Raw genomic sequence first — 66,927 nt, 5'->3', positions numbered from 1 at the left:
AAGGGAAATGGCATTAAACAGTGATTTCCCCTCTGCACTCTCCACCAGCCACGTGTAATGCGTTGCTTCAGTGGATGACGTTGAAGCTGGGGACTTGGAAACCCTGAAGGAGCACTTTGCTCCTACCCCTGGCTGGGCACAGCTACAGACAGCACATGGAAAAGGGGATGCTCCATCCCCATGCAGAATAGCTGTGTGGTTACTGCACCCACAGCATCATCCCAAGGGATGACTGTGTCTGTCCCTACAGCAATGCCAGCTCGATTTGGGAGCTGGGTTTGGCTCCGGGACTGCTGTTGGGGCCAGGTAGCAGGAGGAGCCTCCCCAGAGGACGTGCACCACGAAGGACTATTTTGAGGACCCGACCTGTCTCCACCACCCTTCTCACCACAGCTGCATTTAGCTGAACAAGGCATCAGAAACACCACTAACAGCCTGGGGACTGGAATGGAAAGGTCAGGGGAGGAAACAGCATCAGTGTCACGTTGAGCAGATGTCCCCGTGCTCAGACACCTCCTCACACACGGACAGGTCCTGGCATCACCAGCAGCACCAGTGCTCACTGCATCAAGTCCTGCCCCCTCTGAGCACCATCGGCCTGGCTCCGGCTTCCCAGGTGGGAAGATCACTCTGAATACAGGTCAGGACTGCAGGTCTCTGATGGCCTGGTGAGTGCTGTCAGCCCCATGCCCTCCACAACAGCACACTCCAGCAGCACAAGTGCAACGTGTGTTCACTCACGCTGTCTTGGTCATGAGGGACACAGATACAGGATCATGGAATGATGGAATGGTTTGTGTTGAAATGGAGCTTAAAGCTCATCCAGTTCCAACCCCTGCCACAGGCAGGGGCACCTTCCCCTAGAGCAGCTTGCTCCAAGCCCTTGTGTCCAATCTGCCCTTGAACACTGCCAGGAATGGGGCAGCCACAGCTTCTCTGGGCACCCTGGGCCAGTGCCTCAGCACCCTCACAGGGAAGAGCTTCTGCCCTCATCATCCTCAATGCAAACAGAATAATCCCTCCAGGAGCTGGTTAGAACAAGGGGAATCTCGATCCTCTGGGTATTCCCAAATCCAAGGGCTACTGCAATATTTAGCAACCTGTGGGTACATCCTGATGATGAAGGCCAGGTTGGATGGGGCTTGGAGCAAGCTGCTCTAGTGGAAGGTGTCCCTGCCTGTGGCAGGAGGTTGGGAATGGATGAGCTTTAAGGCCCCTTCCAACACAAACTGTTCCATGATTCCATGATGCTCCCAGCTGCCCGTCCCAAGCTGCCTCACTTTCACACTGTCCAGCCAAGCGCCAGTGCCTCCCTCAGCTCCTCCCCACCCCAACAGCTCCTCTCCTCCTGCTTCCCAGCATTCCCATTGCAGCACCCCAGCCCCTGGCCAGCCCCACCAACCTGTCCCATTGGCACTTCCCTTCCTGCAGGCCCAGCCCCAGTGACCCTCGCGCTGCTCCTGGCAGGATTCCCAGGCACACACGTGTCCCTCCACTCCCCTCTTCCTTCCTGCTGCTCCTGCACTGCGGAGCGACCACGGCGCGGGCTGACCCCGGGCAGCGGGGACGGCCCCGGCAGCACCAGGATATATTTGGAAGCTGAGGAGATGTTATCAGGAGACAGGAAATTCTGAATAAGCCAGAAGTTAAACACTCGGTGACACGACACAGGAGCTGAGCAGGGCGCTGGGGCAGCGGGAACGCTGAGAACCCTCACCGGGAGCAGCCGGGTCCCAGTTCGGAGGGGTCATGGACAAGGGAGAGGCTTCCCATCACTGCCCTCACATTGCTGTCTCTGAACTGGTGCCTTGCCCAGAGAAGCTGTGGCTGCCCCATCCCTGGCAGTGTTCAGGGCCAGGTTGGACACAGGGGCTTGGAGCAAGCTGCTCTAGTTGAAGGGGTCCCTGTCCGTGGCAGGGGGTTGGAGCTGAAGGAGCTTTGAGGTCCCTTCAACCCAAACCATTACATGTTCTGACAACTCACCCACCACCTCATAGGGAAACAGGCCAATGAGGAACCCAACCATGCAGCAGCTCCTCCTGCCTCTGTGGGTGCTGGACCTTCTCCATGGCTCCTGCTGTGGTGTCACAGTGAGGGGAGAGGCAGAAGGGAGTTTTCCTGAGGTTTTCAGGGAAAAGGTCTTGTTTGGAGCAAGCCCTTCTCCACCACTCACCCCCAAAGCCTCCGCTCACGAGTTGCTGAGAGCACGGGACCGTGTTTCACCTTGGTACAACCAGTCCAGGCAGTCCCAGGGGATCAGAGCTTCTGCAGGCTCAGACACGGCTCCCACACCCCCAGACCTCAAACATTCCGCGGGATACAGCACAGGAAACACACAGCTCACAGCTCCCAAAGCCAGGATGGACGGGGCTTGGAGCAAGCTGCTCTAGTGGAAGGTGTCCCTGCCTGTGACAGGGGGTTGGAGCTGGAGAGACTTTAAGGACCCTTTAACCCAACCCATTCTATAATGCCATGATTCTGTTCTAAGTGCTCAGCCCATGAGGAAGAGCTGCTTCAGCATTCCCCCTCTCCCAGCACGGAGAAGGGGTGTCTCCCTCTGCCAGGACAGAGCAGGGGGCATTGCAAGCCCTGAGCTGTTTCACCAGCTCCCCCAGTACAGGGAGATGGAAGCCCTGAGGTATCGTTGGACGCTTCCAGGAGCTGCTCAAGGTCTCGGAGCCAGGATCCGTTTAGGAGTTGTGCTGTTGTAAATCACAAACCACTGCGTGCTCCGGAGCACCGACCACAGCTGTGGCGGTGGCTCCCTACAGAGCAGCACCAACCACAGGGCACCAAGCCATGAAACACACGAGGCCCTGAAGCTGCTGCCAAGAGCTCTCACTGCCGGGCTCTGCAGTGAGTGATGCAAGGAACCCAAACCATGCCGAGAGCCTCTTCCCTGCGCTGCACACCATTCCCAGGCCAGCGAGCAGGTCAGTGCTGGAACGAGCAGGGATCCACGTCACCCTCACAGCTCACCTCCAGCCCCGCTTGGGCAACGGCCCCGCAACAGGTAGGAGCTGTTGCATCAACCAGAGCTATGGCACAACCGACCTGGCAGCAGGTCCTGGAGCAACGCAGTGCTGATCAGGGCAAGGAGCTGGCTCCTGGCAGAGACACAGCAGGGCACAGGGAACAGGGCACGGTGCTGGGGGGAGAACAAGAGCTCTCCAGAGACACCCCATGCATGGGAAGAGCAGGAAGAGACGGGGAGGAAGGGCAGGGAGGCGCTGGCACAGGGTGCCCAGAGAAGCTGTGGCTGCCCCATCCTTGGCAGTGCTCAGGGCCAGGCTGGACACAGGGGCTTGAAGCAAGCTGCTCTAGTGGAAGGTGTCCCTGCTCATGACAGGAGCTTTAAGGTCCTGTCAGCGCAAAGCTCCTGGATCCTCCCTAGGTGTGAGACCCTCACATCCAGGCTGCTGTGTTCAGCCCACTGCTCTCAAAGCTTCCTACAAGACGACCTATCAAACTGTCCTCATGAGAAAGGCAGGACTACCACGTCCACTGCTGCTACCTGGAGTCAGCACACAGAGGAGCAGGACAAAGCTTTGGATGATTTATAACAACAAAGAGGGAGAATAAGGCAGAAATGGGGATTCAGACAGAGCCCAACCCCATCCATGAGACACACGTCCTTCCCCGTCCCACCAACTCCAGCGCACCGGCGGGCACAGCGGCCCCCGACAACAGAGGAGTGTCTGCGGGGGGACAATGACAGCTCTGTTCCTCCTTATGTCCCTCTGAAATCAGCACAAAGAATGGCCTTTCTATGGAGCAGAACAAAAGGGCTGTGTGTGGGGCTGGGCTGCCCCCCTGCCCCCCACCCCCCACCCCCCCGGGCACTGTGCAGCCCATCCCTGAGCCCACCCCAACCCAGCGTGAGCAGCAGCTCAGAGAGGGGATCCTGCCCTTTGCTGCGCTCTGGGAAGACCCCCCTGCAGTCCTCATCCAGCTCTAGGGCAACAATACAAGAGGGACGTGGAGCTGTTGGAGAGAGGCCAGAGGAGGCCACGGAGATGCTGCGAGGGCTGGAGCAGCTCTGCTCTGGAGCCAGACTGAGAGAGCTGGGCTGGGGCAGCCTGGAGAAGAGAAGGCTCCTGAAGGGGAGACCTGAGAGCAGCTCCAGTGCCTGAAGGGGCTGCAGGAAAGCTGGAGAGGGGCTTGGGACAAGGGCCTGTAGAGACAGGACAAGGCAGCAGATCTGAACCTGGCACAGGACATGCAGCCGGATGCTGCAGGACCGGAGCAGGACAGAGACACCCTGGGATCTTACAAAGGTCTTTTTCACAGAATCATGGAATGGTTTGGATTGGAAAGGACCAGTCCCAACCCCCTGCCACAGGCAGAGACACCTTCCACTAGAGCAGAGATTTAAGGCAAAAGTCTCTCCTATGAGGCACAGTCGCACCCAAACACGACTCCTGTCCTGCGTTCATGTAAGAACAGAACATAGGGAAGATGACCTCAGTGTGTGTTTAGCGATGGCTGGGAGATGTCTGAGGACGTGGCTGCTCTCTGTAAACACAGGACGATAGTGATCAGAGGGACACACACTTGGGATGGACCCAAGGCAGAAGCGGGTGGCGAAGGAAATCGTCTACATGTGACTCCCATCAAAACCTGACCGGCTCATGGCTGGGAAAGCTCCTTCCAGCAATGGAACATCTCCCAAAGGCAGGCTAAAGCCTCCACTTTGGGATCCCTCACTCCCATCCTTGAGCAGATCCTGCAGAAACACAGCTGCCAGCGAGTCCAGCTCGTGTTTTCCCAGCACAGCACCTCACTGGCTCCTGGGGATGCCTCTGGATGAGCCTCTTAGGGCTGAGGTGTTTACAGAAGAGCTAAAATTAAAGCTCCTGGAGAAGTGGATGGTGGTGTTCCTCACCTGCTATTTTCACACTATCCCTTCCCCGGGCCCTGCTCCCATCCCTGAGCTGTCATTACCTTCTTTAAAACTGCTCCTATTCGCTCTCAAATTAAGGTTGAGAAGTGCTGGTGAGATCCCATGGTGAGATCCCATCCCTCTGGCCGGTGGGTATGTGGCACCGGGCAGTAAGTAGGTGACCAGAGCTCCTCAGCAGCACCTCACTGCAGGCAGCAGCAGGACCTGTGAGCTGCAAACCCAACAGGGCTGGACACACTGCAGGGCAAGGGCTTAGGGCTGGAAAACACCAGGAGTCCCCATGGACCTACAGGGATGTGGAGCCGGTTCCTCTCTCACTCCCCTGGGCCCCCAAGAAGAGGTCCACTTGGACCTCCCAACAAGGCAGAAGCTGCTGTGCTTCAGCACGATGCTTCCAGGATGACCCTCAGCTGCCTTGCTGCATGGCCAGGGCAAATGGTGGAATGGGTCAGGAGGGATCAGAGTCATGGAATGTTTTTTGTGGAAGGGACCTTAAAACTCATCCAGTTCCAACCCCTGCCACGGGCAGGGACACCTTCCACTAGAGCAGCTTGCTCCAAGCCCCTGTGTCCAACCTGGCCTTGAACACTGCCAGGGATGGGGCAGCCACAGCTTCTCTGGGCACCCTGTGCCAGCGCCTCAGCACCCTCACAGGGAAGAGCTTCCGCCTAAGAGCTCATCTCAGTCTCCCCTCTGGCAGGTTAAAACCATTCCGCTTGTCCTGTCCCTGCAGGAACCCCTCCTGGACCAGCTACTCACGCTCTGGGGGTGCAGCCCAGGATGAGGCTGGTTTCTGGGGATCCAGATGGTCCCGCTCAGCAGAACCTCCCATTCGGCCTGGAAGAATCCATCCAGGGCAGGAGCTGCTGGGAGAGGTTTACCCCTGTCTATGGAGCCATCCCCAGAGCCAGAGCCAAAGCCCGGGCTGGGCTCGGGCCAGGCTCTGCTGTCCTGGCACGGCTGCAGGAGCCGTGTTTATCTTTAGAAACACAAGAGGAAGTCATTAAATGAAAAACTCCTCCTGCTTCCGAGAGCTGCTCCCGGGAAGCACCGCCTGGCCCGGGGGGCAGGCAGGGGCAGGGATGAGGGTTCACAGCTCCTGCCCTTGCTCTGCCATGGCCCTGCTGGGAACCTGCTCCCTGCCAGCGCCCAATGGCCCTTCCCAAACCCCTCCCATCATAAATACCTGGGGCCTGACACAGCATCAGAGCAACAGCCACCCAAAGCATCACATGCACCATGCCATGGAGAGCTTCAGATGCTCCAGCCTGCACTGGGGCTGCATGCCTTTGGATCAGCCTCCAAACACCAGCCCCAGATCCCGACAGCACAGGAACTGCATCAGACTGAGCTGCAGCATTGTGAGTTGTGATGTAGCAGCAGCAGGCACTCTGATAGAGAAGTGAGATGTGACCAGGAGGTTCATCCCAACACGGAGTCACCAGGAGGGATGCAGAGCTATGGAAGCTGCTGGGAGCAGCATCCTCCACCCAACTGGAAACACTGACTTGAGTTTGGGGTTTGCTGTCTCGAGCAAGGAGCTGGTCCCAAAGAGCATGCCTTTGCTCCATGTCAAGGTCTTTGCTCCACCTGAAGCATGGTGGTGCACAGCATGAGGCATGGGGTGACCAGAGACAGATTCACACTCCTGGACACACGACAAGGGTCCTCCTTGCTCCAACCCCACTGAAAAGAGCTCCTCCTGGTCAGATTTGCAACTGAATCCCCAAATCTCCAGCTGAAATCCATCATTTTTGTCTAAGTTTCTGGAGACTCCAGTTTGCCACAAAGCAGAACAAAACTCTATCGAGGCTGCAGAGGGAATCTCCCCACAACGGGAACTCCCCAACCTCAAGTGTCTGCAAATATTGCTTGGGAAGGTCCCAGAGCAGCAGCAAAGCATCAAACCTCACCCAGGCACCTGCAGAGGACTCATGGTCCTCCACTGCCCCACACTAGCACTCTCCATCCACTGTGCCCTTACTGAGGTGCCAACAGTGGTCCCCAAGTCCTGCAAAGGATGAGACCACCCCACACAGGACACCTACAAATTCAGATTAACACAGTCCTGGTTCTCAGTGTCCCACAGCTGTCACTGGAAGACTGCACAAATGACATTATAACAGAGCACGGGCTCAGGGAGACCTGATGGCTCCCTACAAGTGCCTGAGAGGAGGATGGAGCCAGGAGGGGCTGGGCTCTGCTCCCAAGGAACAAGGGATGGGACAAGAGGAAACAGCCTCAAGCTGCACCAGGGCAGGTTTAGATGGAGCTGAGGAACAATTCCTTCCCCAGAGGGTGCTCAGGCATTGGAACAGGCTGCCCAGGGCAGGGCTGCAGTCACCATCCCTGCAAGTGTTCACACACCGTGGAGACAAGGCCTCAGTGCCATGGGGCAGTGGTGGCCTTGGCACTGCTGGGGTAAGGTTGGACTGGATGAGCTTAAAGGGCTTTCCCAGCCTGGTTGGTTCTATGATTCTATGATTCCACGATTCCGTCTCCTCCCAGCTGGAGAGAGCCGGTGCCTCTACCAGACCAGGCTCAAGCCAGGAGTTAATAACCCCGAGCACACCAGAGCTGGGCCAGCCTGGGGCTGTGAGGTACCGGACACCGGGAGCAGCTGAGGGACAGGGCAGGACAGTTCCATGCTGTAACGGCTACGTCCAGAGCAGAACTGCTGATGTTTGACAGACACAAACCTCATGATTCGCATTAAGGAGATTAAAAAGGACGTGGAGCTGTTGGTGCGAAGCCAGAGGAGGCCATGGAGATGCTGCGAGGGCTGGAGCAGCTCTGCTCTGGAGCCAGGCTGAGAGAGCTGGGCTGGGTCAGCCTGGAGAAGAGAAGGCTCCTGAAGGGGAGACCTGAGAGCAGCTCCAGTGCCTGAAGGGGCTGCAGGAAACCTGGAGAGGGGCCTGGGACAAGGGATGTAGGGACAGGCCAAGGGGAATGGCTTTAACCTGCCAGAGGGGAGACTGAGATGAGCTCTTAGGCAGATGTATATAAACATGCTCAGTCCTTCACCTCCACAGCAACACTCAGTCTGTGAAGCCCCATGAAGTGCTACCATATTCCATAACTTCCCAAAGGATTCCCTGAGGAGCTGCACTGACACCGGGACACAGACGGGTCTCATCCTGCACCAGCAGCACCCCAAGATGCTCCCAGCTCCCGGCTCATCCAGGCCAGGCTCAGTGCTCGGGACGTGCCCATCCACAACCTCACAGCCTAGACGTGTTTCCACAGCACAAACCACCCTGGGGAGCTGGATGGGAGGGGATGGCAGTGAGAACCGCAGCTGGTGCAGCCTCGGGGCAGGAATGCTGCCCATACCCCCTGGGGAGGGACCCGGCTCCCATTGGGAGCACTGGAGAGCCACGTGTCTGGATGCGGGGATGGAACTGGTTTATCCTGCTCCCATTTCATCCCACATCCCTCTCTCCGTGCCGCGGCAGGGCCAGGAGGAGGCTCCCACCATCAGCGCTGTCACAGCGCCGGGGTCCCTGCGGCACGGAGCGCACGGCACAGCTCACACACGCACGGCGGGCGCGTGGCGAGGGCTATAAGCGGCGCTGGGAGGAACCGGCTCTATTTTTACCCGCTGCCACATTCCAGCAGCTGCCCTGGGAGCCGGCACCGGCCCCGCTGCCCCCGGGCCTGTAATTACAGAGCAAGGGCACTAAAAACAGCACGAGGAGCCCCACGGCCCTGCCGCAGCCCCGCCACGCACGGGACATCAGGGAGCATGGAGAGAGGCGCAGACACCTCGGGTGGTGTGAGCACCCCAGCATGAGGGGGTGCTGCCAGGAGGATGGAGCCAGGAGGGGCTGGGCTCTGCTCCCAAGGAACAAGGGATGGGACAAGAGGAACCGGCCTCAAGCTGCACCAGGGCAGGTTTAGATGGAGCTGAGGAACAATTCCTGCCCCAGAGGGTGCTCAGGCATTGGAACAGGCTGCCCAGGGCAGGGCTGCAGGCACCGTCCCTGCAAGGGTTCACACAGCGTGGAGAGGAGGCCTCAGTGCCATGGGGCAGTGGTGGCCTTGGCAGTGCTGGGAATGGCTGGACTGGATGAGCTCAAAGCTCTCTTCCAGCCCAGTTGGTTCCACAATTCTAAGTGTGGAAACAGGAGGAAATATTTTCTCAAGTACATTACTAACCCTGCAGGGAAGCTCTGCTGTTACCACACTCACTCTGTTGGCCCAAAGTGTGCCCAAGTGCTGCTGATCAGCCATCGGTCATGGCACAAGCTGCCATAAGCAGGCAGAGCTCCACAGGGCGCTGGAAGGGTTCTTCCAGAGACCACCATGCTCAGCCCAACCATCAGCATTCCATCCACCCTGGAGCCACAGTGCAAAGCAGCCTTACAGGAATGATCACTCCATCAGCTTTAACGTCCAAACAGAAGGACCCAAGTAAGAAGACAACTCAGCCAAGATGATCCCTCCAGCAGCCATCACCCACTCAAGCCAGCCACAGCCTCTCAGCAGAATCCTCACTGGGCCTGGAGGGGAGCAGCACCTTACCCTGGGTTACTGGTGCGTGTTTAGGGCACTGGGGGGGTCATGGGCTGTGCTGGCTGTGGTTGGGAAGTCAGTGGATGCGGTGCCAGGCTCCAGCTGCAGCACCAGTGGAGGTCCCTCACAGGACTTAAACAGGGGAAGTCCAGGTTAGAGATAAGGCAGAAGCTCTTCCCTGTGAGGGTGCTGAGGCGCTGGCACAGGGTGCCCAGAGAAGCTGTGGCTGCCCCATCCCTGGCAGTGTTCAAGGCCAGGTTGGACACAGGGGCTCGGAGCAAGCTGCTCTAGTGGAAGGTGTCCCTGCCCATGGCAGGGGCTGGAACTGTATGAGCTTTAAGGCCCCTTTAACCCAAACCAGTCTGGATTGTGTGATTCTAAGAAGGTTGTTAACTCTCCTGGAGGGGGAGCAGATGGAGGGTTAAGGAGAAGCGAAGCAGCTCAGTTCCTGCAAGAACCTCTCCATATGAGCCATACAGCCAGCCCAGAGCAGGAAGCGGCTGATGCTGAACAGAACTGAGAACACCCCCGTTACAGACTGCTCTGGGATGGAGAACCAACACCCACCCTCGGGCTTCAGCTTCTGCACCCCCAGTTCCTCACTGGACTGGGCTTTCTGCTGTGGCTGCAGCGCTCACAGAGCTCATGTCCCACAGACCCACAGCAGCCCGAGCCCTAGAGCTGACACAGGGGCACCGGAAAAGGAGCCAGCTCCTGCCTGGTGGTTAGGATCAACCAGGTTGGAAAATACCTTCAAGCTCTTCAAGTCCAGCTATTCCTCAGCACTTAAAAAGCAACCTGCTCTAGTGGAAGGTGTCCCCGGCCGTGGCAGGGGGCTAGAGCTGGACGAGCTTTAAGGTCCCTTCCAACCCAACCCATTCCATGACTCTATGATTCACACACACGTGTATCCATGTTCCAGGATGGAACATGGATAGGAGCTGGCTGAAGGCACCGGCTGGGATGTGAGTGTACTCCAGCTCTGGAGGATGCCCAGGGGTGTCATGAGCAGACAGCACGCAGAGATGCTCCTCCTGGAGCACCCACTGCTCCTCCAGACCCTCTCCTTGCCCTGGTCACTGCAATGCAGTGCAGTGGTTGTGGCTATGTAAGGAAAAAAAGGAGATGTGCTGCCCATCAAACCCAGCTTCCTGTGGGGCACCTCCAGCCCTCAACAACGCACTTTGTCTTCAGAATGACAAGAGCCAACAGCACCAGGAGCAGAACTTCAGCCAGCAGAGCACCGAGATGGGCAAGGAGCAGCGTGTGAGCTCAGCAGGGATCAACAGCGGGTGCAGGAGAAGGTAAGGCAGCAGGTACAGGCTCCTGCTCTTGTGGCCTCCCCAGGTACCCTCCCACTTCCTGACACTTCATCACCTCACCCAGGATTGGCAAGGTCCATAAATCTCTAACCCAAAGGAACCAGGAGCTGGTTTGCAGGGACATTGCAGTGAGGTGGTGGCACTGCTGCTCAAAAGCTGTTGTCTGATAGCACAAGGGAAGAAGCTGCTCTGATTGACACAAGTTCCTGGGGAGATTTCAGCTGGACTCAAGAGGAAAATCATTCCCAATGAGAACCACCAGCCATTGCAATAATGTCCCCAGGGAAGTGCTGACTCTCCAACATTGGACACTGTTAAGACTGGGCTGGACAGAGCACTGGGACATCTCCTCTAGGTCATGCTGTGCCTGCAAAGATTGGAGCAGATGATCTTTGAGGTCCCTCCCAACTTGGGATTCATGATTCTGTGATGGACATTCAAATTCTGCAAATAAAGGATCCCCTCTGGCAGGTTAAAACCGTTCCCTTGGTCCTGCCTCTACAGGAGCTTGTCCAAAGCCCCTTTCGAGCTTTCCTGCCTGTCCCTTTCTTGTGAACACGACGACTCCGTGGTGGCACCAGGCCAGGGAGGATAACCATGGGCTGTCATCAGGCTCAGGCTGCAATGAGACAGCTCTGCCAGGGCTGCTCTCCAGAGGCTCAGCGGCTGCAGGTCTGGTGCTGGGTGCAGTCATGGGATGAGTGTTCCATGGAAGCTCAGGGCTTTGGTCTCTGAATCATCAGCTGTGGGATGCAGCAAGACACATGCAGAAAGCCAGGGCTGTTCAGTCTCTGAGCAGCCAAGAGGATGAATCTCTGCACGCCACACGAGGAGGAACGATGCTGCCTGGCTCCAACCAGGATCACCAGTTACAACAGTCACCAGAACACGAGCTGTTTCCTTCCATGGCTTATGGGTACATTAAGTGTTTGTGAGTCCACATCCAGGGGAAGGTGAGAAGGTCCCTTCAACACAACCCAATCTGGGGTTCCACGATTCCAGTGAGGCGGCAGCACCTCAACAGGCCTTTCCAACATCACCACAGATTTTCTCATCCACATTAAGACCTAACACTTCACTAGAGGTAATATTTGAGCTCTTTGCCTCACTGGTAACCCTCAGGAGTCACTCCTGCAGGTAACTACTGCACGGACCAGCACAGGCCTCATTCTTCTCAGTAGGAAGCTGACCTGGAGCAGGCTCTCCCCGGAACACTACACTCACCACACCTAGTCTGACCTCTTTCCCAAACAGGTCTGCTAAGGTCACATCCATACTACCTGCAGCTTGGCTCTCCTCATTTCCTATCAGCACCTTCCCAAAGGAACCCCAGTCGTACCAGTCCAAATCCAAAGTGCCACCCAAGGTGCTGCTTCTCCACCAGCACCACTCACCCCGTGTGTCTCGGCTGGTGCCCCTGTCTAAACCCACCCCACGACACATTCCTGGGGTCCCCCCACTGCCACCACAGCCAGCAGCATCCTCCAGCCTCAGCTGGGCAGTGCTGAACAGAGCAGACATGTCTGGAGGTGAGTGCCAGACACGGTCCCACTCTGTGCTCACCAGGCAGGGATGTCCCAGCCGACGCTCCCACCGCAGAGACATGGCACAACATGGGGAGGAGGAGCAGAGGAGGATGTCATCTGCTGGGGTTCAGCTCCAACAGTGCCCCTTGGAGAGACCCATTTCCAGTTCTCTAGCCTGAGACCGCCCCAACCCACGTGCAGGACCTTGCCCTTGGCGTGTTGAACAACATGAAGTTCACACAGTCCCACCTCTCCAGCCTGGCCAGGTCCCTCTAGATCCCATCCCTTCCCACCACTGTGTCACGCCACAACACAGCTCCATGTCATCACAAATGTGCTGAGGGTGCTTGATCCCAGTGTCCGTGTCACCAACAAAGATGAGGAACAGGATCGGTCTCAACACCAACCCCTGAGGGACACCACTGGTCTCACTTGGGCATTGAACCATTGACCACAACTCTCTTGAGTGCAACCATCCAACCAATTCCTTATCCACCAAGTAGTCCATCTATCAAATCCATGCCTCTCCACCTTAGAGACAAGGATATTGTGTAGGACAGTCCCGAACACCTTCCACAAGGCCAGGCAGATGACATCAGTTGCTCTTCCCTTGTCCACCAACATGATGGCCCCGCCACAGCGGCCACCAAATTGACCAGGTATTTGCTCCTGGTGAAGCTGTGCTGGTGTCACCACTCACCCCCCGCTGTCCCTGTGCTTCAGCAGCTATCTATGCAATCAGCAGGTTGGGAGGCCCTGGCCTGGGGAGGAAGATGCTGTGCAGAGCCGCAAGCAGTGGGACCAGGTTTCTGCCGCGCTTCCTCCGGCTGCCCACAACACAGGAACAGAGCCAGTGAGCTCAGACACACAGACAGACCTGGGGGTTTCCTCCTCACAGAGCTTCCTGCTGCATCCTCCGCATCAACCCCTTCAGAAACAGAGAATGAACATGCAGGGACCTGAAAGGCAGCTACAGGGCAGCAGCTGCCCAAGAGGTTGGGTTGTTCCTGCAAACCCACCTCGGCACTTGAGAGCCACAGCAGAACACCCACTGTAACCAGGGTGACACAAAGGCCTTTGCTCTGGGAGAGGAGAGGTTGGACAGGGCTTGGACCAACCTGCTCTAGCGTAAGGTGTCCCTGCTCATGGCAGCGGACTGGAACTGGAGGAGCTTTAAGGGCCCTTCCAACACAAACCCAGTCCATTCTAGATGGCCTGCATCGCCTGCCCCTTCTCACCACTAACTGTTGCCACCACCACCAAACCCTCCGTGCCTCCTGCTACCAGCTGCTAAACTGGAAGAGGGAGAAACAGGACTGCAACACAGCAGAGACACATTCCCAGGAGCAGGAGGATCCTGCCCCAAGGTGCCTGCAGGCTCTGCTTTGACATTACCAGAGCATTTAGTGGTCAAGAAGAGCTGTAGCCACATAGAGGAAAACCAAGCACCCAGTGCCGGAGGGCTCCACACCACAACCATGGTGAGAGGTGGAGGAGAAGCTCTCAGGGTAAGGAACCAAAGGGGTTTGAGGGTTAACTCCTCCTGCCTGGAGCACAGGGAACTCCAGGGCATGCTCCTACCTGGGGTTCCGTTTGTGTTTCTGGATCCCTAAAACCGCTGCTGCTTTTCCAGCCTGGCACATCCCAGCACTGGAAATGGGAAAAGGGAATGCGGTGCAGTCAAACTGCAGGATTCCATCGCCCATGGAAGGAAAAGAGGAAGAAATGTGACAGATCCCAACTGGCAGCAGAGTGTCAGTAAGAGCTGAGGAACACGGACAGCATCTCTGCAGACAGGAGTTGCCTCCTCCTGCTCCCCACGGCCCCACATTGTGATCAATGTGTCTCACACACACCAACAGCAGCTCCGGCTGAAGCCAGCCCAGGGTGGGGGACCCTGCTCATGATGGGGAGGAACCCATCACGCTCAACCAGAGCATTCAACCATTGGAGGCCGTTCATCCAGCATGGGTACTGCTGCAGTGACCACACAGACGTCAAACGCATCCGTGGTGCATTACCCAGCATGGGGCAGAGAGAACTATCCATTCGTCTGAAGCAACATCATAGAATCAGGGAACAGTTTGGGTTGAAGGGACCTTAAAACTCATCCAGCTCTAAGCCCTATCATGGGCAGGGACCCCTTCCACTAGAGCAGCTTGCTCCAAGCCCCTGTGTCCAACCTGCCCTTGAACACTGCCAGGGATGGGGCAGCCACAGCTTCTCTGGGCACCCTGTGCCAGCACCTCAACACCCTCACAGGGAAGAGCTTCTGCCTAAGAGCTCATCTCAGCCTCGCCTCTGGCAGGTTAAATCCATTCCCCTTGGCCTGTTCCTACAGGCCCTTGTCCAAAGCCCCGCTCCAGCTTTTCTGCAGCCCCTTTAGTCCCCCCTTCAGGAGCCTTCTCTTCTCCAGGCTGCCCCAGCCCAGCTCTCTCAGCCTGGCTCCAGAGCAGAGCTGCTCCAGCCCTTGCAGCATCTCCCTGGCCTCCTCTGGCCTCACTCCAGCAGCTCCACGTCCCTCTTGTTGTTGCCCCAGACACGGGGCTGCAGCTGCACTGGGAACTGCCCCAACCCATGCCCAGGACACCGCAGATTCACCACTTGCGGAGATGAGCCCATGGAAATATTTACACCAGGGTGCTCCTGGTGCCTTATTTAGAGCGTGTCAAAGCCTCAGCCCCCTCAGTGACCTTTGGGACGGGACCTGCCGGTGCACAACCACCACAGCGAGCACAGGAAGCAGCTGCAGGAGGAGACCCATGGGAGGAGATGTGGGGAGGGGAGAGCAGAGCAGACACCCCAGTGCTCCTGTGCACACCACAGCCTGTGCGCAGTGGCGGGTGCACAAGGAGGAGATGATCCCTGCTGTGTCCGCATAGCGCCAACTGTGGCTTTCAGGACTGGTTGCCCCATACAAAGACCACGGGACTGATGCCTGCTGATCCCCTCAAGGAAACTGCAGTGATGGGACCTGTCAACAAGGCACTGCAGAACCAACCCCACCTCCCCATCCATCCGGCAGGATCTAATCCTGTGTCCCTGGTCTGGCATCTGTCACCCTGCATCTGGATCTGCAGCACATGGAGCTGCTCCTGGGCAGGAGTTCAAAGAGAGTAAGACAAGTACTGAGTTGTCAGAGAAGCTGTGGCTGCCCCATCCCTGGCAGTGTTCAAGGCCAGGTTGGACACGGACTTGGAGCAAGCTGCTCTAGTGGAAGGGGTCCCTGCCCGTGGCAGGGCTTGGACCTGGATGAGCTTTAAGGTCCCTTTCAACCCAAACGATTCCATGGTTCTATGATGAACAGAGGATCTGGGACCAGAACTGCAGAACCAGCACCCCTGGGATGCTGTGGTGTGGGGTGACCCCCTTTGACAGAATCCACACTGACTGCTCTAACAGCCCCATGCTCCACACCACCAGGTAACTGCCACGTGCCGTGCTGCACATGGGACGCACAGGGATTCATTCCCTTTTTCTGAGCCCCCCCCCCCCAAGTACTTATCCAGCAAACAGAGCTCACAATCAGCAACCACTGGAGACACCTCAACGTGAGAGTTTGGGCTTATCTGCGGGATGTGAGCATCACAAGAACCAGTTTGAGTCAAAGCCATGAGTCACTTGGTCAGGCCACACATGACAGAGCGCTGGGTATTTTTACTACCAGTTGGAAACGCCTCCCACCAGCGCGAGCTGCACAGACACCCAGAGCAGCACAGCCGGGACTGCAGCGCGGCACAGGGCCTGCGCCCAGCAGTGGGGCAGAGCAGGATGAGACCGAAAGCTCTGCTCTGCCTGGGGTTAGCACAGCTCCTCACCCAGCACCGGCCCCAGCCATGGAGGTGCAGGAGCTGTGAGCACCTCGGGGAGCACAGGATGGATCCTGCTGGATCCGTGTTCCCAGGCGGAGCATGGGGACAGAACCTGCGTCACACACATCTCGGGATGAGACACCCGAGCACGGAGCTGGCTTCCTCCGAGCAGCAGCCTCCACCTCCACCCGAGCTCAGGAGCAGAACCCACGTGCCCAAAGCACAGTCCTGGCGCGGGAACAGCACTGTGCTCTGAAGGAGAGCTGAGGGCAGAGGATGCGGAGTGCCGCGGGATGCTCCAGGATGCACAACTGCAACGGGACACGGGAAATGCCACAGCCACCCTGCTGAGGTCCATGAGCAGCCAGAGCAGCCCAAACCCTCACAGCTCTCTCAGCATGGCTCCAGAGCAGAGCTGCTCCAGCCCTCGAAGCATCTCTGTGGCCTCTTCTGGACTCGTTCCAGCAGCTCCACGTCCCTCTTGTGCTGGGAGCAGCAGAATCGCACGTCTCCAAATCCCCACGTTTGAGTTCTCTGTGTTTGTAATTCCCCGCAGGAGGAGGCTGAGACTCATCCTGCTCCATAAACCCCTCCCAGATGAGCCCTCCATCCACACTGAACGTGTTTGGGGTTGAGCTGTTAGGGACTCTCAGGCCACAGGGGACACACACAGAAAAACCCTTGGCTGCGGAGGCAAAGAGCAGCCACAGGCCCCACCTTTGCAAAGCATCATTTGCATGCAGCAGGATGAGAGCCAAGAAATGGAACCCATTCATTTACACAGAATATGTGAGCAATCATCACACAACACAGCCAACCCTCACCTATGAAATACCCACTGCTGGGCACACTCAGCTCCACACATGTACCCAGGAGCAGCCCCTCTCATCAGACGCGTGGATGTAGGTGCAAGAGCTGATCCAGGCGCAGTGACACCAACCAGGACACAGGGACACCGCGGTCACATCCTGCAGCACCTTTACTTTCGGTTTTGGATTCACAAAACTGCACTAAGGAACATTAACACCTTCTGAGGGCACAGAGGAAGCTGGGCTAGTTCAGCCTGGAGAAGAGAAGGCTTCAGAGCAGCTCCCGGGCACAAAGGGGCTGCAGGAAAGATGGAGAGGGGCTTTGGACTAGGGCCTGTAGGGACAGGCCAAGGGGAATGGCTTTAACCTGCCAGAGGGGAGACTGAGATGAGCTCTTAGGCAGAAGCTCTTCCCTGTGAGGGTGCTGAGGCGCTGGCACAGGGTGCCCAGAGAAGCTGTGGCTGCCCCATCCCTGGCAGTGTTCAAGGCCAGGTTGGACACAGGGGCTTGGAGCAAGCTGCTCTAGTGGAAGGGGTCCCTGCCCGTGGCAGGGGTTGGAGCTGGAGGAACTTTAAGGTCCCTTCCAATGCAAACCATCCCATGATTCCCTCTCTGAAGACAACACAGAGCTACCTCAGATCCCACCCCCTTGCAGAGCTTCCCCACTCCCCATCCCCAGCTCCAATCCCATCCCTCTCGAGCCATTAACCCTACTGATACAGGAACTCCACAGCGCCTCACCACATGCAAACCCATCACTGCTGCTGCACACATCCAGCTGTGGGCAGAGCTGAGCCCCCTCCCCACTGCTGCAGAGGGTCCCATCCAGCCCTCATACAGCTGAACTCCCCAGTGTCAAGTGGGTCCCCCACAGCCCTGGTGTGTTTATAGCCAGCACAGCACAGTACAGCACAGCCTGTGCCCAAGCTACAGCTCTATGGGACCAACCCAACCTGTACAGCAGTTAGTCACTGCCAGAGGAGCAGCCTGTCCTTCCTGCAAATACCATCTGAGCTGCAGCAGGGAGGAGATGTGACAGCAGGAGCGCAGAGAGCAAGATATACATAGACTCACAGGGTGGTTTGGGTGGGAAGGAGCTTAAAGCTCATCCAGTTCCAACCCCTGCCACGGGCAGGGACCCCTTCCACTAGAGCAGCTTGCTCCAAGCCCCTGTGTCCAACCTGCCCTTGAACACTGCCAGGGATGGGGCAGCCACAGCTTCTCTGGGCACCCTGGGCCAGCGCCTCAGCACCCTCACAGGGAAGAGCTTCTGCCTAAGAGCTCAGCTCAGTCTCCCCTCGGGCAGGTTAAAGCCATTCCCCTTGGCCTGTCCCTGCAGGCCCTTGTCCCAAGCCCCTCTCCAGCTTTCCTGCAGCCCCTTCAGGCACTGGAGCTGCTCTCAGGTCTCTCCTTCAGGAGCCTTCTCTTGTCCAGGCTGACCCAGCCCAGCTCTCTCAGCCTGGCTCCAGAGCAGAGCTGCTCCAGCCCTCGCAGCATCTCCATGGCCTTCTCTGGCCTCGCTCCAACAGCTCCACGCCCCTCCTGTGTTGGGTAAACACAAGATGCAACCCAAAAAAATCCCCAAAACCAATAACCAGTATCAGTGTTCACATCCCAGCAGGCAGATCAGGGCGGGAGGTGTCAGAGCATCACTCTGACACACATCTTGATCCAAAGCACCCCTCACACAGCTCAGACACCTGCACATGGGGATGGGAAAGGGTCTGGCTTTAGCTGTCACTGCCCAGAATATGCACTAATGGTTCTCTGGAGGGGATGCCCCAATCTGGGGCTCCTCACCCCATGACAGTGTCCCCTCAGCAGCACAGGGACTCAGGCTCTGCAGCAGAGCTCCCCACGGTTCGCAGGACACCGCTCCCCACCTCAAGGCTTTCCTGCCTGTATTCTGCTGCCACCCATGGCAGAGATGCCCAGTTCCCTGCTGTACCGGCAGCATGAGCAAAGCACCCACCCAAGGTGTACCAGAGCAGATTCGACCATGGGCAGACACCTCTGGCTGCAAGTAACCCCCGAGGCTGTGCCCATGTCTCCATCCATGGCCATAGGAAGCCCCACAGATCCCACTGCAGCCCTGCTCAGCCAGAACAGCCTGGGGAAGGGCTCACACCCCCAGCCACAGCCCTGGTTCCGACAGGGCTCATTAGATGAGATCTATGAGCAAGCTGCTCTAGCAGAAGGAGTCCCTGCCCGTGGCAGGGGCTCAGGAGCTTTAAGGTCCGTTCCAACACAAACCATCCCGTGGTTCCATGATCCCCTCTCAGCCAGTGCCTGCGCTCAGCTCAGTTCAGACCCACACACACACTAGCTTTACTGGGACAGGGACCACCAGACACGTGCTGTGGTTTTCTACTCCCAGTGCCTGGATATGGGTTCCCAGCTGAGGCTGATGTCCTGCTAGGTCTGTGACCAGCACCAGCCCAGCCCCTGTTCTGTATGTGACAGGTGAGATCTGAAGTCAGAGAGTGAACACTCAGTCAGAAGAACACAATTCATTAAGGGTCAGCTCTTCCTTTCCTCATGTCCCACTCAATGAACCACATCACCTAGGAGCAACATTCTTCTGCCTCAAACCACTCCTAGACAGCATCAGGAGGATGTGGGCAGTGACTGATCCCTACTCAGCCCCAGGAGCCTCAGGACAAGGAACACGGGTGAAGTGTTTGCCTTGTGGAGACCAGCAAACCTCAGGCAGCCCATGTCCTGCAGCAATCCCAGGCTGGATCCGACTGAGGGCACTGGGAGCACGGCTGCTTCCCACCCCGTTGCTGTGGGATGCTGTGACACAGGGGAAAACACCTGCAACAGTAACACCATCACACCTACCACGGGACCAGAGAGCGCAGGGTACACCAAACCTCTGCGCTGGCTGCCTGTGCCTTGGCCTGCCTGCTATGGGCCCTCACAGGAGCTGCACTGTGCTTCCCAGAGCTCCTGTCCCCATGGGAGAGCCCCCAGAGCTGGGAATTGCACCCACACAACGGTGCAGCCGCTCTGGGTGGGAACTGAGCTCCCAGCCACAACTCCTGTCATCACCGACCCACGGGTGGGTGGGGAAGGATTCCCCATCCCTGGCTCCAGCGCAGGCTCAGAACCACCCAGGCACCAGCATCTGTGAATGAGCAGGTTGGGAACCGAGTCAAGCTCTGGGGCAGCAGCACAAGAGGGACGTGGAGCTGCTGGAGCGAGGCCAGAGGAGGCCACAGAGATGCTGCGAGGGCTGGAGCAGCTCTGCTCTGGAGCCAGGCTGAGAGAGCTGGGCTGGGGCAGCCTGGAGAAGAGAAGGCTCCTGAAGGGGAGACCTGAGAGCAGCTCCAGTGCCTAAAGGGGCTGCAGGAAATGTGGAGAGGGGTTTGGGACAAGGGCCTGTAGGGACAGGCCAAGGGGAATGGCTTTAACCTGCCCGAGGGGAGACTGAGCTGAGCTCTTAGGCAGAAGCTCTTCCCTGTGAGGGTGCTGAGGCGCTGGCACAGGGTGCCCAGAGAAGCTGTGGCTGCCCCATCCCTGGCAGTGTTCAAGGCCAGGTTGGACACAGGGGCTTGGAGCACCCTGCTCTAGTGGAAGGGGTCCCTGCCCGTGGCAGGGGTTGGAGCTGGAGGAGCTTTAAGGTCCCTTCCAAAACAAACCCCTCCGCGGTTCCAGCCTGGATGCTCTCGGTGGGAATCCACCGGAATACCCCTGCTCCAGGCGCACTCCCCCTCTCTCACGTCTCTCCCCCTCTCTCGGCGCCGCTGTGCCCCAACCCGCGGGGCCGGGGGGAACATCACGGACACAGCCCCAAAACCCAACCAAAACCGGTCCCGCACAACGAACCGCGGCTCCGCGGCAGGGCCGAGGCCTGCAGGACCCGTGTGGCGCTTCCCGGCGCAGGGGCGGGGGGAGCCCGGTGCCGCGGCCTGCGCCCTGCCCGGTGCCTGCGGAACCGCGCCCGGGAAAGGCCTTGGGGCAGCGGCCGCTGCGGGGCTCCATCGCCCTCGGTGCCGCCGCCGGTCCCGGCCGCGCTCCCCCCTCCGGAGTCCCCGCCACGTCGCTGGAGCGCGGCGCGCACCCCGGGCTGTTGTCGCGCCCCGGGGCCGAGCGGGCCCGTGCCCGGTGTGGGTGCCCGTGCTCCGTACCCCAGCCCCATCCCGGCCCCGGGCTCACCGCGCTTGCCGGGGTCGTATCCCACGAGGACGAAGTAGTCGGCCAGGCGGGCCATGGCGGGATCACCGCGGGGGTCACCGCGGGGTCACCCGGGGGGGGGGTCACCGGGGGTCACGGCCCCGCCGCCACCGCCCCGCGCCCCGCCCGCCCGTGCGCCCCGCCGACCGCCGCCATCTTGGCCCCCACCCGCTGGGAGCGCACGCACCGGGTCCCTGGGCAGTGGTGACCCCGTCCCGTTGGGTGCCGGGGCACGCGTGGGAGGCTGGGTCTCACGCACCCCACTGGTGGGGGGGGATGCTGTGGGGTTTGGGGGCCCCAGGAGGAAACGGTGTCAATCCCACATAGATCGCTTGCAGTGTGATCACCCCATCCCATCCCTGTCCCCATCTCCATCACGTCCCATTCCCATCCCATCCTCATCCCTATCCCCATCCCAATCCCATCCTCATCCCTATCCCCATCCCAATCCCATCCTCATCCCTATCCCCATCCCCATCCCAATCCCATAACTATTCCCATCTCCAACCCTATCACCATCCCCTCACCATCCCATCCCTATCCCATCCTCATCCCTATCCCCATTCCAATCCCATCCCTATCCCCATCTCCTTACCATCCCATTCTGCCTTGCCCCACCTCATCCAGCACCACACACCAGAGCACCACGGTCCATGGCCTGCCCATGCTTGGTCCTGGTGAAGGCCCGGCGCCCTTCAGCACCCATTCCATGTTGGCTCAGCCAGAGCCGGGAATGATTCATGGCAGGAACTCCTCATTCACACTCCCACAAGGGACTGGGACATGGGCGGGGTGTGGAGGAGGGAGCACCTCAAGTCACCAGACACGGCCCCTGACGTGTAAACCAGGATCTAGACTGGTTCATGGTGGGGGCTCCAATAGGCCCCCCTTGCCTGTTTCCCAGTGTCACCGGTTCATGGCTGTGGCTGCAGTGGGGACACTGGTCCCACAGTGCTGGGGCAGCGGGTGCCCAGTGTCATCATGTCCCCCAATCCCATGTGCCAGTGCTGTGTACTTGTGTCCATGTATCCCTGCATCCCTGCTCCCCTGTGTCCCTCTATCCCCACATCCCTGCATTCCTGAGTCTTTGCATCCCTGTTTCCCTGAATCCCTGTGTCCCTTCCTCCCTGCATCCCTGGGGCTCCAGGTCCATCCTTGACAATGGAGACCCTGGGGATACTGGGGACCATGAGGACACTGCAGATGCTGGGAACACTGGGCATACTGGAGATGCTGGTGATGCTGGGAATACTGGAGACACTGGGAATGCTGCAGACTTTGGGGACACTGGGGACCATGAGGACACTGCAGATGCTGGGGACACTGGGCATACTGGAGATGCTGGGGATGCTGGGAATACTGGAGACACTGGGAATGCTGCAGACTTTGGGGACACTGGGGACCATGAGGACACTGCAGATGCTGGGGACACTGGGAAGCCTGAGGACACTGGGGATGCTGGAAACTGGGGGATTTCTGGGGACACTGGGGACACTGTGCCCCTCTCCTCCCCCTGTGCTTGCAGGGCCGGAGGGCGCGTCCCTCCGCTCTCCCAGCCGTTCCCTGCTGTTTGCCGTGCCCATGGCGCGGTGCCGAGCGTACCCCAACGGCTCCACCACCGTGTTCCTGTGGAGGGACACGGATCCAGCACCCGCAGACGTGCAAGAGCTGAGTGTCCTGGGGCGTCCCCGGTCACCCGGCACCGCCCCCTCGGCTGGGTCTGAGCCCTTGGGCAGAGCCGCTGCATGCGCTGGGAGCTGATGTTCCCAAGTGTCCCCATTGGTGCCACAGAGGGCAGGAGAGCTCTGGGAGTGCTGCAGGGACACAGCGATGGGCACAGGGATGGACACCCTGGGGGGTGAAGGCACATACACCTGGGTTGGAGCAATCCCAGGCACAGCTACAGGTTGGGCAGAGAAGAGATTCAGAGCAGCCCAAGGAGAAGGACTTGGGGGTGTTGGTGGATGAGAAAATGAACATGAGCCGGCTTCAGTGTGTGCTCGCAGCCCAGAAAGCAACCGTATCCTGGGCTGCATCCAAAGGAGCGTGACCAGCAGGTCCAAGGAGGTGATCCTGCCCCTCTGCTCTGCTCTTGTGAGACCTCACCTGGAGCATTGTGTGCAGTTCTGGTGTCCTCAACATAAAAAGGACATGGAACTGTTGGAACAAGTCCAGAGGAGGCCACGAGGATGATCAGGGGACTGGAGCACCTCCTGTATGAAGACAGGCTGAGAAAGTTGGGGCTGTTCAGCCTGGAGAAGAGAAGCTGCGTGGAGACCTCATAGCAGCCTTCCAGTGTCTGAAGGGGGCCTATAGGGATGCTGGGGAGGCACCCTTCACTGGGAACTGTAGTGATAGGACAAGGGGGAATGGGTTAAAACTTAAACAGGGGAAGTTCAGGTTAGATATAAGGAAGAAGTTCTATACTGTGAGGGTGGTGAGGCACTGGAATGGGTTGCCCATGGAAGCTGTGAATGCTCCATCCTTGTTGGTGTTCCAGGCCAGGTTGGATACAGCCTTGGGTGCCATGGTTTAGTGTGAGGTGTCCCTGCCCATGGCAGGGGGTTGGAACTGGATGATCTTAAGGTACTTTCCAACCCTAACTATTCTATGATTCTATGGCAGCTCCCAGTGCTCCTGCTCCTCTTCCTGCTCCTGCAACCATTCCTGCTCCTGCTCCTGTTCTTGCTCCTATTCCTGCTCAGCCCGTTGGGTTTGTGCCGGTTTCTCTCTCTCATTGGGAATAATCCAGCAACAACCAAACGGAAGGACCGGGAATGCCGCAGAAATTCCCTCTGGGAAGCGGTCGGAAGAGCCAGAACCCGCGTCCCACATAGGGGGGTCTGTGCCCCCCCACCCCCCACCCCATCAGGGGCTGCCCCAAACCCCGGCCCGCGCCCGGAGCTTCTGTGTCGGGATCAAGCGGAAGATCCCGGCGATTCCGAGAGCGCGGAGCCCGGAGGGGGCGGGCCCCGGCTCGGGGACCCTGCGGTGCTGCGAGGGCCTCGTCCCGTCCTTGCAGCGCGGGCATCACCCGGATGGGTCCCTCCTCCCATCTCTGCTCCATCCCAGCTCTCCCAGGACATGTCCCGGCCTCATCCCAACCCATTTCCCCTCCCCGACCACTCCCCAGCCCTATCCCATCCCATCTCCCCCCCCCCCATTTAAGCCCCCGGACATGCTCCAGCCCATCCCAGTCCTCCCCAGGACGTGTCCCAGACACATCCCAGCTCCCCCAGGACATGTCCCTGTCCTGTTCAATACCGCCCCAGACCCCCAGGACAGCTCTCCTATCCCATTCCAGTTCCATCCTATTCAACCTCCCAGGGCCTTTCCCAGTCCGATCCCATCCCGTTTCCCCCTCCCAGAACAGCTCCTCCAGTCCCATCCCATTCCCCTTTCCCAGGATATGTCCTGACCGTATCCCATCTTTCCCCGGACATGTCCCGGCCCCGTCCCATCCCCATCCCCTTCGTCCCTCCCAGGACATCTCCCCCAGTCCCGTCCCATCCCAGCGGCCGAGGACATGTCCCGGTCCCTTTCCATCCTATCCCAGCCCCATCCCATCCCGTTCCCCCCCCCACGTCCCGTCCCATCCCATTCCTGCCGGGCCGGTGCCGGTGCCTGGTTCCGGTGCGGGTCGCTGGGGCTGCCCCCGCCCGTGGCTCCTCCCGCGCCGGCGGCTCCTCCTCGCCCGTGGCCGCGCCGAGCCCGGCGATATTTAACCTGGGCCGGGGAGCAGCGGCCCCAGCGACGGCCCCGGACACCGGCACCCGGGAGCCCCCGGACCCACCCGAGCCCCCTCGGAACCCCCAGAGCCCCCGGTCCCCAGCCCCGGGACCCGCACAGGTACCGACGGGACCCCCCCGGGACCCCTCCGGGACTCCGCATCGCCCCACGGGCTACGGGACATCACGGGGCGGGACGGGACGGGACGGGACGGGCGGCGCCGGCGGCAACAGGGAGGCGACCGGAGGCCACCGGGAGGCAACGGGCGGGGGGTACCGGGAAACATCGGGAAGCACCAGCGAGACAGCAGGAGGCACCGGGGAGCAACCGGCGGCAGCAGGGGCCAGCGGGAGGCACCGGGGGGGTACGGGGGCTGCCGGAGCCGGGCCCAGCCGCTTACCGCTCTCCCCTTTCTGCAGCCCCGGAGCCACCGCCGGCCCGGCCCCGCCATGAGAGCCCCGGTGCCGGTGGCGCTGGGTTGCATCAGCTTAGTGCTGTGTGTGCTGGAGCTGCCCGCCGGCCTGCCCCGGCCCCACGGCCGAGCGCACAGGCGCAGGTGAGACCGGACCCCTCGACCCGCACCCCCTCATCCCGCACCCCCCCTCCCAAACCCCCCTGCCCGCACCCCCCATCCCGCTCCTCCCCTGCCCGCACTCCCCTGTGTGCGGTGTCTCTGTGCCCCCCACCCGCACAGGTGTAGCAAGGAGCCCTCTCCATGCAGTGGCTCTGTGCCCCCTGCCCATCCCCTGTATGGGGCAGCTCTGTGACCCCCCTGCTCATACCCCTGCCTGTCCCCCATACACAGGTATGAGTGTGGGGCAGCTCTGAGCCCCCCGCCTGCCCACCCCAGGTAGGTGTAGCAAGGAGCCCCCTGTGTGGAGCATCTCTTTAGCCCCTGTCCACCCCCTCCCACCTGGGGTGTCTCTGTGTCCCCCCTGCCCACCCTCCTGCCCACCCCCTGTATGGGGCATCTCTGTAACCCCCCGCTCACCCTCCCTGCCCTCCCCCTAATGCAGGTAGGGGCTGGGGCCCTTTGCATGGGGCAAATCTGTGCCCCCCTGTCTGGGACCCCTGTCTGGGGTGCTCCTGTGCCCCCCTATCTATCCCCAGGAGCCCGGCTCCTGCCCCAGCCCATGTCCGCCTGTCCTGCCAGCCACAGGGCTTGGGCAGGTCCCAGTCTGCCCATTGTGTGCGTGTCCCGTGCCTGTGTTCCGCTGCCCATCACCCCCAGAGGGGTGGGCACTGAGGGGTCCCAGAACCCCAACCTGCCGTCACCGCCTGCCCCATGCCTGTCCCTGTGGGGACACGGGGGTGACAGGAGTGGGGGGGGGGGGGGGGGGTGCATGGGCCAGGGGTGTCCCTGAGACTGTGTGTGCACAGGGCACGCAGGGCACACGCGTGTGCGGGGTGATGAGGCCCGTGTGTGTGTGTGTATGTGTGTGTGTGCCAGGCGTGTGCCAGGCGAGGGGCTGGGCTCCAGCCGCAGGAGGAACATGCGTGTACACGCGTGTGCCGGGGCTGCGTGCGTGTGTGCGTGCACGGCCGCGCGGGTGCGTGTTGCTGCTTGAGGAGCGGGCTGGGGTTGGGATGTGCCTGCTCCATGCCCAGATCCGCAGGGATCGGCCCGACCAATGTGGTGGAGGGGGGGGAGCGTGGGTTGAGGGGGACCCATTCCAGTGCTGCAGCACCTTGGGGGGGGACACGGGACACCCATCCCACAGTGGGAATGGATGGGGGGAACACAGGCACCCCAAATCCTGGGCATGGACTGGGAGATCAGGATGGTGTGGCCACAGCTCCGTGTGCTGGGGATGGGGGTCCCCAAGACAAGGGGTACCTGAGACATTGGGGTCCTGAGGACATGGGAGTCTGAGAGACATGGGGACCCTGTTGTGGGGACCCCAGCAGCAGGTACCAGCAGTGGGGACCGTGAGTCCAGCTCTGTGCTGGTGCCAAGTCCATGGGAATGCTGCGAGCAGCAGTGGGAAGGGGGCAGGAGGCACATGTGGGAGCTGTGGGGTCCCGGGGTTGGGGGGTGCCCCACGGTGCGCCCGGTAACACCCATAAAGCGCTGGGATGTGGCCCAGGAATGGGAGCAGAAGCAATCCCATGTGCCAGGGCAGATCCCGTGTGCTGGGGCAGGAGGGGAACCCCGCAGCCAGCGGCGATCCCATGGGATGCTGGCACTGGAGCTTGGCTCCAAGACACAGGGAGGCTGCTGGAGCTTCCAGAATGGGAACAGGACGGGAATAGAACGGGAATGGGCAGCAGGAGCTGGGAATGGCCTCGGGAGCTTCCTGAGCCACAGCGCCAAAGGAATGTGGCCTCTGGCCCCATGGAACGCGGCGGCCGGCCCTGACACGCATGTGCTGCGTGTGTGCAGGGGTCATGGGATGTGCATGTGTGCAGGGACCATGTGTGCCTGCATGTGTACAGGGGTCACGCAGTGTGTGTGTGCTTGGCCATCTGTGTGCGGGTGTGTGGAGGGAGTAGCAGCTCGTGCCAAGTTGCTGTGACACCGGAGCATGGACATGTGTGTTGGTGCGTGGGGCAGCTCCTCTGCCCCGGTGCTGCTCCTCATCCTCTCGTCCTGCTCCTGGCCCAGGGCAAGGAAGAGGTCTGGGCCCATGGAACCATAGATCATGGCATCAGCCGGGGGAGAAAAGCCCTTTAAGCTCATCCAGTCCAACCGTTCCCAGCACTGCCAAGGCCACCACTGCCCCATGGCACTGAGGCCTCGTCTCCACGGGGTGTGAACGCTTGCAGGGACGGTGACTGCAGCCCTGCCCTGGGCAGCCTGTTCCAATGCCTGAGCACCCTCTGGGGAAGGAATTGTTCCTCAGCTCCATCTAAACCTGCCCTGGTGCAGCTTGAGGCCGGTTCCTCTTGTCCCATCCCTTGTTCCTTGGGAGCAGAGCCCAGCCCCTCCTGGCTCCATCCTCCTCTCAGGCACTTGTAGGGAGCCATCAGGTCCCCCCTGAGCCTTCTCTTCTCCACACTGAACCCCCCAGGTCCCTCAGCCCTTCCCCATCACACTTGTGCTCCAGGCCCTGCACCAGCTCCACTGCCCTTCTCTGGCCCCGCTCCAGCACCTCAATGTCTCTCTTGCAGTGAGGGGCCCAGAGCTGAACACAGGATCCGAGGTGCGGCCTCACCAGTGCCCAGCACAGGGGCACAATCCCTGCCCTGGCCCTGCTGCCGCACTGGTGCTGATACAGGCCAGGACGCTGGGGGCTGCCTGGCTGCCTGGGCACAAGCTGCTCATCTCCAGCCATTGACCAGCCCTGTCCTCAGGTCCCTTTCCCTGAGCAGCTTCCCACCACACATCACCCCCTCCCACCGCACTGACGCTGTCTCTCTCTTGCAGGGAGCCCCCGGACCGGATCCCGTCCCTGCTGTCCCCCTTTGTGGACCCTGCGGTGCCGCATGCTTCCGGCACTGCCCGGCACCGGCTGCCCGCGCCGTGGCCCCCCCCGGCACACGCGTCGCGGCACGGGCACCGGCACACGCGTGGCCGGCGGCACACGCAGCTGCTGCGTGTGGGCTGCGTGCTGGGCACGTGCCAGGTGCAGAACCTGAGCCACCGGCTCTGGCAGCTGCGGGGACAGTTGGGGCGCCAGGACTCGTCCCCCATGAACCCCCACAGCCCCCACAGCTACGGGTGATGGGGACCCCCGGCCCTCGCCCACTGCCCCCCCCCGCATCTCCACTAAAGCACTTCCAGAGTCACGCGTGGCTGAGCTGCCTCTGCACACCCGTGGGGGCCAAGGAGCATCCCCATGGGGAGCTCCCATCCCATCGCCAACAGCAACCCCATGGAGCGGAGAGGACATGAAGTTGGTGGCCCATGGTGACAGCAGCGGCCCATGGTGGCAGCAGTGGCCCGTGATAGCCCATAGTGGTAGCAGTGGCCCGTGGTGGCCCATCCAGGGCTGGTGACATCGGGTCCAAGGGGCACCAAGGATCCTGCTGACCACAGCAGCCTTGTGCAAGAGCAGCAGCTGCTGACTCAGCACCTCAGCACCCTGCCATGGGGGGAGGGGGGGAGCCTGCTGCAGCACCCCATGGCACTCCTATGGCACCTTATGGCACCCTTATGGCACCCCATGACGTCCCTATGGCACTCCACAGCACCCCGTGGCACCCCCTTCATCCTCAGCCAGACCCACGTACAGCACACGGGTCCTGCACGGGGGGACCCCATTCTCCCAGCCGAGGGGCTGGTACCAGAGTGGGCTCAGCACCGTGGAGGTCCCTTCCCCGTGCTGGGTGCCATGGAGAGCAGCACCTGGTCCCGTCCTTGGAAAGGTGCTGTCCCCTTCCCCAGCACCCTGCGCCCCACGTGGTGAGACTGGGACCAGGTGCTGGGGGGTGCTGGGGGTGTCACCCCATTGCCATCGCCACCCCTGGTGCCATGGTGTGGGCATGGGCGATGGTTCCAGCTCCACTGCTGACACGTTGCCCCCCCCCCCCCGGGCTCAGTGGTGGCCCCCAGACATGAGGGGACCCCGGTGTCCCTGCCACCCCATGCTGTGACACCCCATGAGCACCCCACTCCCACTGAGCATCCCCCCCCCAGCCCTCAGCCGCCCACCCATGGGTGCCTCTGACGCTGTGCAGAATAAAGGGTGTGAGGAGGGGTCCTGGCTTGGGAATCCCATGGGAATGGGGCATGGAGGGGGGTGGGGGACACTACAGTCCCCAGGCAGTGGGACAGCCAACAGTGTGTATCAATCCATGTATATGGTGTGTGTCACCCCATGAACACAGCGTGTCACCCCATGAGCACAGCGTGTCACCCCATGCACACAGTGTGTCACTCCATGCACATGGTGTGTGTCATCCCAGGAATGCAGGGTGTCACCCCATGCACACGGTGTGTGACCCCATGCACATGGTGTGTGTCATCCCATGAACACAGTGTGTCACCCCATGCACACGGTGTGTGACCCCATGTACATGGTGTCACCCCATGTACATGGCGTGTGTCATGCCATGCACACAGTGTGTCACCCCATGCACATGGTTTATGTCACCCCATGCACGCAGTGTGTCACCCCATGTATACGGTGTGTGTCACCCCATGCACACAGTGTGTCACTCCATGCACATGGTTTATGTCACCCCATGCACACAGCGTGTCACCCCATGTATATGGTGTGTGTCACCCCATGCGCACAGTGTGTCACCCCATGTATATGGTGTGTGTCATCCCATGCACACAGCGTGTCACCCCATGTATACGGTGTGTGTCACCCCATGTACATGGTGTGTGTCACCCCATGCACACAGCGTGTCACCCCATGTATACGGTGTGTGTCACCCCATGCACATGGTTTATGTCACCCCATGCACACAGCGTGTCACCCTATGTATATGGTGTGTGTCACCCCATGCACATGGTTTATGTCACCCCATGCACACAGCGTGTCACCCTATGTATATGGTGTGTGTCACCCCATGCACATGGTTTATGTCACCCCATGCACACAGCGTGTCACCCTATGTATATGGTGTGTGTCACCCCATGCACATGGTTTATGTCACCCCATGCACACAGCGTGTCACCCTATGTATATGGTGTGTGTCACGCCATGCCCCAGCCGCATGCCCATGGTCTGGCATGTCCGTGTGCCCCCAGAGGGGCCGTGTCCCCCATGACATCCCCAGCCCCCTTGGCAGCTGCCTGCTGGGTCCTGCCCCCAGCCTGCTCCGCACAGCCCCCCCAGCCCCTCACTGCGCCCCAGGGTGCAGGCCAAGTCCTGCTCCCACGTCCCCATCAGGGTCACACTGCAGCCCGTCTGCTCCCCATAGGCAGCCCCAGGGCCGCCCATCGCCGGGGGGTCCCAACTTGGGGGTCCCTGCTGGGGGTCAGGGTTTGGGGTTGGGGCTTGAGGTCCCTGCTCGGGGCTGCCCAGCCCAGGCCCGGCCCCTGCCCCAGTTGAACCATTAACAAGGGTTAACTGGTGACCCATTGTCCCGCGGGGATAAAGCCGGGGGGGGCCGAGCAGGGCCAGAGCCGAGCACCCACAGCCCCGCCGCCATGAGCAGCCAACGGGTGGTGAGTACAGACCCACATCGCCCCACGCATGGGGGGGCAGAACCCCCCCTGCACTGCCCCACACACGGGGGTCAGAGCCCCCCCTGCACTGCCCCACACACGGGGAACAGAGCCTCCCCTGCACTGCCCCACACGTGGAGGACAGAGCCCCCCCCCCCTTCCCTGCACTGCCCCACTCATGGGGAACAGAGCCCCCCCTGCACTGCCCCACTCATGGGGAACAGAGCCCCCCTTGCACTGCCCCACACACGGGGAACAGAGCCCCCCTTGCACTGCCCCACACAGGGGGGACAGAGCCTTCCCTGCACTGTCCCACACGTGGAGGACAGAGCCCCCCTTGCACTGCCCCACACAGGGGGGACAGAGCCCCCCCTGCACTGCCCCACTCATGGGGAACAGAGCCCCCCTTGCACTGCCCCACACACGGGGAACAGAGCCCCCCTTGCACTGCCCCACACAGGGGGGACAGAGCCCCCCCTGCACTGCCCCACACACGGGGAACAGAGCCTCCCCTGCACTGCCCCACACAGGGGGGACAGAGCCCCCCCTGCACTCCCCACACACCAGGGCAGACCCCCCCCCCCCCCCCCCCCCCCCCCCCCGGGGCTCAGCCCCACAAGTGTCACCCCCATGGGACCCATGCCACAGGCAGCAGCCCCAGGGGCCCCTATCCCAGGGCTGGTGCCTTTTGAGGGGTGGAGGAGCCCCAGGACCCACGGCTGTATCCTCCCTGCCATGGGGGGCCAACCCCCAAGTGGGTTCCAGCCAAGTGACCGGCCGGGGCAAAATGGGGGTCCCACAGTCCTTGGGACCTGCCTCCCACCCCTGGGGGGTGCAGGACACATGGGGCATTGGGCAGCACCCTGGGGTTCAGCTGCACCCAAGAGCCTTGCAATGCTGTGACACACGGTGCAGGGCTGCGCAGCACCATGCGATGCCATGCAGTCCCATGCAGCACCTGCAGCACCCTTGGGTCCCCCCTGCTCCCCCCATGCCACCAGCAGCACAGGAAGGGCCCCCCCACACCCTCAGCAGCCCTTTCCCCTCCCCAGGAATCCAACTGCCCTGAGGAGCTGCCCCCCAGCACGGCCGAGCCCCGGCACCAGTACCGCAACTACACGGTGAGGGGGGGCTGCACCGGGGGAAGGGGGGGGTCAGGGGGGTCCCCATCACTGGATGGGTCACTGGGGGGTTCTCCTGCACCAGTTGGGCCGTTTGGGGGGTGTCTGCACCAGGGCGGTCATTATGGGGGGGTCCCTGCACAAGCAGGGTGCAGGGGGGATCCAGCTGCAACCCCCATATCCAAGCCAGGGGGGTCTCACCCACTGCTGTGGGAGTCCAGGGGTGCTCTGCTGTGTTGGGGGGTGTCCCCACACCCTAGACCCCCCCCTCCCGCATTGCACACAGGAGGGGAAGCTGCTGGAGCGGGTGTACAACACGTACCGGCTCATGCACACACACCAGACCGTGGACTTCGTGCGCAAGAAGGTGTGACCCCCCCCCCAGCACCCCAAGTCCAGCCCATGCACCGGGGCACCCACTCCCTGCGCACTGCAATGGGGGTCGGGGGTGTTGGGGTCCTGGCGCAGGTTGTGGGGGACCCTGTCCCCAAAAACCCCACTGCATCCCCCCCCCACACACAGTGTGCGCAGTACGGGCCGTGCTCACAGCGCCGCATGACTGTGATGGAGGCCCTGGAGCTGCTGGATGAGCTGGTGGATGAGTCCGACCCAGACGTGGACTTCCCCAACTCCTTCCATGCCTACCAGACAGCAGAGGGCATCCGCAAGGCCCACCCTGACAAAGGTAAAGCTGGGGGGGGTCCCGCACCCCCAATCCCCCCCACCCCCCGGGGTCACATCTATTGGGGGTAATGGCCCCGCTCACCCCCAGACTGGTTCCACCTCGTGGGGCTGCTGCACGACCTGGGCAAGGTGCTGGCGCTGTTTGGGGAACCCCAGGTGAGTGGGGGGGGGTACGGACTGGGGGGCACGGACTGGGGGGCATGAGGGGATCCAGGGGGGTCCCGGTGATCAGAGACCCCCATGCACCCCTGCAGTGGGCCGTGGTGGGGGACACCTTCCCCGTGGGCTGCAAAGTGCAGAAGTCAGTGGTGTTTGGAGACTCCACCTTCCACGACAACCCCGACACCAAGGACCCCCGGTATAGGTGAGGTGGCTGCTGAGGGCTGCACCCAACGTTACACCCCTCATTGCACCCCACATTACTCCCGGGGTGGGGGGGTGCAGGCACCAACCCTGAGCCCCCCAACCTGGCTCCATCTCCAGCACTGAGTACGGGATGTACCAGCCCCGCTGCGGCCTGGAGAATGTCCTCATGTCCTGGGGACACGATGGTAAGGGATGAGAGGGGAAGCAGGGGGGTCCCTCACCCACAAACAGGGCACCCGGACCCCCTCTTTCCCAGGGATTCAGGCCTGGAGCACCTTTGCTGGGGGGTGTGGCTCTTGGGGTGCTCGGCCCCATCGCTGCACCCCATTGCTCCCCAGAGTACATGTACCGGGTCATGAAGTTCAACAACTTCACCCTGCCCAAGGAGGTGAGGGATGCGGCTGCGGGGAAGGGAGGTCAGTAATGGGGGGGACACATGGTCCCCCCACCCCGAGCTGACACTCCCTCTCCGTGCCCATCCCCATGCCCTCAGGCCTTCTACATGGTGCGGTTCCACTCCTTCTACCCCTGGCACGCACACGGGGACTACCTGCACCTCTGCAGCGAGGAGGACCTTCGCATGCTGCCCTGGGTGCGCGAGCTCAAGTGCGTGACTGGGGGGGATGTAGGGGGCTTTGGGAGGGGGCTCAGCCCCAGGTGAGCCCCCCCTCCAGTGCTGACCACACTGAACTACTCCACAGCAAGTTCGACCTGTACACGAAGCAGGAGGAGCTGCCCGATGTGCAGCAGCTCCGCAGCTACTACCAGTCGCTCATCGACAAGTACTGCCCTGGGGAGCTGTGCTGGTGAGGGGCAGGCACACCGGGAGCACCCCCAACCCCGGGACAGCGCTGGGACCATATCAGGACCCCTACTGCACCAGGACTGTCACTGCACCAAAACGGGTTCCCCCCTTTGCGCCAGGACCAACAGTACCACACTGCATTGGGATCCCCACCACCATACCCCACTGAGACCCCCAGGGCAAGGCACCGGGATCCCTGCCACAAGACACAATGCACTGGGACCCCCACCATACTGCAGCGAGACCTCACTGTGCTGCAGTGGGACCCCCAGTATAGTACACCAGAACTACCACTGTGACCCATGGTATCACACTGGGACCCCTACTGCACCACCCTGAGACTCTCAGCACACCCCAGCCCCATGGCACAGCCCCTTTGCCATGGGGGCCCTGGGGCCATACAATAAACCTGCTTGTCACACACGCCCAGTGGCACCTGCACTATAGGGGAGACATGGAGCAACCCCTCCCCAGGCACACGGGGGACTCCTCCCCAGGGAGGAATCCCAGCAAGAGCCGTGGGGCTGGAATGTCAAAGGCTTTATTTAGAAAACATAGGAACCTGCTGAGCTCACTGGGGGAGCATGGAGCAGCCCAGCGAGGGTGGGGGGGAGCAGCCCAGCTGGTCTAGGGAGAACCCAAACTGGTCTGGTGGTGGCTAAGGGCTGGGAAGGATAACTGGAAAGGCTGGTGCTGCCCAAAGCTGCTCCCACCAGCACCGAGCATGACCCCACCAGTGCCTGGCATTGCCCCACCAGTGCCAATACCCACCACACAAGCGCCAGCATCACCCTGAAGCCGCAGCACAGGGATCAGAGGCAATGGAGCCACCCGGTGTTGCTGGCATTAGTGCAGCACCCTAGGGTGCCTTCAGTCCACCGGTGGAAGACGAGACCCAGGCTGGCGGCTCTGGGTGCTACTTCTTCCTCTTGGTGCCATGGCGGCCGCCCCCACAGGCCTCGGGGCCACCGCAGGCCCGGCTCTCACCCCTCTCCTGGGGCTCCCTCCTCCGCATGTGCCCGTTCTTCTCCGCACCCCCCCTGTCCGCAGGGTCTCCGCGCCGGGGCCCTTTGTGGCAGGCAGGGGGTGCCCCCCCCCGGCACTGGTGGTGCAGGGCTCGCAGGAGGCAGGCAGTGGCCACCACCAGGTAGAGGGACCAGAGGATGGTGGGGCCAGGCACCGGGCGGCAGAGCTGGCGCAGTGACTGGAGCACCCGCGGCAGCACCGTGGCCAGTGGGCGCCTTGCCGGGGTCTTGTCCTGCTGGGGGTGAGGAGGAGGTCAGGGGGACACTGGGTGACTGTGGGGTGACCGTGGGGTGACTGTGGGGTGGGGTCCTACCTTGAGCCCGTGCTGGTTGAGCAGGTTCTCCAGCATGGGATCACCCAGGGACACGCTGGGGAAGAACTCCTGCACCCGCTGCCGACGCCACCACGAGTGGCTGTGGGGTGGGAGAGCTCAGCACCCTGCCTGGCCCCCCCCCCCCACAGCCGTGGGCGGCTCCTGACACCCTCAGGCAGAGCCCAGGGTGCTGAGGAGCTGCAGGGCAAGTTAATGATCCCAGGTAGATCCCAAATCCAGCCTGCGCCACCCCCTGGGCACTCATGCGACAGTACCATCTGCAAGCAGATGTGGTGTCACATCAGATCCGGGGTGCAGACGGGTGCAGAGGGGTCCGGTGCCACTCACCTGCCCTCGGTGCTGCTGGTGAACCAGTACTTGTAGAGCTGGGCACGGATGTAGACAGGGGGGCGGGCGTTGAAGGGATACTGGGACTCATCGACCTGCACCAGGCGGATCACTGCAGGAGACGTGGCGTTAGCTGCGGCCGGGAGCCTGTACCCATGGGTGCAGGGGCACCCCGAGGCACTGCTGGGCTGGAGCCCGTGTCTCCGGAGCACAGAGCACTGCCCCAGCCCCACTCACCGTCCTCCTGGCCCTGCAGCAGGCGGTGCACGAAGCTGCTGAACCAGGGGCTGCTGCTGTGGTGGCCCAGGGCTGCAAACCACATCTGCCAGTCGAGCCGGGGCTGGTGCGGGGCCACCACGGGGGGAGCCCTGCTCACGTTCCCTGGCTTGTACATGAACTCGATCTCCTGGAGGGCAGAGAGGGAATGGCGGGTGTCAGCGGGGGTAAGGAGGTGGCCCTGGAGCTCCCCCCAGCTCTGCGGGCATAAGGCTGAGCGTACCCACAGTCACTTCTGGGGTTATCATGTGCTTCCAGAGGGACAAAGCCCCCCCGAGGACACAGGCCAGTGCGACACAGATGCTTGGATCCAGTGGAGTTGATTCCTCAGCCACCCCACACCTGCCTGTGGCACTAAATACAACTGTGAGACTCGATTCACCAAAGCTCAGTGCATTCAGTTCACAACCACCACAGCAGCGCTCCAGGCGTGAGGAGTGCCTGGAAAGATGCCCATGAAAAAGGACCTGGGCGGGGGTGGTTGACAGTGGCTGAATGAGCCAATAGCGGGCCCAGGTGGCCAAGGAGGAACAGCACAGTGGTTTGTGCCAGCACCAAGCGTGGCAGCAGGGCCAGGGCAGTGATCGCACTGGGCACTGGTGAGGCTGCACCTTGAATCCTGTGTTCAGCGCTGAGCCCCTCACTGCAAGAGAGACATTGAGGTGCTGGAGAGGGGCCAGAGAAGTGCAACGGAGCTGGTGCAGGGCCCGGACCACAAGTGTGATTGGGAGCGGCTGAGGGACCTGGGGGGTTCAGTGGGGAGAAGAGAAGGCTCAGGGGGGACCTGATGGCTCCCTACAACTGCCTGAGAGGAGGATGGAGCCAGGAGGGGCTGGGCTCTGCTCCCAAGGAACAAGGGATGGGACAAGAGGAAACGGCCTCAAGCTGCACCAGGGCAGGTTTAGATGGAGCTGAGGAACAATTCCTGCCCCAGAGGGTGCTCAGGCATTGGAACAGGCTGCCCAGGGCAGGGCTGCAGTCACCGTCCCTGCAAGTGTTCACACAGCGTGGAGACAAGGCCTCAGTGCCACGGGGCAGTGGTGGCCTTGGCAGTGCTGGGAACGGTTGGACTGGATGATCCTGAAGACCCTTTCCCACCCAAGGGCCCTGTGACTGGGGACCAGTGCTCACCGTCCAGTTCTGCCCATCGTAGCTGCCTTCCAAAACCACCTCAGGCCGCCCCCCGACACCCGTCATCCTGCGGAACAGCCCGTAGGAGTTCACGAGCTGGAGACGCTGCACCACGCCAAACGCCTGGTGGATGCCGGGCCACAGCTTCCCGTTGGACTCAAACTCTATGTAGGTGAAGGGCACCTGGGGAGGGGCAGGGAAATGCTCCAGCACCACGGCATAAGGGGCCCAGACCACGTCCTGCTCCCCAAACCCCATCCCTGCACTCACCAGGCTGATGGCAAATACCCCCACGGCCGCGGTGGTGAAGATGACCCACTGCAGCATGGCCCAGAGCTTCCAGAAGTAGCCACGGACACAGGCACAGCTACAAAAGGGGAGAGATGCGTCAGACTCATTTGGGTTGGAAGGGTCCCTGAATCTCAGGTCCTTCTCCTCAGGCTGCTCCATCCAGTCTCCCCCAGCCTGTAGTTGTGCTTGGGCTTAGTCCCCCTCTAATGCTCCCAGCACCCATGACAAGGCCCCCACTTCATACAGCCCCAAGGTCCAGCCTTCCCACCCAGCTCCCCCATACCCAAGTGTCCCTCTCTGCAGCAATCCCACCCCCAGGGACCCCAGAGCAGCCCCAAGTGTCCCCTCCCATCACGCACCGGTACATGGCAGCCAGGATCTCCCAGGACAGTGAGAGGAAGGCCAGCCCCACCAGCGGCAGTGTCACCGCCCGCAGCCACATCGTGAACTCGTGGTAGGTGAAGGCTGGAGCGAAGGAAAATCCATGGAGGGTCAGGGAAGAGCCTCTTCCACCCCAGGGACACCGGGACCCTGCAGCCCCTGCTGCGACGTACCCACTTTGGACTCCAGCAGCCTCTTGTCCCAGTTGATCTCCAGGCTAAAGTACTGAATGCTCCAATAGAGCAGGAGGCTGTAGGTGCTCAGCTCCAGCAGCGTGGACAGGAAGGACCCGAGGCTGGGGGGCCAGGCTGTGGCATGACACAGTAGCTCAGTGCCACAGCAGACAGAGGCCAAACACATCCCTGCAGCAGCAGCCAATCCACCACCCCTTGCGCTCACACCGGCACAGGGCAGAGACGGGAGCCCACCCCCCAGACTGGGCACCCCAGACTCACAGACTGTGTTCCTCTTCTTGCTGCGCCCTGTTGAGCGCCCCACATGCTCCTCATCCAGCAGGGAGGAAGCCAGGACGATGGTGAGCATGTTGAAGAAGTTGTAGTTGCCCGTGAGGATAATGAGGACCTGCAGCAGGACCTGGGGAGCAGCAAAGGGTCGAGGTGTCGTAGTGGTAGGGGGCAGAGGGCATCAGGCACCTCATCACCACCAGCCACCCCAGCTCCCACAGGGCCCTGTTCTGCCCACGGCCTGAGCTGGGCTCCCCATCCTGGGGAGCCCCATGGCACGTGGGATTACAAGGAACAGGACTGGACCTGTCTCTGCCCCCCCACCTGGCTGTAGAAGGCGAAGAGCCGGAGTCGGCGGATGGGAGCGAAGAACAGGACGGGGACAGCGACCTCGATGACATAGGTGGCTACCACACTGAACTTCTGGAACCACACTGGGAGCTGGTGCGCAAACCACGCAGCTGGCGTGGGGATGCACTGGGTCTCGTAGTGGTAGGTGAGAGCTGGGGGGGACAGCAGGGGTTGGGGGGGAACATGGGGGTCACATGGATGCAGAATGGATCGGGCAGAGCCAGCAAAAAGCTATGCCAAGACAGGAGAGGAGCCCACAGCGGCTGTCTTTGGGCATGGGGAGCAGAGCCTGAGGTTCAGGGCAGTGCCCCTGCCTGGCCCCACAGCCGCAGCGCCCCCTCACCTGTGAGCCCCCACCATGTGGGGCAGCGGCTGGTGAGCTTCACCACCCCCGAGGCGAACATGAGGCGGAAGAGCAGCCAGCGCATGAGCCAGAAGGTGATGCTGTCGTGGGGGCGCCAGGCTGGGGACCCCCACGAGAGGAGGCGCAGGGGGGCCACCAGTACGGCCAGGAACCCCGCTTCCAGCAGCAGACTGTCCCTGTGGGAGCATCAGAGCTGTGGCCCCCCTTGCCACCCAGGCAGGGTGGACCCCCCAAAGGGAGGGATGAGGTGGGGGTGACTTACCACTGGAAGTAGAGGAAGACCTGTCCCACCTGCACGAGAGAGGGAGGCTGGTGAGCAGGGAATGGGGGCAGGATTGGGCCCTAGTCCATCCCCCATGGCCCTGGGGTGGCCACAGACCCCCTCATGTACCCCAGTGGTGCTGGGAGAGAAGACTCCATGGTGTGTGCAGGAACACAGCCCAGCACAGCAGCGTCACTGATGGAATCATGGAATAGTTTGGGATGGAAGGGACCTTAAAGCTCATCCAGTTCCAAACCATGCCATGGGCAGGGGCACCTTCCACTAGAGCAGCTTGCTCCAAGCCCCTGTGTCCAACCTGGCCTTGAACACTGCCAGGGATGGGGCAGCCACAGCTTCTCTGGGCACCCTGTGCCAGCGCCTCAGCACCCTCACAGGGAAGAGCTTCTGCCTAAGAGCTCAGCTCAGTCTCCCCTCTGGCAGGTCAAAGCTATGAGGAGCAGCAGGAGGAGCAGGAGGGCAGCGGCCAGGAGCAGCTCTCACACCAGCCCAAGCCCAGGGCTGGAGCCTGCCCCAAGGAGCAGGAACAGGGACTTTCTCTCCAGCATACCCTTAAAAGGGAGCGAGGAGAAGGAATTCTGGCCGCACATGGGCCGGCAGAGGCAGAGCCACACACGGCACAGGAGCCACGCAGGGACAGAGCCCCCACGGGCGGGGGGTCCCCCAGAGCCTCCTCCCACCTAAGAGGTGCCACTCCCTCCCCCTGCCGGGGCACTGAATCGCTCTGAGCCCCAGCTCCTGCCATGGCTCTCCTGGGACACATGGACACAGCTCAATAGCACCGCCTGTGCCATGCAACAGCTCCCCATGGGGTGCAGCCGGGTGCTGGGGAAACTGTGGGGTGACAGCACTGCAGGGGAGCCCCCCAGCACAGAGGGACCCCCTTCCTATAGCCAGCCCTTCACCCTTCCAGCTTCCCAACAGCATTCCCTGCATTGCCAGACACAGCCCAAACTCCAGCAGGAGGGAGCAGTGAGGGCTGGGGCGATCTCTAAACAGAGGTGGGATTTCCTCCCTTCATTCCCTGGTTTCAGAGGAAAGAGGATCCCTCAATTCCTCCTACTGCCGCTTGCACAGCGGGATCTGACTCACCAGCAGGAAGCGGCTCAGGAGGGTGGATTCATGGCTGGGGGACACAGATCTTGTGGGATACAGGGAAAGGGCCTGGAGCTTGGGATAAGGGCCCTGGCAAGGCTTGGTAAGGCAGGGAATCAGCTCTGCAGGCAAGTCCAGGGGGGTTTATCCTAAGAAAGCACCAAGAATTGGCACAAGGATGGTGCTGTACCCACCAACATGAGCCAAGGAGGTATCAGCACCTTCCCCACAGCTCCAAGGGGGAAGCTGAGAGTTCCAGGAGCTCATGGGATGGTATTAATGGAACAATGTCACCTCCCTAGCCTCCTAGATCCCATTCCAACCCCTCCAGGGCGCCACAAACCCGTTCCCATTGGATCTCATACCTGGTAGAGTGAGAAATAAAGCACCCAGAGCAAGGCAAAGACCAGGCTGTCCCTCAGGGGCTCCAGCAGCAAGGCACCGAAGGAGCAGAGCACCCCAAGAAGGCAGAGCAGCTCCATTCCCAGCTCTGTATCCAAACCCAGGCTGGGCCCAAGCCACAGGAGAGTGGGAAAATCCCGGAACTGCTCCCATAGACGCTGGCCACTGAGGCGCAGCACTCTGCGAGCAGGCAGGATTCCATCTCTTCCATAGAGACCTGGAAAAGGGATGGTGGGAAGTGGGATAAAGGTACTTTTAGGCTGCTAAAGGTGGGGCAGCACATTGGGAGCCCACCCTGTCAGTACCTGGAGGAGCTCCAGCTTGGCCCCATTCAACACTGGCTTCCCAGTTTCATAGGATCATGGAACAGGTTGTGTTGGAAGGGACCTTAAAGCTCATCCAGTCTCAACCCCCTGCCACGGGCAGGGACACCTTCCACTAGAGCAGTTTGCTCCAAGCCTTGTCCAACCTGGCCTTGAACACTGCCAGAAGAACTTCTGCCTCATCTCCAACCTGAACTTCCCCTCTGTTTGAACCCATCACCCCTTGTCCTGCTGCTACAGCCCGTGATGAGGGCACCTCCCCAGCATCCCATCCTCAGCATCCTCCCAGTATGCCACCGCCTCCACCCCACCGCAGCTCGGTGTCACCCGCACACCGCCTCACAGCACACTCAGCCGCGCTCTCCACATCGTTAATACCAAACATTAAAGATCGCTGCTCGCAGCGCGGGTCCCTGAAGGACGCCGCTGGTGCCCATCAGACACGCAGCCGTTATTCCCTCTCGGAAAACCCATTTCCTCTCGGACTGGGCACGGAACAGCCCTGGGATGAGCCCAAACGGCGGCCAGACCAGGGCGAGCCACGTAGGAGGCCGGAGCAGCCGCGGCCGCCGCAGCACTGCGCTGCGGTACCTCAGCGAGGTGTGGGCCCGGAGCCCGCCGGGACCCCCGGGACAGGGCTGCGGGAAGGGAGAGGCCCCCCCCAACGACAGACCCCGGCACCCCCCACCCGCGCCCCGCCGTACCGGGGACCTGCACGTAGAGCGAGGCGAAGGCGGCGAGGTAAGCGGCGGCCAGCCCGGCCAGGAGAAGCTCCCGCACCCGCCGAGGCGGCTCCGCCATCAGCGGCAGCAACGGCGGCGGCGGCACCACAGAGCTCGCCCCGCCCACTGCGCCTGCGCGCAATGACGTCAGCACGCTCCTCCCCGCGCCGTTTCGGGCGGGAAGTGCAAAATGGCGGCAGAGAGGTGAGGAGGCGGCGGTGAGCGGCGGAGCGGGGCCGGGGTCTGACCGGGGTCAGGGGTTCGCTGGGATCGGCACGAGCGATCGGCCCCGGGAGCTTGACCGTGCCCGGGGACCAGGAGGTTGATGGGACCCAGCTGCCGGGTCCCGCTGAGCTGCGGCTGCACCGGGGTGGGGGGGAGTTGATGTTCACTGCTCCGTTCCGGGTCCTGAGGGGCTGCTCCGCGTGTGCGGCTCCTGTGGGGCTGAAGAGAGCTCAGAGCTCAGCCCCGGGCCTCACAATGCAAGTAATGGGGTGCCCGGAGAGGCTGTGGCTGCCCCATCCCTGGCAGTGTTCAAGGCCAGGTTGGGCACAGGGTCTTGGAGCAAGCTGCTCTAGTGGAAGGGGTCCCTGCCCGTGGCAGGGGTTGGAACCAGAGGAGCTTTAAGGTCCTTTTCAACACAAACCAGGCTGGGATTGTACGAAATGAGACATTGAGGTGCTGGAGAGAGGCCAGAGAAGGGCACTGGAGCTGGTGCAGGGCCTGGAGCACAAGTGTGATGGGGAGCGGCTGAGGGACCTGGGGGGTTCAGTGTAGAGAAGAGAAGGCTCAGGGGGGACCTGATGGCTCCCTACAAGTGCCTGAGAGGAGGATGGAGCCAGGAGGGGCTGGGCTCTGCTCCCAAGGAACAAGGGATGGGACAAGAGGAAACGGCCTCAAGCTGCCCCAGGGCAGGTTTAGATGGAGCTGAGGAACAATTCCTTCCCCAGAGGGTGCTCAGGCATTGGAACAGGCTGCCCAGGGCAGGGCTGCAGTCACCGTCCCTGCAAGTGTTCACACAGCGTGGAGACGAGGCCTCAGTGCCACGGGGCAGTGGTGGCCTTGGCAGTGCTGGGGAATGGTTGGACTGTTTGATCTGAAGCTCTTTGCCAACCCAGTTGGTTCCATGATGTGTGTTCGCTGCATGGTTCTGTTCAACTCCAGGTTTCTGTTTCAGGTTTCCATCAGCTGCTCTCTGTGACCTGCCCCTCTCCGATGCCACCTGTGGGATCACCGGCTGCTAACAGCAGGGGTTAACCCCGTTCAGAGCTCAGAAGATGCCCCCCACCAGGCGGGAGCTGGAGTCCCGCTTCGTGCACCTCCTGCAGCCCATCCGCGACCTCACCAAGAACTGGGAGGTGGACGTGGCCGCACAGCTCAGCGAGTACCTGGAGGAGGTGAGGTGATGGGGGGGTCCTGCCCTGGTCCATCCCAACCCCCCCCCCCCCCCCCCCCCGCTCCCCATTGCCATCACTCCTGTTCCCGACAGCTGGAGAACGTCTGCATTTCCTTCGACAATGGGAAAACCACCATGAACTTCATGGAGGCGGCGCTGCTCATCCAGGGATCCGCCTGTGTCTACAGCAGGAAGGTGAGGAGCTGGTGGTGATGGGGGAGCCGGGTGTCAGGGGTGGCTCCGAGAGTCTGCCAGGGATGTGAGCGTTGATAAGTGTGGGATTGAATGGAATTCCATGGCCAGGTCCACTCTGTGATGTACAAAAGAGATCATGTCAGAATTGGTGATGATTTATATGGGGTTGGATTAAAGTGATTTATACAGCACTGGACCGGAATAATGTGTATAGACACCAAAAATCCAAAGGGATAAGGGAGATCCTCCTGTTGAGGACTACAGATGTCATAAAATCATGAGTCACAGACTGGTTTGGGTTGAAGGGACCTTAAAGCTCATCCAGCTCCAATCCCTTGCCATGGGGAGGGACACCAGGTCCCAGCTTGCCCAAACCTGGCCTCAGAAGGGAAGAAACAGGGAAAAGAAGAACAAGGTGAGCCAGAACCCAAGCACTGGGGATCAGAGGAGGGTGGTTGTTCCCCTCATACCAGCTCTTCTGGGAGCTGCTTCCTCCCTCTCCTGAGCCTGGTTGTTTTCCTCCCTAGGTGGAGTATCTCTACTCACTGGTGTACCAGACGCTTGACTACATCTCCAACAAGAAGTAAGTAGGGCTGCAGTGCCGGCTCCTCCTACCCTGCTGCCCCTCAGCGATCGTTGTGTTACAAACCCAAACATGCCTCTTGCAGGGTTGGTCTTGAGCCCATGCAAAGCACTTTGGGGGGGCTGCAAGAAATGTCCCCAGTGGGATGAACCCCAGAACCTGGGGCCATGATTGTCCCCATGTGCACGTCCAGTGCCACCATCCTGTGGTTTTCCTGCCTGCTCTCAGTACAGGCCAAGGGGAATGGCTTTAACCTGCCAGGGGGGAGATTGAGATGAGCTCTTAGGCAGAAGCTCTTCCCTGTGAGGGTGCTGAGGCGCTGGCACAGGGTGCCCAGAGAAGCTGTGGCTGCCCCACCCCTGGCAGTGTTCAAGGCCAGGTTGGACACAGGGGCTTGGAGCAAGCTGCTCTAGTGGAAGGTGTCCCTGGAACTGGAGGAACTTTAAGGTCCCTTCCAACCCAAACCATTCCAGGATTCCCTGATGTTGATCCTGTTTTCTGCTCCCTGATCCAGGCAGGAGAAGCTGCCCAGCTCCCTGGGTCCAGATGGGAGAGACGCCGATGCCACCTTTGGGGAGGAAGATATTGATGAGAAGGTGAGAGCTGCAGCTCCAGTGCCTCTGGTGCTGGGTCCATCCCACCCCTGTGTCCTCGTGGCCCCACAGACAGACAAGTGACCACATGTGGGTCTCTCTCTGCAGTTCCTCTCCCTGGATGACATCAAGGACACCAGCCAGGCCAATGTGGACATGAAGGATCACCAGTCCAACGTAGGAGCCATTCCCCTCCTTTGCTCTCCCTCCCTGTGCTGGGGTTTCCTAGGATGAATCCCGAGGTGCCCTCAACCCACCTGTTTGCCTCTGTAGCCCGTGAGCATCATTCCTTCAACCCCCATGTCCTTGGTCCCACCAGAAGACGATGAGAAGAGAGACAACCCCCTGCTCAGGTGAGATTCCCTTAGCCACTCCTGTGGCTTTACCTGTGTGTCCCCGTGGTGGGGCTGGCCTTTCCCTATGCCTCAACCAGGGAACTGCTGCCTTCCCACCTAAACTGGGAGGGATGATTCTGGAGGCTGGGAGCTGCCTGTGGTGCAGGTAGGCTATGGGGGGGGGGGGAAGGGATGAGCCAGGGCTGGGCTGGGAGATCCCAGCAGGACTGAGCTGGGAAGGACTGTTGGGAAGGCCGGGGCTGTGGCTCCCCTGCTGGGGCCATCCCCTCCCGCAGGCTGCTTTGCGTCCCTGATGGGGCTCTGCCCGCAGCTGCAAGGGGGAGGTCTTGGCGAGCCGCAAGGATTTCAGGATGAACGTGTGTACCCCGCACAAATCCGGAGCGTTCCTGCTGGAGCTGGCGGGGCTGTCCCCAGCCCACCCCCAGAGCCCTGGCCCTGCCCCAGGTATGGTTTGGGTACAGGGCACGGAGCGGGATGCTCCTGCCCGCAGGGAGGCTGCCCTGGGCAACCCTGCGCTGGTGGCTCCGGTGCCAGGGCCACTGCCGGTGACCTGTGGCCGTTGTCACCCGCGGCAGCTCCAGCCGGTGTCCCCAGCAGCAGCAACAACAGCAGCAGCAGCGGTGCAGAGGTTCCTGTCCGGGCACTGAGCTTCTCTGAGGAGGGAGGTGAGATCCCAGGGCCCTGTGTCCTGCCCGTGTGTCTGTCCCTGGGTCCTGCTCACTGTGTCCACGTGTGTCGTGGTTTAGCCCAGCCGCTAACTCAGAATCATGCAGCCACTCGCTCACTCCCCCCCGCTTCTTCCCCCTCCGTGCTCCTGGAGGGATGGGGAGGAAAATGGAGAGAATGTAACTCCCATGGGTTGAGATAAGAGCAGTCCAGTAACTAAGGTATAACACAAACCACTGCTGCTACCACCAGTAGTAATAATGACAAGGGAAATAACAAGGGGAGAGAACACGACCGCTCAGCACCCGCTGACCGATACCCAGCCCAACCCGAGCAGTGATCTGGGCCTTCCAGGTGATTCCCCCCAGTTTCCATCCCAAGCATGACGTGCTGTGGTACAGAATACCCTTTTGGCTAGTTTGGGGCAGGTGTCCTATCCCTGCTTCCTCCCGGCTTCCCATGCCCCTCCTCGCTGCAGAGCACGAGACTGAAAAGTCAGGGTAAGTGCTACTGAGCAGCAGCTAAACCCATGGCTAAAGCCCAAACACAGCCCTTCACCAGCTACTGGGAAAGAGAAAAGTGACTGCTGCTGCTGAACCTGGCGCAGGCTGTCCCTGTGGTTTTGCTGGCGTCTGCCTGTCCTGCCCATGCATCCATGTGTCACGTCCATGTGTCATGTCTAGCCCATGTGTCCTGCCTGCGTATCCATCCGTGCCACAGCTGCCGTGCCTCCATGAAGCCCCTGGGGTGCTCCTTGGGAAACAGGGAATCCTGGCTCATTCCCATGCAGGACTGGAGGATGATGGTGCTGGTGGAGATGATCCCATGCAGGAGGATGCCACGGTGCTGGCTCCGGGTGGTGCCAAACACATGGAATCACAGCGGGTAGGTGAGGGCTGGGACAGCGCCACGCTCCTCACCGGAGCCTCGGCTCATCCGGCTCATCCTGTCCCTGCCAGAGCACCCCAGGATACGCACTGCGGGAGCGAGCCCCTGCCCAGCTCCCCCAGACCCATGTCAAGGTAAGGGGGACCTGAAGCGTCCTGGGGCTGTGGGACACCGGGAAGCCCTGGGATGTCCCAGCCCTTCCCAGGGTGCCCCAGGGAGCTGTGGATGCATCAGCACCCACTCCCTGCAGGAGCTGCTGGATCCGTGGCAAAGTCTTGATCCCTTCGCAGACTCCGAGGACAAACCCCTAAGGAAAGGTACGTGATGGGAGCTGAGGACAGGGCTGCTGCCCTGGCTCTGTCTGTGCAGCACCCGCTCATCCTGGTTCCATTCCCCATCCTCTTGTCCTTCGGCATCCCTGGAGCCACAGTGGGTTTATCCCGGCACCTTTTCCCACCTGCTTGTCCCTCGGCATTCCCGGATCCTCGACGGGTCTCTGCTGGCCCCATGGTGCCCAGAGGGGCTGTGCCAAGGGCCGAGGCTGGAGCCACCCTCCAGCATTCCCGGCAGCGCCCAGGGCCAGTCTGACCCTTCCCACTCCCAGGAAGACCGTTCCTGGTGCCGCTGGGCCTGGAGGACATGGTGGGGGGGAAGCGCAAGAGGAAATCCCCCCGGAAGCTCCAGAACTTCATGAAGTGGTTTGCCATGGCCTGTGAGTACCGCAGCGTGTCCCATGGGATCCGGCCAGGATCCAACGGGAAGGGTCAGCTGAGCCCCACGGGGGGACCTCAACACGACACCTTGGACGTGGCTCTGGAGGCCACAGCCCCGTGTGGGGTCTGTGGTGGTGGCAGAGGTGTCGGTGCTGCTGTCCTGGGGGGGGTTCTTCCTCTGGGATCCCAGTTCTCCTGGTGGGAATGGGCACCTTTGGCTGGTGGGATCTTCAACCCTGTGGTTCCCCCAGACAACAACGTCTCGGATGGCAGGAGAGCCAAGAGGAACGGCCCGACCTTTGCCGGTGAGTAGTGGGGCTGGGGAATACGCTCTGTGTCCTGCCTGTGGCTCTCACCCCCCCAGCTTCTGCGCCGTTCTCTTGGGGGGACAGAGCCAGGGCAGAGGGGACCCTGCACCCCAAAACTGTGAGTGGAGCCTGGGATGGCACCAGTGGCCACCCTGTGCCTTGATGGGGGAGAGCTGGAAGGGCAGGCCCCCCCCCCCCAGGGTGCAGAGGTGCTGCCCTGCCCCTGTCCTGCTGCAGACCTGGAGGTGCTCTACTGGAAGCAGATGAAGGAGCGGGTGGCAGTGCAAAGGAAGCTGCAGCCCAGGGTGAGTGGTGCTGGAGGGGGGGGGCGGTGTGCTGGGCTGGGGGTATCCTGCCTTGTACCCCCGGGGTGGGGGCTCAGGCCTGTTCCCTGCAGGAGCCACTGCAGCCTGAAGAGGAGCCGGAGCTGCTGGAGGAGGAGCGAGGGGCTGAGGACGATGAAGAAGGTGCTGCACACCGAGACCCCCCCAGTCCCTGTCCCACCCCTATGGGGGGCCCCATCCCGCTGTGACAGGGCCTGGGGAGGTCACTGAGCACACTCCCTCCTCATAGGTGACTTTGGGGAGCACGAGGACATTGAGGCCCTGGAGGAGCTGGAGGAAGGAGCCCCCAGTGAGTGCATGGCCCTGGTGGGGGGGGTTGCATCCCCTGTCCCTCTGTCTGTCCATCGTTGGCCATGTCCCTGTCCCTGTGTGTGTGTGCGTGCTCAGACCTGTCCCTCTGCATGTCCCCATGTGCCCTCACTGCCGCTGTCCCCCCGCAGATCCCCGTCCCTCCAACTCTCTGTGCTACGAGGAGCTGGTGCGCAGGAACGTGGTAGGTGCCGTGGGGGGGGGGGGGGGCAGTGCAGGTGCTGGAGGCTGTGGGGTGCCCCCACCCCGCCTGCTGTCCCCATGCACCCCAACCCTCCCCGTGCCCCCCAGGAGCTGTTCATGGTGGAGTCGCAGCGCTATGTGCAGGAGACAGAGCTGTCACAGCGTGTGCAGTGCTGGGAGGAGCGGATGGTGCCACTGCTGCAGGAGCAGGCAGGGATATAGGAGGGGCTGGGACCGCTCTTTCCTGCCTCTCCTTTTCTATCCCCCCTTTCCTAACCCCCCTCTCACTTTCCCTCCCCTGCTTTTCCTTCCCCCTTCCCACTCTTTCCTCTTTTTTCCCCCCTCTTCCTTATTTCCCCCTCCATTTTCTCTCCCTTGTCCCCCTTTTTTCCCTTTCTCCTCTCCTCTTTTCCTGTTTCCCTCTCCCCCGACTCGCTGACCGCTGCCCCCGCAGGAGTCCCGCCAGGCTCTGGATGTCCGTGGCTATGGGCAGGCGCTGGTGCAGGGCTGCGGCGCCCTCGGGCACTGGCGCTCATTCGCACGGCTCGTGGCGGGGCGGCCCCCGGCCGAGGTGAGCCGGTACCTGATGGCGGCGCTGCAGCTGGTGAGTGCGGGGGGGGCTGTGCCATGGGGGGCTGTGAGTGCCCCCTACCCTGCAGCTGGTGAGTGAGAAGGGGCTGTGAGTGCCCTGGGCCCGCAGCTCCTCAGTGCCAGAGGGGGCATGAATGGGACCGGGGGGGCTGGGGGTGTTCCGGGGCTCCCTGTGCCACCCCAGACCTCAGCGTTCCCCCGTCCCTTGCAGGCCAATGACTACGTGGTGGAGCTGGCGCAGGAGCCGGGGCTGGAGCAGGCGCTGGACACGCTGCGGCTCCGGCTGCTCACGCACCAGCAGGCGCACGAGCGCTTCCAGGCCTTCCACCTGCCCTCAGCATGCCCGTGAAGGGGGGGGATACTCCCCGGGCACCCCAACCCCTCCACCTACCACCAACCCCTCCTCCAAGCCCCTTTGTAATCCCCCAATACCCATTTTGTACCCCAAGACTCCTTTGCCTCCCCCCTTCATACACCAGCCCTCCCCCTTCTGTATTGTCTTCATAGCCCCAAACAGCCCCTTTTGTACCCCTAAAGCCCCTCATGTGTCCTCAACCCCTTCTTACTCATGCCCAGTGCCCCTTTTGTACTCCCAGACCCATCCTGTTTATCCCCAACTCCCCCCTTATGTACTTCCACCCCCACATGACCTCAGTTCCCTCCATGTGCTCCCAAAACCCCCTATGTCCCCTCACTCCCCTTCCCCACGGCAATAAACCCGGTTTTGATACAATGACCAGCTCTGCTGCTCTGCGGGGACAGACCCCAACCCCTGGGGATGCACCTGGAGGGTTCATTGGGGGTATCAGGAGATATTGGGGCTCTTACTGCCCATACCCACTGCCAAAGGAGGCATCAGGGGGAGTTGGGGTCCCCCTCACCCAGGATCTACTGCTTTTAGGGGTATCAGAGTCCCATCTCCTGGTTCCCACCACCATGGGAGCCACTGCGGGGTGTCAGGGTCCCCCACCCTGGTCTCTGCCACGGCAGGTGGTGTCAGGGTCCATGTTACCCCAGTTCCTGCTACTGTGGCGGGTGCTGGGGTCACCATGGGGGATGTTGGGGGGCCCCTTATCCTGGTTCCCACCACCCCAAAAGACATTGGGGATGTTGGTGTTCCCCATCCCTATACCTGCCATAGCAGGAGGTGTGAGGCTCTGTGTCTCCCTCACTCCCCACTGCCACACGGGTGTTGGGGCTGTTCTGGTCCCAATCCCATGGTCCCTGCCACGCTGCAGGGGGGTGGTGGTGGGGTGGCTGTCAGAGTCCTCCCACCCCGGTACCCACCACCACAGGAGCCATCAGGGTCCGTGTTCCCCCCCCATAACTGCACCCTGGGGGGCTGTCAGGGTGCCCCGTGCCCCACTCCCCGCTGCCACAGGGGGTGTCAGCCCCCCCCCCCCCAAGCACTCACACGCGCGCTGCAGGTGCTTTATTGCAGGGGCTGGTAGGTGTGCATGTGCCTGCGCACGCTGCGCTCCAGCTCCTCGGCGCTCTTGCTGCTGCCGTAGCAGTCGAGGAAGAGCCCGTCGGGGCCCAGGAGGTAGATGAGGACGCTGTGGTCCACGATGTAGTCCCCGTCGGCGTCGCGGGGCCCGGCGCTGGCGTACACGCGGAAGGCGGCGGCGGCGGCGCGCACCTCCTCGGCGGTGCCGGTCAGCCCCAGCAGGCGCGGGTGGAAGTCGCGCAGGTACCGCTGCAGCGCCGCCTCGTCGTCGCGCTCGGGGTCCACGGTGACGAAGAGCGGCTGCAGCGGCGGCAGCGCCGGGTCCCGCTCCAGCGCGGCCACGGCCCGGCTGAGGCGCTCCAGCGCGGCGGGGCACACGTCGGGGCAGTGCGTGAACCCGAAGTAGAGCAGCACCCACTGCCCGCGGAAGTCGCTCTTGGCGCGGGCGGCCCCGCTCTGGTCCCGCAGCGCGAAGTCGCCCTGGGCCAGCGCCAGCTCCCGCAGCGCCTCCCGGCGCCGCCGCTGCCGCTGCCGCTCCCGCCGCTGCCGCAGCCACAGCCACGCGCCCGCCGCCGCCCCCGCGCCCGCCCCCGCCACCAGCGCGCGCTGCCACAGCGGGAGCGGCCGCGGCTCCGGGCGGCGCAGGCGGGAGAGCAGCGAGCGCAGCATGGCGGGGCTGACCTCTGACCCTGACGCGCACGTGACCTGTGACCCCATCATCGCCTCTCTTTACCCCAAATGGCCTCTGACACCCCCCCTCCCCTCCCCCGCCTTCCTCCCGGTCCAGGCCCCGCCCCCCGGCTGACCTTTGACCTCTGTCCCCGGTGAGCCGCGTCCCGCCCGCGCCGGTCAGCGCGGGACGCACCCGGAACCGGAAGTCCCGGCGGGAGGACCGGCGGAGCGCCCCCTGGCGGCACCTCCGCACGCGGGGCGGCAACGGGGGGGGCGGGGACAACGAGGTCATCCGGGATCATCGGGGTCATGGGGGGCAGGGAGTTATGGAGGGTCAGCGAGGTCAGGGGGTCGTTGGTATGATGGGGTCATGGATGACATGGGGTCATTGGGGGGGGCTGTGGGGTTATAGAGCCATGGAGCTGTGGAGCTATGGGGTTACAGTGCTGTGGGACTATGAGGCTATGGGGCTATGAGGTTTTGGGGCTATGAGTTTATGGGGTTATGGGGCTGTGGGGTTCTGGTGCTGTGGGACTATGAGGTTATGGGGCTATGAGGTTATGGGGCTATGAGGTTTTGGGGCTATGAGTTTATGGGGTTATGGGGCTGTGGGGTTCTGGTGCTGTGGGACTATGAGGTTATGGGGCTATGAGGTTATGGGGCTATGAGGTTATGGGGCTATGGGGTTACGGTGCTGTGGGACTATGAGGTTATGGAGCCATAATGCTGAGCCAGAGCTCAGCCCCTCTTCCCGTGGCCTCTCCAGGGCCTCCTCCAGCAGAGCAGGGCACGGGGTGGGAACGGGAACGGGGATGGGAACAGAGCACCCGCAGCGTGCAGGTGGCTCTGCCCAGCACAGGGCGCAGGGGGCGGCGCAGGGAACACAGAAGGAGCCCGGGGGTGACTCTGAACACAGCCTGTTCCCAGCCGGAGCCCCCCTTCCCGCCTGGAGCCCGTTCCCGGCTCCGGCCTGCCGCAGGCTCTAGTCGGGCACATCCACGATGAGCGGCGTCAGGTACTCGGAGTGGCGGATGCCAAAGGTCACTCCCTGGGGCCGGCTCTGCAGGGGGGGACACGGTGATGGGGGGGCTCTGGCCCGTGTCCCCCCATATCTCCCCACAGGGGTCCCTGCTGACCTGCTGGGGACTGTACGCGCCAGGGCCCGGTTTGGTGGTGGTGTCCCCCGGCAGCACGTTCCGCGCCCGCATCGAGAACCGCGGTGCTCGGTGCTTGTACACGTCCGTGTCCACCCTGCGGTACTGGCACGGCCCCGGTGTCTGTGGGCACGGCAGGGGGACATGAGCCGGGTATCAGCACCGGCACCGCACCCAGCACCCTGAGCCCCAGCACCCTCATCCCCACCACCCTGATGCCCCAGTAGCCCAAGATCCTGATCCCCCAGTACCCTGACCCCTGGTACCCAGCACCCGGTGCCCTGACCCCCAGCACCATCACCCTCCCACAACCCTGACCCCTGGTACCCAGCCCCTCACCCCCCAGCCCCTCAGCATCCTCCCCCCTGGACCCTTGGCTCCCTGACTCCCTTTGCCCCCCAGGCCCCCATCCACCTGATTCTCTGCCCCACCTTGCACAGGTCCTGGCAGAAGGTGCCGATGGTGCTGCGCCCTGACACGGAGTAGCTGGGTGCCGAGGTCTTGCTCACAACGTGTGGGCCCAGCATGGGGGGCAGGTGATAGGCAGCGGGGCCTGAGGACAGGGGTCATTGGGGAGAGGGGGGGTGACACCCCCCCAGGAGGGAGGGACCAGCCCAACCTGTGGGGAAGGGGGAGGGGGGTCCATCCCCTCCCGGGGGGATCATGGGGTCTAGTTCAGGGATGAGGGGGCTCCCAGGGGATCATCAGGGTCCCATCCCATGGGGGATCCCATCCCATCCCATGGGGATCATGGGGGTCCAATCTTATCCCATCCCATAGGGAATCCCACCCCATCCATCCCATGGGGGATCATGGGAGCCCTATCACAACCCATTCCATCCCATGAGAGATTATAGGGGCCCCGTCCCATCCCATCCCGTCCCGTCCCGTTCCGTCCCGTCCCATCCCATCCCATCCCATCCCGTCCCGTCCCGTCCCGTCCCGTCCCGTCCCATCCCGTCCCATCCCATCCCGTCCCGTCCCATCCCATCCCGTCCCGTCCCATCCCATCCCATCCCGTCCCATCCCATCCCATCCCATCCCGTCCCGTCCCATCCCATCCCATCCCATCCCATCCCGTCCCGTCCCATCCCATCCCATCCCGTCCCATCCCATCCCGTCCCGTCCCGTCCCATCCCATCCCATCCCGTCCCGTCCCGTCCCGTCCCATCCCGTCCCGCCCCGTCCCATCCCAAGGGGTAACGATTGGCTCCCACCCCGCTGACGGTGCCGCTCTCACCCGGTGTCTGCTGCTCGGCCCCGTGCCGGGTGCGGGAGCTCATGGAGCAGGCGGGGGCCGTGGGGAACGCGACCCTCCCGGCGCGCTCCGGCCGGTACCGGGCTGCGGGCGGGGAGGGGGGGGTGCTCAGCGCGGGGCCGCCCGGGGGGGGGGGGCCCTGCCCCTCCGCGCCCATGGAGGGGCCGGGGGGGTCTCACCTGGGCCGGGGGTGTTGAAGGGCAGCGGCTCCCGCGGGCGGCTGCAGATGGAGTACGCGGGGGGCCCGGCGCGGCCCCTGGCGGTGGTGCCCGGCGGCAGCAGGTACCCGGGGCCCGGGGAGCGCTCCTGCGGCCGCGCCTGCACCCGCAGCCCGAAGCTGAAGGCGGGGGCGCGCTCCCGGGACGGGTCGTGCTCGTAGAAACCTGCGGGGCCGGCACGGGGGCGGTGGCGGGACCCCAAGCACCGCAACCCCACAGACACCCCCCCCCCCCCCCCGGACACCACGGACCCCCCCCCCCCGCATCCCCCCGGTACCCACATCCCCCTCAGCCCCCGCAGCCGCACTCACCGACGCCGCTCGGGAGCCCGTACTTGGGGCCGGGGCTCGTGTAGAGGGCGGCGATGGGGCCCCGCGGGCGGTGGGGCCTCCAGCTGCCCATCCAGGGGCCGTCCGACATGGGGGACACTGCGCAGGGAGCGCCCACCTCAGCCAGCACCTGAGTCTGCGGGACACGGGACACGGCACCGGATCCTGCGGGACACGGTACCAGAGCCTGCGGGACACGGGTGCCTCTCACAGGCAGGGACACGAGGCTCTGCAGCCCCGCAACAGCGGCAGCGGTTGGCATGGGCACCGTGTCACCGGTATCACAATGGACGGGAGTTCTGAGATTCTGCAGCCCCTGGAATCCCGCTGGTCAGCACCCCGGGGGTACACCCAGCACCCCATGGACACAGACCCCAGGACACTACGGATCCAGCCCCCCATGAATGCACCCCGATACCAGGGGTCCCCCATCCCGGGTGCAGGTCCCTGGGCAGCCCCTCACCCTGCACAGTCCAGCTTCAGCCTCTCTCCTCCCCCGGTTACCGGGGCACCGGCACAACAAAACACTGGGCAGCACAGAGCACGAAGAGGGGGTACAAGGACACGGGAACATAGATGGGGATGTACATGGGTATAAGACCTGGCAATGTATGTGGGGATGAGGAAAACATTGGGGCTGTTCAGTCTGGAAAAGAGAAGCTGTGTGGAGACCTCAGAGCAGCTTCCAGGGTCTGAAGGGGCATACAAGGATGCTGGGGAGGGATCCTTCTCCAGGGACTGTACTGATAGGACAAGGGGTGATGGGTTCAAACAGAAAGAGGGGAAGTTCAGGTTGGAGATAAGGCAGAAGCTCTTCCCTGTGAGGGTGCTGAGGCGCTGGCACAGGGTGCCCAGAGAAGCTGTGGCTGCCCCATCCCTGGCAGTGTTCAAGGGCAGGTTGGACACAGGGGCTTGGAGCAAGCTGCTCTAGTGGAAGGTGTCCCTGCCCATGGCAGGGGGGTTGGAACTGGAGGAACTTTTAAGGTCTCTTCCAACCCAAACCATTCCAGGATTCGCTGATGTTGATCCTGTTTTCTGCTCCCTGGTGCAGGCAGGAGAAGCTGCCCAGCTCCCTGGGTCAGGATGGGAGAGATGCTGATGCCACCTTTGGGAAGGAAGATATTGATAAGTGAAAGCTGCAGCTCCAGTGCTTCTGGCACTGCTTTTGTTCCAGGGCTCTCTGTGCCCCCCACTGTCCCCCCCACACCCCGGACCCCAGTGTTCCCTTGTCCCCTGCAGGCCAATGACTACATGGTGGAGCTGGGGCTGGAGCAGGCACTGGATAGGCGCAAGCACAAGCCCTTCCAGGCCTTGGCCTGCCCTCAGCATGCCTGTGAGGGTGGGGGACACACCCCCGGCACCCCTGAAGCATGAAATCAGACTCTACAACTCAGGTAGAGTTATAAAGCAGGTATGTTCATTACGGCGCCGGGTGCAAGGGGGATCTCTCATCCTAACTCACACACCGAGGGGTTAAGCAAGCAGATATTTATTATACACAAACATGCATATTCATTAGGTTCCTGAGAGTTGGGAGGGGATATTACAATTAGTTTAGGTACTCATTATCATAAGTCTCCTCCCTTTTGGCACTTGTGCACTGCCCTCTGATGGTCATGGGCAGGGTTCTTCAAGATGAAGTAAGTAGTCTTCCTCATGGTGCACTTTTCACCTTTGGCACAGTTGGATGCCCCAGTAATCACAAAACCAGCTGAAACCGGCCAGATCTGTAAGTTTCTGATAGCTGGCAAAGATTTAGGACAGTGTGACCTTCATACAAAATTCACTGCAAGCAGACCGGGATGGGCAGACAAGGAGTATCCCAAGCTAGCTGATGTTCAGGAGTCACCGTCTCCAAACTAACTGATAATTAGAAGGATGGTCACTCATGAGACGGATGGAAAGAAATAATTCACTCTTGTTAGTAAGACTACTAAATTCTGTTGTCACACCGCAGACTTACAACACAAACACTTTTCTCTATCTTAAGACCTAAGTTAAGCTAAAAGTTTCTTAACCCTATGTTTTCCAGGCACTCGCTTTCCTTATATCAAGTCCCCCCCTTTCTTTTACCTTTGCAAATTCTTTTGCTATATAACTCCATTTTACTCAGGAATTCTGGCAAGGTATTTATCACTTTCAACTTGTTGTCTAACCTTCTGTCTTTTCCAATCTTCATAATCAATTACGGACCTTTTACAACACCAAAAAGAACAGTGTATCATGCCACAAGTAATCAGTGTTAAAACAACTGGTATTAAGATTTCTGCAACCAGTTGCCTCAACCAGGAGAGATTAGGTAACCATGAAGTTAACTTTTCCATATTTCTGCAAAAGCCCAAGAGGTATCATGCTTGGTCACTTCATGAAATATTTGTTTCCAAATTTCTTCCAGATCTGTTTCAATTCTGCCACTTTGATCTATATAAGAACCATTGTTTGTGGAACAAACTCCAAGCCAATGTGAAGCCAATAATAGTAAGATTGGGTACCACAGCACCTAAGGTGCATACCCCCTTCCAGCTGGGGTAGAGTCTTACGAGCATTTTCTCCACATAACCAATACCATCCTTTCCCTTCAGGAACAGGCCACCACTGAACTACGGTACCATCTATATTAATAGTGTGATTGCAATTTGAATGGTGACCTACACCTGTGGCAATTCTTTGTACACAGGTATAATATTCTTAAACCCAGTCTCCAGATCTGAAAGGGTGAATTGGATAATCCAAACCTGTCGCTCTTGTCCCTAATATTCTGTTTAATGCCAACAAATATCAATAACCTCCTTTACTCAGTAATTCACAAAAATCTATTTGCCACTGCTGTCCTGGATAACTTCCTCTGCCAATTGTCTCAATTGGATTCCTATTTTACAGTTTTAGGATTATTCTTAAGACAGAGCTGACATTGTTTTGTCACTAATTGAACTATGGTGTATAGATTCCTTCCTATGATTTATATACAAAGAGTTACTACCCCATGAGTTTTATTATGTTCCTCCTGAACTAGCTTCCAGAGTTGATTATAGGGAATTACAATTTGCCCATCAGGTATCTGAACCCAGCCCTCTTCGTTTCCTGTCTTTTCAGATCTTCAGTCAACTTTTTATCCTCTTTTGAATATCTACGTTTAGATTTCTCAATTGTTAGTTTGCTATCAGGGATTAAGGACATGATTTTAGGTTGTTCAGCTGCTCGTTTGGCTTCAAAATTGGCCAAATTATTTCCAATTTTCTTATTAGGGTCACCTTGTTGATGCCCCTCTACAATACATAATAGTTACTTCCTCAGGTAGCTGAACAGCAGTTTCTATAGCATGTTTAATCTGTTTCCCTTGTCTGTTCAAAAGTCCTCGTTCTTTCCAGATGGCACCATGTGCATGTACCACACCAAATGCATACTTAGGATCAGTCCAAATATTTATCATTTTGTCTTTAGCCAATTCCAGGGCTCTCGTTATGCCACTGTCCTTTTATAGGGTCCTAGTTTCTGAGCAAGGACCCCCAGAGCTATTCCCTGGTTTTCATCAGAATATAGCCAAAAGGGTTTGTTTACATCTGGAAGTCCCAGAGCTGGAGGTCTCATTAGCTCTGGTTTTGAGTTTCTAAAAGCCCCCTCTGCTGAATCAGTCCATTCCAAAGAGGGAGGGTTTCCTTATAACAGTCTTACCAGAACACCATACTCATGGATCTAAAGTCTGCGCCATACAGTCATTCCCAGGAATGCCTGGAGCTCCTTGATGGTCAACGGTTGTGGAGTTTGGCAAATGACTTCTAGCGATTCCAAGTTCTCTCTGTCCTCCTGTTACTTTATAACCTAAGTAGGAGACAGGTTTGAATTAGTTGGGCCTTTTGTTTGGATACCCGATAACCATTCAGTCCCAGGAAATTCAGTAATCCCACCATCCACTGGACACATTCTTCCTTTGCTTCTGTGGCAATTAAAAGGTCATCCACGTACTGCAACAGAGTCCTCATCTGAGTGGGAGGCTTCCATGATTCTAGTTCTTGTGCTAACTGATTTCCAACAATCGTTGGACTGTTTTTAAACCCTTGGGGTAATACCGTCCAAGTTAATTGAGTTTTCTCACTTAACTTCAAATGTAATCAATAGGATATGGGTATTATGGCACCTTTCCCCTCCAGCTACTTCCATCCCTGTATTTGCTTTACTGCATCTTCGCTTGGGTTGTATTATACTTGATCTTCATACTTTGGCTGTATTCTGTACTGTGAATATGTGGCAGTAACATCATCACATGGCTGCACCCCAGCATCTGTGGAATGATCGCTACCTCACTCTTTCCCCTACAAACCTCATTATCTGTTTCACACCAGTAAAACTATTCTGGTCTGAGAAAACAGAGGTAAGGAATGAAGTGCCACCTATCTGGGGATAGCACAGTGGTGTCCCCTGAAAGACTCCAAGGCAGTTTGAAAAGTGGGGGAAAACTGAAGTTTTGGAGTGTATATCTGTAACATGCTCTTACTTTGTATCTTCAAAGTAAGAGAACAACGTTAGGGCCCACTGAAAGACGAGCAGGCAGTTCAGGTTTAACAATCACAGTTAGGTTCAACAATCACACTTGGGTTTATAACCAGATGGACTAAATTATGGGAATTCAGAAAATTCTACATTCTGCACAAGGTCAGGATGTTCAAAATAATTGTGTGATATGAGTGAAAGAGATTTGTATCCTAAGTCAAATACACATGTTTAAATATTACTCCTATATGCTTTAAACATGCCTACATACGCTGTCTGTGCTTGCAAGCACTATGTATCGTATTATTCACAGTGTTATTTGTCACCCCATGCATTTTTTAAAGCAGAGCAATCAGTCTATCTACAATTAGAGTGAAGTTACCCGGGGTGAAATGTAGGAGTTATTTAATAAAATACAGCTATCTTACACAAAAGCATATGACAGTGAATGAGGAATAACAAATGCAGTTGAAAATGTAGGAGGAATTTGCAATGTAGTTACCAAAACTTAAATTTGATCTGCCTTGGCAAAGTGAACAGGGAACTGTGAGGGTGGGAAATGTGAATACCGATAATAATACATTATTCCATTTGGTGTATTTATTTCTTGGATGTTCTGAGACAAGAGTGCCTGTGTGCAGATACTATAATTAAGACATCACAGCATCACAGTTTACCTATGAAACATCTAACAATATTACCATGAAGGAACACCATTACTCTCAGGTCTCTGATACCCATTTTCCACTAACAATGCTGATATTCATGTGCCTAACAGGTCAGGCATTTAAGTGCCTACTCATTTCTGATTTCAGCATATTTTAAAATTCTTGGGAGTATTTAATCATAGTGATTGACTTAATGGTCCTTGCCAAGTCACTTCCATCCTTGACTAGTACCCAAATGATCAATAATGACCATGCCAAAAGAGGGTTCAAAGAGAGACAGGAGAAAGAAGAAAGAGGAAAAAAAAAAAGAGGGTAAGAAAGAATGAGACAAGGGGGGGAGACAGACAAAGCGAGGAAGGAAAACAGAGCAAGAGCACAAGAATGAAAGAGAAAGGGGAAAAAAGGAATGAGAGAAGAAAGGCAAAAAGATGGGAGGGGGGAAGGGAAGAAGGGAGCAGTAAGAGGGAGGACATTATATGAATATGAAACAGGATAATCTACAGGTTGAATGCAGAATCATTCAAAAGGTTATGGGATGCTGTAACAATAAAACAAGCACAATAAAAATGCAACACTACAGCATTTGAGGAGTTGATCTGTTTGAGGTTGGGGGTGTTCTATAAAGAAATCCAAATCAATCCTATCAGATATGCCTAAAATTTGCCTTAGTAGCTGAAGTGCTATTTTTAAAATGCATCTAAATTACATGGAAACATAAAGGTCTTTGAAAAATAGCAAGAATTTGTCCACCAACATTTGTTGGGCATCCCACTTTTAACTATAAACATTTCTTCATTCACACTGAACATCTAACTGATGAGCCAAAATTTCATTTTCATAAGTAATACAGGTAACTCACAGAGTAAATCGTACTGGATGTCAAAGAGACAAGACTTGTAGCAGCATTAGAATAAGACTCCTAAGTAAGTTAGGCATTGAAGTACTGACCAATGCAATGCATGGATTAGAAATTATAATGAAAAAAAGTCTAGGTCTTCAATATCTGCTTCTTATCCTTTATGACTGATAAGTACTTACCCCAAGGAAATTCTGAGTTCCAGAGCTGGGAAGTGTTCTTGTGCGAATAAGGGCAGAACTTTATTCCAATCACATAAAAAGCAGTGAATACTAGAAGTGAGGACATTTGTCCTATTCTGAAAGCACAAGTCCTTCAGTTTTCAATCACTCTTGCAAAATGGATTCAGCTACACTCATGCGTGCATAAATGTAAACCCATGCATATAGTAAAGAGAGATATATTGGAATTCTTTTAATGGATAGGGCAGGCAGGTTCTGAACAGAATATTGTTAGATGTTTTCACCCATCCCACATAACCTAAGACAGGAAACACTTAAATTTTGTCGAAAAGGTTGATCCTAACGTGGCAAGGCCCTTAACACCAGCACAAGGCTGCTATCACTTGTGGAATCACATTTCTGAGCCACTGCAGAGGAAGCCAACAGGCTCCCCAAGTTTCAATTACAGCAGTCACACTCCAGGACTTAAGTGTCTGCAAGAGAGGGCTGTAAACAATTCACGAGGCCATGAAATGCGTACCTTTGCTTCTTCCCAGTAAACAAACCTGCATGGATCCAATGGGGCTGGTTACTGTCAGACCTTGCAGCTAAAGATACTCTGCTCTCATGCCAGCTACACACAGTCTTACAGCTCCAGAGACGAGTTCCATCAGCCATATGTGGGGCCACACTCAACTAAATGCTGTCAGCCTCACTAAAACAGGGCATGGGTGTAAGAAGTGGAAGACACACACTGCTCACCCCTACACCCACAAGGGAGAAGACTCTTCGCTATGCAAACGTCCTCCTCTGCATTGAGCTCTTGGTGTAAACACAAATCTTTACCTTTCTAGATTCTTTAGGTACTACTTCTAATGATACTATGGTACTACTGCATGTATATATTATTTATATAAACATATGTTCATACAAATTCACATATGCACCTACACATATATAGAAAACCTCTCCTCACATCCCCACCCATTGAAAACAGTTCCTAACCAGGACATACCTTTCCCCAAAGGCACTCCATGCACACACAAAAAACACCCGCACTGTTCAGCATGGGGAAAAGCAAACCTGTGTACCATCGTACAGCCCCAGGCTTTGCAATTGCCTGCCAGAACTTCCCGGCTCACACACTCAAGTTCATGCACAATTTACTTCAGATTATACCCATGCACTCACACAACATGTAGACTTGTGCACCATATGCACACGCATGCAAAACTGTGTCAATGAGCACATACACATGGTGATGCAACACGAAAGCATGACATAAGCACGTACAGAGGCACACACTAACGTGTAAGAACACACGCACACAGATGCACGTCCAAAATGCACGCAGACATGCACTCGCGGACCCATGCACTCTCACGCTCGGATGCAGGCACGCACACGCGCACTCTCGTGCACAGAATAACAAGCAGAGGCACACACACGAACGCGCACACTCACATGCACCACAGGTGCACGAGCAGCTCCGTCCAGCACAGCACAAGCAGCACGGAGACACACGCACTCAGACACACGTGCGCGTACAAACACACGCACACCCGAGCTCACACTTGGGCACCACACGTGCGCTAACACGGGCAGGCCCCCACAGACGCACTCGCACCGCAGGGCCGGTCACACGTGTGCACGTACCTGTACACACACACACGCGCACACCCCTCCCCGGACCCCGCGGAACCAGCACCTCCGCATCCTCCGCAGTGAACCACGCGCACCTTGCGCGGCAGCTGCGCGGGGCAAGGACGGAGCCCGGCAGCGCGAGCCCCCCGCGGCGGTTCGGTACCGTGCTCCGGCCGCCCCCCTCCAGCGCTCTTCGCTCTTCTCTTCTTGAGAAGAAACTTCTTCTCAGTGAGGGTGACGGAGCACTGGAACAGGCTGCCCAGGGAGGTTGTGGAGTCTCCTTCCCTGGAGACATTCAAAACCCGCCTGGACACATTCCTGTGTAGCCTTATCTAGGTGTTCCTGCTCCGGCAGGGGGGTTGGACTAGATGATCTTTCGAGGTCCCTTCCAATCTCTAGCATACTGTGATATCCCTCCCGTGCCCGCTGTGCGGGGCCGCCGCTCCCCGCGGCGACGAGCGCTTCCGCTGCGAGCACCGCTGCCCCGAGGCCGGCCTGTCGGTAATGTCTCCGCGCAATTAGCCTGCAACCCCCTCAGTAACGCGCTTGCTGCCGTGCGGGGAGCGTGCCCGAGAGCGCGTTTGCGTGCGTGCGTGCGTGCGTGCGTGCGTGCGTGCGTGCGTGCGTGCGTGCGTGCGTGCGTGCGTGCGTGCGCGTGCGTGTGCGTGGTGACGCCCGCAGCCCCGCGCACCGCACGTGAACCGTTGATAACGGCGCAGTGATTGTTTCCGCGCGTGGCAAGGGCGGGTGGGCGCATCCCGACGCATCTCCTGCCCAGGGCTGCGCTGGCGGCTGCGGAGCCCTCGCCGCCGCGCTCTCTTCCCGAGCCGTTTATCCCAGGCAGAATTGATCCTCTTGGGGGGGGAGCAGGATCTCGAATGCAGATCCTGTTTGGAGTTTATTGGAGAGAGTGCCTGAGCTGTAAGATGCTCTTCCGTGGCTCCCGGAGGATGCCGTAACGAGCCCAGATTGTGGTGCGTTTCGGCTGAGTTGGGGTAGCGGGGGGGTGGGGGGAAGGAAAAGACACGATCGACAGTAGCTGAAGCTTTGTGCCCCCGTTGAAGAGATGGTTGAGTCCTCGTCAAGGTTGCTGTGGTATCGCAGAAACACCATTCACTCCGAGCTGTGACCGCGCACCATCAACAACTCCGCTGCGCCCGGCCGAGGAATAGGAATTAGGAGATCTCTAGAATAATATGAAAGGGATCTGCAGAGGGGAAATCCGTGCAAAGGAATCGAAATTAGCACACTCTCGGGAAAGGGAATGTACTAAATGCGGCCCGCTGGACTTCATCCTGGTGAAGAAAATGGAGATTAAAAGTGGGTTTACATTTTGGAGCCTCGTCTTTTTATTGATGGTTTCGTGTGTGAAAGGTAGGGTAGCATTTGAGGGGTATATTTTTAGGGGTCCGTCTGCTTTCGGTCAGGGCGTTGTAACCTCTCTCCTTGTTATACCGAGGTGTGTCTCAAAATATATTTCTCTTAACTTACATTTTTATCCTGAGTACTTTGCAGTGGAAAGATATAAATGATGGCTAAAGCGGAGAGAAAAGAGTTGATTCAGAGCTCTCTTCGGAGATGGGAAATATATGTGCTTGCCAGGCTTGGCGTTCAATGCAGTGACTGAGCTGGGGCTCAATAAGTATTCTCGCAGTATGCTCAGATGGAGACGTGAGTTGGTTCCTATAGCCTCTAACCAGTGTATATTCCGGCAAATCCCACCGGATGACTTTTTTAAGGGGATAATGATGGTAGTGTCTATGTGTGTTGCGGGGGGGGGGAAGGAGGTTTACCTACACTTCTGGGTTACTTCTGGGTCGAGCCACGGGCTCTTTGTGGGAATGCCTGTATCGATCGATGCACTTATTACTTTAACCCATTGTGTGGGGAAAGTTACGCAGGATCGCAGCGTGTGCGCAGCGGTCTCGCAGCCCGAAATGCCCTTCTGGCTCAGCTGCTGGTTTGCATGCGGGGCTCACCGCCTGCCGACAAGGTGCGTTAGTAATTCAGCCTTGAAGGCATGGTCTGCCGCTGGGTGCAAAGATCAACACCTTTTCCCTCCTCTGGTCCCTTTCCCTGATGTGTGTGGTAGGAGGTGAGTATTGGGGTGGGTTTTGTCTGACCATTTATTTATTTATTTTCTAGGCAAGGGTTATTTTGCTTTTTTCCTGCTTCTGTGTTTATGAAAGGAGAGCAAAAGGAAATCTCTAGTTAGCGGCATAAATACCTCCACTAAGTCTGTGCTTGCAGACAGTTAAGGGAAATGCTACACACAGAAAGAAGAAATATGTGGCTTGAATAATGTGCACCTGCAAAATTACACAGGCATCGTTAAAGGGTGAAGTGCTGATCCCATCACGCGTGCCTTCAGTAAAAGGATCTATTCTGCAAATCCCCACAGCTGGCTGCCTACCCGAAATAATCTCCCCTTGTTTGTCGCCAGTGATTAGTATCTGATTAATCACCCTTTTATCCTCATCTCTCCTCCCCTCCTCACTCGTACCCTCCCAGAATATTTAGCAGACATTATCGATCCTCTCTGAGTTTTTAGACTTGGTTATCGCCTACAGAGGTTGCCTGCACGGTGGGAAGGAGGTGTTCGGGGGGCGGGCATTCAAAAGCGTGCCTTCCCAAATTGGCTTTGCCTTGGATGAAACAGTTTATTGTACAGCTTTGCAGCTGCTTATCCCATTTGCATCTTGTGGAAAAGATGTTTCGTGTTTCATGGAGAGGGTGTCGAGGGCTTTTACCTCATCCCACGTTATCCTAAGGCGGGGGATCCAAGGGGAGGGGGCTTGCCTGCGACATTAATGCGCGTTTGGATTACAGGCAGCTTCTTTCTGTTTGCATCTATTGACGGTAGCTGCTCCATGGGCATTGCCCCATTCTGTGGGAGGTCTGCGACCAAAGACCAACTCCGGGTTTTTCCCTGGGTTAGCCCGCTGTCATTAACTCGCTCCCTGCGCCAGGTGCGACTGCTGGAAGCCATGGGCTGGCTGCGCGGCGCTCCGCGGGCGCGGAGCCGGGTCGCCGGGCTTGATAAGCACGAGTCGCAGGGCGGCAGCATCCCACAAAACTCAAGGCTTGGGCGGCTCTCCCCGCGCCTCGATGGCCGCGGAGCTGCGTAAGTTTCCAGAGCACCCGTTGAGAAGCCGCTTCACTTGCCGTTGGGCAGGGGGGGAAGGAAAAAACCACTGGATGCTCCCTTTCTCTTCCTGCCCACGTACGGTCCCAGAGAGATGCTGTGAAGCGGCTTCCTCTCTATGGTCAGGGCCTGAGCCTCCCAGGTGCTGACCCTGGCAGTTTCCATACACTTTCTTTGGACTGGGGAGTTCATCTCGACAGCTGCAGATCCAGTAGGTCAGATTTTACATCCTGGATGTAGGCTTCTTTAGGCAGCCAAGCTCCATAGAACTGGTTTAGACTCGTTGCAGCACTCTTCTGGGCATTCACATTCTCTCCCCACTCCCATGAATGAATAAATCTTATCTTGATTTGCATTCCCATTGTGTTAGTACGTGCTGCTTCTCCCAGAAACCATATCAAAGGCAAACAATGAATAAATACCTACTCATTTAAAACATGACGGATGTTGGGAGCAAGTTGACTCCCCAGATACTGCATCTACTGTACCATTGCCCGGCAAGGCCTTGTCACCAAACCCCACCTCCAGCCCATACCCTTCACTTCCACAAAGCTCCAGCCCATACCCATCTAATTTAATTATCTCTACTGAATAGTCTATCACCACATCATAACACCAAAACTGTTGCTGAGGTTTCTGTCATCCAGACTACTTCCACAACCTTGCTTGGTGTCTGCCTCTCAGACCCTTCTTTTGTCGTTGTCCTGTCACCATTTCTCCAGTCTCAGTCTCCACCTATCCTACTGTTACAGATGTCAAACTATCCCAGGGTGCTTACAGAGCCATGTTGATTTGATTAATTATGTGCTCCTTGTATATATCCATATAGACAAAAAAAAACCTTCACATTGGTCCATAAATTTGTGCTTCTCTGACACCTTCCAACACTTGGGAGGGGCTAGAAAAGGGAAAAGAAGAAAGAGAAAATGGAAGGAAGGAAATTGGCAGAACTGCTGGGGAAGGAATGGAGGGAAGACCTGAGGTAAAGAGGAATTCTAACTTATTAAAGGAAAATCTTTAGCATCTTACAGAGTACCTGTTATATCATGGATCAGTCTCCAACAAAAATCTTCCTCAGATAGACAAGGAGTAATAAAGCAAATAAATTACACCATTGAAAAGGGAGGGAATGCATACAAACAAACAGAAACAATAAACAACTCCCACACAGGCTACCCAGCCCTTAGAAAAATCGAAGCAGGGTGATGCCTGGTCAGGTGCAGGGGATGATGGCTCCTGTGCTCCTCCCTTTGGATGTGCAAGACACCTAGGAAAGTTCCTTCCTCTCCTCCCTCACTCCTACCACAAGAGAAATGAGGAGCGACGTTTAGGCATGGGAGATAGGAACCAAACTTGGAGGAGCAGGGAGTGGAAACCTCCACCATCCAACTCCTTACAGGAAGGGGAGGAGAGGGAGAAAAAAAAGAACCTGCCTTAGTGAGCTTTGCCTCCTGGGATTTAGGACAGAAATCACTGATACCTGCACCCCTTCGGTTTGGCAACAACCTCCGCCACCAAACAAAAAAATGACCCAAACCTATAAACGTTTGTGATCTGTTTGTGGGTGCAAACCAGAGGGGAAAAAGGCGAAATGACCACAGACTACAAAACTTCTCCATCTCCTCGGTTTATTGTCGCTCCAAGAGAGAGATCAGAGAGCACCAAGGTCTGCTTTTTTGTCTGCCTGGATAAAAAATGAGGCTTTGCTTCTGCTGTTATTCCTCTGTTCCCCTGTTGCAGTTGTGACAAGCAGAACAAGGGCAGCTTTCAAAATGAAAGGGAGATGAAGCGGTGAGATTTTAAACGGCTCATTGACAGAAGCAGTGATGAAAAAAATGGAAAAGATTTCCATTTCCAGTGATGGGTACCTGGCATGTGGGAATATTTAGCAGGGACAAAGCGTGCCCTGCTGCTCTCAGCCACCTCTGCAGTCACAGAATCATAGAATGGAATCATAGAATCAACTAGGTTGGAAAAGACCTTTAAGATCATCAAATCCATTAGTCTATCTTCTCCCTCATCCCACCTCAATCCTTCTCTCCTCAGGCTCTGCCAGCTCCTCCCCACTGCTTCTTTCCCGGTCCCTTGGCTTATGGGGTTCCTGGCGATGGCTGTTCTCGGCGGGGCACGGGCCGCTCGCTCGGTCCCCGGAGTGGAAACTGT

At 59.2% G+C, this 66,927-nt stretch overlaps 7 protein-coding genes across 15 annotated transcripts in view; 3 read left to right on the top strand and 4 right to left on the bottom strand.

Annotated features, from left to right (window-relative positions):
- Nucleotides 1–21,175, bottom strand: part of SBF1 (SET binding factor 1) — a 59,241-nt gene extending 38,066 nt beyond the window's left edge. For all 8 annotated transcript variants that reach the window (XM_057403757.1, XM_057403759.1, XM_057403760.1 and 5 more), the window contains exon 1: nucleotides 21,049–21,175. In XM_057403757.1, the coding sequence (XP_057259740.1) occupies nucleotides 21,049–21,103 (55 nt within the window). In that variant the 5' untranslated portion in view covers nucleotides 21,104–21,175. The remainder of the gene's footprint in view (nucleotides 1–21,048) is intronic.
- Nucleotides 21,176–24,634: 3,459 nt separating this feature from the next.
- ADM2 (adrenomedullin 2) lies at nucleotides 24,635–28,476 on the top strand. The gene is made up of 3 exons (XM_057403749.1): nucleotides 24,635–24,915; nucleotides 25,215–25,351; nucleotides 28,163–28,476. The coding sequence occupies exons 2-3, from the start codon at nucleotides 25,245–25,247 to the stop codon at nucleotides 28,458–28,460; spliced, it is 405 nt and encodes a 134-aa protein (XP_057259732.1). The 5' UTR covers nucleotides 24,635–24,915; nucleotides 25,215–25,244; the 3' UTR covers nucleotides 28,461–28,476.
- Nucleotides 28,477–30,808: 2,332 nt separating this feature from the next.
- MIOX (myo-inositol oxygenase) lies at nucleotides 30,809–33,852 on the top strand. The gene is made up of 10 exons (XM_057403748.1): nucleotides 30,809–30,856; nucleotides 31,909–31,977; nucleotides 32,264–32,344; nucleotides 32,500–32,662; nucleotides 32,750–32,817; nucleotides 32,916–33,025; nucleotides 33,145–33,212; nucleotides 33,366–33,415; nucleotides 33,521–33,633; nucleotides 33,729–33,852. Exons 1-10 carry the CDS (start codon nucleotides 30,839–30,841, stop codon nucleotides 33,835–33,837), a joined length of 849 nt encoding a protein of 282 aa, XP_057259731.1. The 5' UTR covers nucleotides 30,809–30,838; the 3' UTR covers nucleotides 33,838–33,852.
- Nucleotides 33,853–34,563: 711 nt separating this feature from the next.
- LMF2 (lipase maturation factor 2) lies at nucleotides 34,564–41,694 on the bottom strand. Of its 2 annotated transcripts, none has more exons than XM_057403755.1 (14): nucleotides 41,582–41,694; nucleotides 40,518–40,771; nucleotides 39,040–39,068; nucleotides 38,757–38,953; nucleotides 38,387–38,565; nucleotides 38,058–38,192; nucleotides 37,772–37,925; nucleotides 37,577–37,682; nucleotides 37,197–37,293; nucleotides 36,927–37,109; nucleotides 35,757–35,925; nucleotides 35,520–35,631; nucleotides 35,172–35,271; nucleotides 34,564–35,090 (listed from the first exon to the last, which is right to left on the bottom strand). In XM_057403755.1, exons 1-14 carry the CDS (start codon nucleotides 41,676–41,678, stop codon nucleotides 34,749–34,751), a joined length of 2,154 nt encoding a protein of 717 aa, XP_057259738.1. In that variant the 5' UTR covers nucleotides 41,679–41,694; the 3' UTR covers nucleotides 34,564–34,748. The 2 variants fall into 2 exon arrangements, with proteins under 2 accessions (XP_057259738.1, XP_057259739.1); XM_057403756.1 differs by having other exon boundaries at nucleotides 34,565–35,093; nucleotides 37,772–37,906; nucleotides 38,054–38,192.
- Nucleotides 41,695–42,843: 1,149 nt separating this feature from the next.
- On the top strand, nucleotides 42,844–49,073 carry NCAPH2 (non-SMC condensin II complex subunit H2). The gene is made up of 20 exons (XM_057403747.1): nucleotides 42,844–42,996; nucleotides 43,089–43,190; nucleotides 43,718–43,773; nucleotides 44,288–44,369; nucleotides 44,475–44,543; nucleotides 44,640–44,719; nucleotides 45,033–45,166; nucleotides 45,298–45,387; nucleotides 46,179–46,273; nucleotides 46,348–46,410; nucleotides 46,527–46,593; nucleotides 46,881–46,988; nucleotides 47,241–47,294; nucleotides 47,535–47,602; nucleotides 47,695–47,764; nucleotides 47,871–47,930; nucleotides 48,082–48,134; nucleotides 48,242–48,343; nucleotides 48,588–48,737; nucleotides 48,936–49,073. Exons 1-20 carry the CDS (start codon nucleotides 42,877–42,879, stop codon nucleotides 49,071–49,073), a joined length of 1,761 nt encoding a protein of 586 aa, XP_057259730.1. The 5' UTR covers nucleotides 42,844–42,876.
- Nucleotides 49,074–50,156: 1,083 nt separating this feature from the next.
- Nucleotides 50,157–50,840, bottom strand: LOC130596292 (protein SCO2 homolog, mitochondrial). Its single transcript, XM_057403746.1, has one exon. The coding sequence runs from the start codon at nucleotides 50,838–50,840 to the stop codon at nucleotides 50,157–50,159; it is 684 nt and encodes a 227-aa protein (XP_057259729.1).
- A 982-nt stretch (nucleotides 50,841–51,822) lies between these two features.
- CIMAP1B (ciliary microtubule associated protein 1B) lies at nucleotides 51,823–53,927 on the bottom strand. Its single transcript, XM_057403745.1, has 6 exons — nucleotides 53,785–53,927; nucleotides 53,435–53,638; nucleotides 53,238–53,339; nucleotides 52,429–52,550; nucleotides 51,980–52,120; nucleotides 51,823–51,903 (listed from the first exon to the last, which is right to left on the bottom strand). The coding sequence occupies exons 1-6, from the start codon at nucleotides 53,891–53,893 to the stop codon at nucleotides 51,826–51,828; spliced, it is 756 nt and encodes a 251-aa protein (XP_057259728.1). The 5' UTR covers nucleotides 53,894–53,927; the 3' UTR covers nucleotides 51,823–51,825.
- Between the last annotated feature and the right edge of the window lie 13,000 nt (nucleotides 53,928–66,927).

This window comes from Pezoporus wallicus, unplaced genomic scaffold (genome assembly GCF_028554395.1).
Source record: "Pezoporus wallicus isolate ANWC-B61680 ecotype Strahan unplaced genomic scaffold, APGP_CSIRO_Pwel_v1 contig_6978, whole genome shotgun sequence".
Classification (NCBI taxonomy): domain Eukaryota; kingdom Metazoa; phylum Chordata; class Aves; order Psittaciformes; family Psittacidae; genus Pezoporus; species Pezoporus wallicus.
Note: the sequence above shows the minus strand (reverse complement) of the source record. Positions and strands in the feature narration are given on the sequence as shown.

Bases quoted from the DNA above. Each gene is read 5' to 3' on its own strand.
- MIOX (XM_057403748.1), top strand. The intron at 31,978-32,263 runs GTGAGGGGGGGC...CATTGCACACAG, and splicing joins ACCAGTACCGCAACTACACG to GAGGGGAAGCTGCTGGAGCG. The intron at 33,416-33,520 runs GTGAGGGATGCG...CCATGCCCTCAG, and splicing joins ACTTCACCCTGCCCAAGGAG to GCCTTCTACATGGTGCGGTT.
- ADM2 (XM_057403749.1), top strand. From the start codon at position 25,245: ATGAGAGCCCCGGTGCCGGTGGCGCTGGGTTGCATCAGCTTAGTGCTG. The intron at 25,352-28,162 runs GTGAGACCGGAC...TCTCTCTTGCAG, and splicing joins GGCCGAGCGCACAGGCGCAG to GGAGCCCCCGGACCGGATCC.
- LOC130596292 (XM_057403746.1), bottom strand. From the start codon at position 50,840: ATGCTGCGCTCGCTGCTCTCCCGCCTGCGCCGCCCGGAGCCGCGGCCG.
- CIMAP1B (XM_057403745.1), bottom strand. From the start codon at position 53,893: ATGTCGGACGGCCCCTGGATGGGCAGCTGGAGGCCCCACCGCCCGCGG. The intron at 53,639-53,784 runs GTGAGTGCGGCT...CCGGCCCCGCAG, and splicing joins CGGGCTCCCGAGCGGCGTCG to GTTTCTACGAGCACGACCCG. The intron at 52,551-53,237 runs GTGAGAGCGGCA...CCCTGTCCTCAG, and splicing joins GGCCGAGCAGCAGACACCGG to GCCCCGCTGCCTATCACCTG.
- LMF2 (XM_057403755.1), bottom strand. From the start codon at position 41,678: ATGGCGGAGCCGCCTCGGCGGGTGCGGGAGCTTCTCCTGGCCGGGCTG. The intron at 35,632-35,756 runs GTGAGTGGGGCT...CGTCTCCTGCAG, and splicing joins GCTGCAGGGCCAGGAGGACG to TGATCCGCCTGGTGCAGGTC. The intron at 35,091-35,171 runs GTAGGACCCCAC...CACCCCCAGCAG, and splicing joins TCAACCAGCACGGGCTCAAG to GACAAGACCCCGGCAAGGCG.
- NCAPH2 (XM_057403747.1), top strand. From the start codon at position 42,877: ATGCCCCCCACCAGGCGGGAGCTGGAGTCCCGCTTCGTGCACCTCCTG. The intron at 44,370-44,474 runs GTGAGAGCTGCA...CTCTCTCTGCAG, and splicing joins AGGAAGATATTGATGAGAAG to TTCCTCTCCCTGGATGACAT. The intron at 48,344-48,587 runs GCAGGGATATAG...CTGCCCCCGCAG, and splicing joins TGCCACTGCTGCAGGAGCAG to GAGTCCCGCCAGGCTCTGGA.